Genomic DNA, 71,548 nt, shown 5'->3' with positions numbered 1-71,548 from the left:
GAGACATGATCAAAGGTATATGAATGAGCTATGTGTGCAAATCAACAAAAGAAGTTCCTAGAATCAAGAATATTTAGCTCATGCCTAAGTTTGTTAAAAGTTTGTTCATCAAGAGGCTTGGTAAATATATCGGCTAATTGATCTTTAGTATTAATGTATGAAATCTTGATATCTCCCTTTTGTTGGTGATCCCTTAAAAAGTGATACCGAATGGCTATGTGTTTAGTGTGGCTATGCTCAACGGGATTATCCGCCATGCGGATTGCACTCTCATTATCACATAGAAGAGGAACTTTGGTTAATTTGTAACCATAGTCCATAAGGGTTTGCCTCATCCAAAGTAGTTGCGCGCAACAATATCCTGCGGCAATGTACTCGGCCTCGACGGTAGAAAGAGCTACGGAATTTTGCTTCTTTGAAGCCCAAGACACCAAGGATCTTCCTAAGAACTAGCAAGTCCCCGATGTGCTCTTTCTATTAATTTTACACCCCTCTCAATCGGCATCCGAATAACCAATCAAATCAAATGTGGATCCCCTAGGATACTAAAGCCCAAACTTAGGAGTATAAACTAAATATCTCAAGATTCGTTTTACGGCCGTAAGGTGAGCTTCCTTAGGGTCGGCTTGGAATCTTGCACACATGCATACGGAAAGCATAATATCCGGTCGAGATGCACATAAGTAGAGTAAAGATCCTATCATTGACCGGTATACCTTTTGATCCACGGACTTACCTTCCGTGTCGAGGTCGAGATGCCCATTGGTTCCCATGGATGTCTTGATGGGCTTGGCATCCTTCATCCCAAACTTGCTTAGAATATCTTGAGTATACTTCGTTTGGCTTAGGAAGGTGCCCTCTTGGAGTTGCTTTACTTGAAATCCTAAGAAATACTTCAACTCCCCCATCATAGACATCTCGAATTTTTGTGTCATGATCCTACTAAATTCTTCACATGTAGACTCGTTAGTAGACCCAAATATAATATCATCAACATAAATTTGGCATACAAACAAGTCATTCTCAAGAGTTTTAGTAAATAAAGTAGGATCGACCTTTCCGACTTTGAAGCCATTATCTAAAAGGAAGTCTCTAAGGCATTCATACCATGCTCTTGGGGCTTGCTTGAGCCCATAAAGCGCCTTAGAGAGTTTGTATACATGGTTAGGGTACTCACTATCTTCAAAGCCGGGAGGTTGCTCAACATAGACCTCTTCCTTGATTGGTCCATTGAGGAAGGCACTCTTCACGTCATTTGATAAAGCTTGAAGCCATGGTAAGTAGCATAGGCCAATAATATACGAATTGACTCAAGCCTAGCTACGGGTGCATAGGTTTCACCGAAATCCAAACCTTCGACTTGGGAGTATCCCTTGGCCACAAGTCGAGCTTTGTTCCTTGTCACCACACCATGCTTGTCTTGCTTGTTGCGGAAGACCCATTTGGTTCCTACAACATTTTGATTAGGACGTGGAACCAAGTGCCATACCTCGTTCCTAGTGAAGTTGTTAAGCTCCTCTTGCATCGCCACCACCCAATCCGAATCTTGAAGTGCTTCCTCTACCCTGTGTGGCTCAATAGAGGAAACAAAAGAGTAATGCTCACAAAAATGTGCAACACGAGATCTAGTGGTTACCCCTTTATCAATGTCGCCGAGGATGGTGTCGACGGGGTGATCTCGTTGGATTGCTTGGTGGACTCTTGGGTGTGGCGGTCTTGGTTCATCATCCTCTTTGTCTTGATCATTTGCATCTCTCCCTTGATCATTGTCGTCATCTTGAGGTGGCTCATTTGCTTGATCTTCTCCTTCATCAACTTGAGCCTCATCCTCATTTTGAGTTGGTGGAGATGCTAGCGTGGAGGAGGATGGTTGATCTTGTGCATTCGGAGGCTCTTCGGATTCCTTAGGACACACATCCCCAATGGACATGTTCCTTAGCGCGATGCACGGAGCCTCTTCATCACCTATCTCATCAAGATCAACTTGCTCTACTTGAGAGCCGTTAGTCTCATCAAACACAACGTCACAAGAAACTTCAACTTGTCCAGTGGACTTGTTAAAGACTCTATATGCCCTTGTGTTTGAATCATATCCTAGTAAAAAGCCTTCTACAGTCTTAGGAGCAAATTTAGATTTTCTACCTCTTTTAACAAGAATAAAGCATTTGCTACCAAAGACTCTAAAATATGAAATATTGGGCTTTTTACCGGTTAGGAGTTCGTATGATGTCTTCTTGAGGATTCGGTGTAGATACAACCAGTTGATGGCGTAGCAGGCGGTGTTGACCGCCTCGGCCCAAAACCGATCTGAAGTCTTGTACTCATCAAGCATGGTTCTTGCCATGTCCAATAGAGTTCTATTCTTCCTGTCCACTACACCATTTTGTTGTGGGGTGTAGGGAGAAGAGAACTCATGCTTGATGCCCTCCTCCTCAAGGAAGCCTTCAATTTGAGAGTTCTTGAACTCCGTCCCGTTATCGCTTCTAATTTTCTTGATCCTTAAGCCGAACTCATTTTGAGCCTGTCTCAAGAATCCCTTTAAGGTCTCTTAGGTATGTGATTTTTCCTGCAAAAAGAATACCCAAGTGAAGCGAGAATAATCATCCACAATAACTAGACAGTACTTACTCCCGCCGATGCTTATGTAAGCAATCGGGCCGAATAGATCCATGTGTAGGAGCTCTAGTGGTCTGTCAGTCGTCATGATGTTCGTGTTTGGATGATGGGCACCAACTAGCTTCCCTGCTTGGCATGCGCTACAAATCCTGTCTTTCTCAAAATGAACATTGGTTAATCCTAAAATGTGCTCTCCCTTTAGAAGCTTATGAAGATTCTTCATCCCAACATGTGCTAGTCGGCGATGCTAGAGCCAGCCCATGTTAGTCTTAGCAATTAAGCAAGTGTCGAGTTCAGCTCTATCAAAATTGACTAAGTATAGCTGACCCTCTAACACTCCCTTAAATGCTATTGAATCATCACTTCTTCTAAAGACAGTGACACCTACATCAGTAAATAGACAGTTGTAGCCCATTTTTCACAATTGAGAAACGGAAAGCAAATTGTAATCTAATGAATCTACAAGAAAAACATTGGAAATAGAATGGTCAGGAGATATAGCAATTTTACCCAATCCTTTGACCAAGCCTTGATTTCCATCCCCGAATGTGATAGCTCGTTGGGGATCTTGGTTTTTCTCGTAGGAGAACATCTTCTTCTCCCCTGTCATGTGGTTTGTGCACCCGCTGTCGATTACCCAGCTTGAGCCCCCGGATGCATAAACCTACAAAACAAGTTTAGTTCTTCACTTTAGGTACCCAAATTGTTTTGGGTCCTTTGGCATTAGATACAAGAACTTTGGGTACCCAAACACAAGTCTTTGATCCCTTGTGTTTGCCCCCAACATACTTGGCAACTACCTTGCCGGATTTGTTAGTTAAAACATAAGATGCATCAAAACTTTTAAATGAGATGTCATGATCATTTGATGCACTAGGAGTTTTCTTCTTAGGCAACTTAGCACAGGTTGGTTGCCTAGAGCTAGATGTCTCACCCTTATACATAAAAGCATGATTAGGGCCAGAGTGAGACTTCCTAGAATGAATTCTCCTAATCTTGCTCTCAGGATAACCGGCAGGGTACAAAATGTATCCCTCGTTATCTTGAGGCATGGGAGCCTTGCCCTTAACAAAGTTGGACAATTTCTTAGGAGGGGCATTAATTTTGACATTGCCTCCCTGTTGGAAGCCAATGCCATCCTTAATGCCAGGGCGTCTCCCACTATAAAGCATACTACGAGCAAACTTAAATTTTTCATTTTCAATTTCATGCTCGGCAATTTTTGCATCTAGTTTAGCTATATGATCATTTTGTTGTTTAATTAAAGTCATGTGATCATGTATAGCATTAATATCAACATCTCTACATCTAGTGCAAATAGTAGTGTGCTCAACGGTAGATGTAGATGGTTTGCAAGATTTTAATTCTACAACCTTAGCATGCAATATATCATTTTTACTTCTAAGGTCAGAAATGGTAGCATTGCAAACATCAAAATCTTTAGCCTTAGCAAGCAATTTTTCATTTTCATCTCTAAGGCTAGCAAGAGAAAAGTTCAATTCTTCAATCTTAGCAAGCAAATCATCATTATCATTTCTAAGATTGGGAATTGAAACATTACAAGCAATAGAGTCAACCTTAGCTAATAAATTAGCATTCTCATTTCTAAGGTTGTCTATAGTCTCATGGAAAGTGCTTAGCTCATTAGATAATTTTTCACATTTTTCAACTTCTAGAGCATGAGCATTTTTAACTTTAACATGCTTTTTGTTTTCCTTGATTAGGAAGTCCTCTTGGGAGTCCAAGAGATCATCCTTCTCATGGATGGCACTAATTAATTCATTTAATTTCTCCTTTTGTTGCATGTTTAAGTTGGCAAAAAGTGTACGCAAATTATCTTCCTCATCACTAGCATTATCATCGCTAGAGGATTCATATCTAGTGGAGGATTTAGATTTAACCTTTTTCTTTTTGCCGTCCTTTGCCATGAGACACTTGTGGCCGACGTTGGGGAAGAGAAGTCCCTTGGTGATGGCGATGTTGGCGGTGTCCTCATCGTCGGAGGAGTCGCTAGAGCTTTCGTCGGAGTCCCACCCACGACAAACATGGGCATCGCTGCCCTTCTTCTTGTAGTACCTCTTCTTCTCCTTTCTTCTCCCCTTCTTGTCATCGCCCCTGTCACTGTCACTAGAAATAGGACATTTTGCAATAAAATGACCAGGCTTACCACATTTGTAGCACACTTTCTTGGAGCGGGTTTTGTAGTCCTTCCCCCTCCTTTGTTTGAGGATTTGGCGGAAGCTCTTGATGACGAGCGCCATTTCCTCGTTGTCGAGCTTTGAGGCATTGATTGGTTGTCTACTTGGTGTAGACTCCTCCTTCTTCTCCTCCGTCGCCTTAAATATGACCGGTTGAGCTTCGGACGTGGAGGGACCGTCAAGCTCGTTGATCTTCCGTGAGCCCTTGATCATAAACTCAAAGCTCACAAAATTCCCGATTACTTCCTCGGGAGTCATTAGTGTGTATCTAGGATTGCCACGAATTAATTGTACTTGAGTAGGGTTAAGGAAAATAAGTGATCTTAGAATAACCTTAACCACCTCGTGGTCATCCCACTTCTTGCTCCCGAGGTTGCGCACTTGATTCACCAAGGTTTTGAGCCGATTGTACATGTCTTGTGGCTCCTCCCCTTGGCGAAGACGGAAGCGACCGAGCTCCCCCTCGATCGTTTCCCGCTTGGTGATTTTGGTGAGTTCATCACCCTCGTGCGCGGTCTTGAGCACGTCCCAAACTTCCTTGGCGCTCTTTAATCCTTGCACCTTGTTGTACTCCTCCCTACTTAGAGAGGCGAGGAGTATGGTTGTGGCATGGGAGTTGAAGTGCTCGATTTGGGCTACCTCGTCCTCATCATAATCCTCATCCCCTACGGATGGTACCTGTACACCAAACTCAACAACATCCCATATACTTTTGTGGAGTGAGGTTAGATGGAATCGCATTAAGTCACTCCACCTTGCATAATCTTCACCATCAAAAGTTGGTGGTTTGCCTAATGGGACGGAAAGTAAAGGCGTATGTTTAGGAATGTGAGGATAGCGTAAGGGGATCTTACTAAACTTCTTGCGCTCATGGCGCTTAGAAGTTACGGAGGGCGCGTCGGAGCCGGAGGTAGATGGTGATGAAGTGTCGGTCTCGTAGTAGACCACTTTCCTCATCTTCTTTATCTTGTCGCCACTCCGATGCGACTTGTGGGAAGAAGCTTTCTTCTCCTTCCCCTTTCCCTTTTTGCGGGACTCTTCCGATGAAGCCTTCCCGTGGCTTGTAGTGGGCTTTTCGCCGGTCTCCATCTCCTTCTTGGCGTGATCTCCCGACATCACTTCGAGCGGTTAGGCTCCAATGAAGCACCGGGCTTTGATACCAATTGAAAGTTGCCTAGAGGGGGGTGAATAGGGTGAAACTGAAATTTACAAAGTTAATCACAACTACAAGCCGGGTTAGCGTTAGAAATATAATCGAGTCCGCGAGAGAGGGTGAAAAACAAATCGCAAGCAAATAAGAAGTGTGACACGCGGATTTGTTTTACCGAGGTTCGGTTCTCGCAAACCTACTCCCCATTGAGGAGGCCACAAAGGTCGGGTCTTTTTCAACCCCTTCCCTCTCTCAAATGGTCCCTCGGACCGAGTGAGCTTTCTCTTCTCAAATCAACCGAGAACAAAACTTCCCCGCAAGGACCACCACACAATTGGTGTCTCTTGCCTCGGTTACAAGTGAGTATTGATCTCAAGAAAGAATGAGAAAGAAGAAAGCAATCCAAGCGCAAGAGCTCAAAAGAACACAACAAATCACTCTCACTAGTCACTAAATCTTTTGTGGAATTGGGAGAGGATTTGATCACTTGGGTGTGTCTAGAGTTGAATACTAGAGCTCTTGTAAGTAGTTGGAAGGTGAGAAACTTGGATGACTTGAATGTGGGGTGGTTGGGGGTATTTATAACCCCAACCACCAAACTAGCCGTTTGGTGGAGGCTGTCTGTCGCATGGTGCACCGGACAGTCCAGTGCACACCGGACAGTGTCCGGTGCGCCAGCCACGTCACCAGGCCGTTGGGTTCCGACCGTTGGAGCTCTGACTGATGGGCCCGCCTAGATGTCCGGTGGCACACCGGACATGCACTGTAGAGTGTCCGGTGCGCCACTTCGCGCATGCCTGACTTCTGCGCGCTCTGGCGCGCATTTAATGCTTCTGCAGGTGACCGTTGGCACGAAGTAGCCGTTGCTCCGCTGGCTCACGGGACAGTCCGGTGAATTATAGCGGAGCGAATTCCCGAAGCTGGCGAGTTCCAGAGATGCTTCATTCCTGGAGCACCGGACACTGTCCGGTGTACACCGGACAGTTCGGTGAATTATAGCGGAGCGCCTCTGGATTTTCCCGAAGGTGAGGAGTTCAGCGTGAAGTCCCCTGGTGCACCGAACACTGTCCGGTGGCACACCGGACAGTCCGGTGCGCCAGACCAAGGCTGCCTTCGGTTATCCCTTGCTCTCTTTGTTGAACCCAATTCTTTGTCTTTTTATTGGCTAAGTGTGAACCTTTGACACCTGTATAACTTATACACTAGAGCAAACTAGTTAGTCCACTTTATTTGTGTTGGGCAATTCAACCACCAAAATCAATTAGGAAAATAGGTGTAAGCCTAATTCCCTTTCAGTTGGCTTTCTTCTTTCTCTCATTCTTACTCTCAAAGCCTTGTAAGCAAAGCAAGAGACATCAATTGTGTGGTGGTCCTTGCGGGGTCTAAGTGACCCGGGAAATCAAGGAAGGAAGCTCACTCGGTCTAAGTGACCGTTTGAGAGAGGGAAAGGGTTGAAAGAGACCCAGTCTTTGTGACCACCTCAACGGGGAGTAGGTTTGCAAGAACCGAACCTCGATAAAACAAATCACAGTGTCATCCGCTTTATTTGCTTGTGATTTGTTTTTGCTCTCTCTTTCGGACTCGATTATATTTCTAACGCTAACCCCGGCTTGTAGTTGTGCCTAAAGTTTATAAATTTCAGATTTGCCTATTCACCCCCCCTCTAGGCGACTTTCACGTGGAACACCATAAGCTAGGTAAGCATGTAAATGGATGAAGAAATGTTCAACGTGTGCTCTCATATACATCACGGGAAAAAGAGAAATATTTCCAGACATTCAGCTACCCTAATAAGAACTAAAGTTTTCAAAACCACGTATGTGCATCATAAGCGTGTTGTATAAGCTGATCCAAAATTCCAACCTTGCATCATCATTTGGCATAAATTAAAATCTCAAAAACACCAAACAATGAAGAATCTCAGACTAAGTGTCTGTATATTTCACCATTCAGATTTCCTCAAGTGTTTCCTTGTACGAAATAGAAAAGCTATTTAGATGGATCATCGCTATCTAGGACGGACAAATGTTGTTGAAGAAGAATTGACATTTCAAAGCCTCTCAAAATCTGTAGCTTGATGAATGAAAAATCTAACCTCTCCAAAATAACGGTGCAACAATCGAGACTGCTAAGTCCAAAACAAGTGCATAGTTCCACAAGTTATTTTTACAATGGGTCATTGTCAACAGCACACTCGTGGTGCAGTAGACCAACAGAAAGGAACGCCATGCAAAGGATGCAATTCAAAATAGATCAGCTAGCAAGCTATCTAGTTAGACTCACGTCAAGCAAGCATACTTAACGAGCAGGTACTAATAGAGATATGACAACTACACCTATTTAGGATATTTTTTATTATGAGAAATGATGTTTTCTTTCTTAAATGTTTCGCATGTCTATAGTGTGGAGTTACCATTTAGTGAAATAAATGCAATATCCGCTGCATTTGGTAATGCACACCATTGCACCGGCAGTTCCTCTACCCATGCTCCCTCCTCCATCTAGAAGGCATTCATCGCTTAGGGAACACCACAAAGACATGAATTTTCTTCAGCGAAAATCAGAAATACAAAACGGTAAATCAAATCCCTAAGATTTTCTCTAGGCCATGTACGATTTGATTCTACAAGTAAGAGGAGGAAGCGGGTGTGAGATTTTGGAGGGCAGGAAGGGGATTACCTTGCTCTTGAAAGTGAAATGTGCCCTTGGGCCATTTCTATAATGTTTTGGTGATTAAATGTCCAACATGTTTGATTAAGTTCTTTTGTGCCAAATAAAGAGAGAAGTACAAATCAAGGCACAAGGTATGTTTCTAGACTTAGTACATTGTTTTTTGAACGATAATGTGTTTGTCTAAGTGCTAGAAACAGTGAGAAAAGAAGAAAAGAAACCGAAAAGACTTGGCTCTATGCAGCCAAACTTCAGCTCAGTCTGGCACACCGGACTGTCCGGTGGTGCACCGGACAGTGTCCGGTGCGCCAGGCTGGTCTCCGGTGAAAGTGCTGCTCTCGGGAATCGACGGCGGCGTACGGCTAAAAATCACCGGACTGTCCGGTGGTGCACCGGACTGTCCGGTGAGCCAACGGTCGCCAGCGCCAATGGTCGGTCGTGCAATCTTCGCGCGACACGTGGACTGCTCCAACGGTCAGTTGGTGCACCGGACAATGTCCGGTTCGCCAATCAGCCCAGAGGAGCAACGGTCGGATATGCCAAATTTGGAAGGAGATCGCGCACCGGACAGTCTATAGGACCTGTCCGGTGGTGCACCGGACTGTCCGGTGCGCCACTCGACAGAAGGCAAGGATAGCCTTCCATGTTGATCTTCAACAGCTCCTAGCTGCCTTGAGGCTATAAAAGGGACCCCTAGGCGCATGGAGGAGTACACCAAGCATTCTCTGAGTATTCTAAAGCATCCAGACTCCGCTCCCGCGCATTCGCTTCATTGTGCTAGTGATTTGGGCTCCATTCGAGTAGTGCACTCTCTGAGTTGTCATTTGAGCTCAAGTCGTGACTTGTGTGCGTGGTTGTGCTGCGTATTTGAGTCTTGCGTGTGTTGCTTCTCCCAACCTTACTCTGTGCTTTCTTTGTGATCTCTATTGTAAGGGCGAGAGACTCCAAGTTGTGGAGATTCCTCGCAAACGGGATAAGACTCTAAAGGAAAAGACAGTGGTATTCAAGTTGATCATCGGATCACTTGAAAGGGGTTGAGTGCAACCCTCGTCCATTGGGACGCCACAACATGGAAGTAGGCAAGTGTTACTTGTTCGAACCACTGGATAAAATCGTGTGTCTCTTGTATTGCATTCTCTGTGATTGTTTTGTCCACAAGAACTCGTCTCAAAACTACTTAGTCGCACTAACACTTCTATAACTAAGTTTTGTGACTATTTAGTGTTTGATTTTACAGGATCACCTATTCACCCCCCCTCTAGGTGCTCTCAGCTCTTGAGGTCATGGAAGTGAGATATGAGGGAGGTGAGGCGGTCGACGATGGCAACACTTCTCTCGATGGAGGTCGTGGAGGCAGAGGAGAGGACGACAGCGATCTCCTTCTCGGTGAGGCGGTGGTTCACACGTCGAGCAGATCTGCGCGAGATGAGCATGACGAGTAGATCCACACAAGGCAAATGAAAGCAGAAAAGCTGACACATCCACCTCCATCATGCCCGTTGTGCCCTCGCTGCCGGACATGCTCAACACTTTGGCCTCAGCCAGTGTGGTCGTGCCCGCCGCACAGAACTGCACGTCCACCACCGCCAGTGCTGGGACCACCTCCGTATCCATCGTCGTGTCGCGTCGCGCGTAGGCACGGGCTAGGGAGGGCCGGACCCAGACCGACGGATGCGACAAAGGGCGGACACGATGCGATGCAACCCTAGCTCGGCAGTCGGCAGACAACATATAGCCTCTGACGGAGGTGCTCTGATGGAGGTGCTCATGTCGGGGGGACCAGGCGGGGATGGCGCGACAACAGCGAGGAGTCGGTGGATGGCACGAGGTGGATCTGAGGGAGGGGAGGTAATGAGAGGAAGCAAGGAGTCGGGCGGCGTGGATTGCGGCATTCAGTGAGCTTGCGTGGCCCATGATGCAAGGCAGAAGAGGAGAGGAGTGCAAGCAAGGATGGAAGGGGCACACATATGGATCGGTGGAGCACGGACGGGGATGGAAGGGATGCAGGGAGGAGTATAGAAGGGGCGGGCTAGGATGGAAGGGAGGCGGGGGAGGCGGATGACGGTCGGGTTTGTCAGCAGCGATCACGGTCGGGGTGCGAGGGAAGGGGGTCACGGAGGCAGGGGCGGGGCGGGGCGTGGAGGGGCAGAACCATGTGAAAGGGAAATGTGCCCTTGGGCCATTTCTAAGTATTTTGGTGATTGAGTGCCAACTCAAGTGCTTAAAATGTGAATTTATGCAATGGATGAACAGAGTGCAAATCAAGAGCAAAGGTATGTTTCTAAGTCTTAGTACATTGGTTTTGTGTACTAATATACTTGTCTAAGTATTGGAAACAGGAAGAAAAAGAAAAGGAAAAAGGTGGCTGTGTACAGCCAAGGGGCTGTTTCGGTCTGGGGCACCGGACTGTCCGGTGGTGCACCGGACAGTGTCCGGTGCGCCAGGCTGCCTCGGCCGAACAGGCCGCTCTCGGGAATTCGCCGACGGCGTACGGCTAAAATTCACCGGACTGTCCGGTGTGCACCGGACTGTCCGGTGAGCCAACGGTCGGCTAGGGCCAACGGTCGGCCGCGGATTCTGCGCGCGACACGTGGCCAAGCCAACGGTCGGAAAGGGGCACCGGACTGTCCGGTGTGCACCGGACATGTCCGGTGCGCCAACGGCTCCCAGATCAGTAACGGTCGACTGCGCTGTTTAAGGAAGGAAATCGGGCACCGGACAGTGTCCGGTGTGCACCGGACTGTCCGGTGCGCCCGACGACAGAAGGCAAGATCAGCCTTCCAGATTTGCTCTCAATGGCTCCTAGCTGCCTTGGGGCTATAAAAGGGACCCCTAGGCGCATGGAGGAGGCAACCAAGCAACCTTAGAGCATTCTTGATCATCCACACTCAGTCTTTGCGCATTCGTTTGTCATTCTAAGTGATTCGAGCTCCGTTCTAGTGAGAACTTTGAGATAGTCTTTTTGAGCTCGATTCTTGGCCGTGTGTGTGCGCATTTTGCTGTGGATTTGTGTGTGTTGCTTCCCTCCCTTACTCCGTATTTCTTGTTGAATCTCAAGTGTAAGGGCGAGAGACTCCAAGTTGTGGAGATTCCTCGCAAACGGGAAATTGAAAGGAAAAGCATAACACTGTGGTATTCAAGTTGATCATTGGATCACTTGAGAGGAGTTGAGTGCAACTCTCGTCCGTTGGGACGCCACAACGTGGAGTAGGCAAGTTTTGTACTTGGCCGAACCACGGGATAAATCACTATGTCTTCTCTGTGTTGAACTCCGTGTGATTATCCTATTGTGCAAGATCTTCTCTCTAGCCACTTGGCATTAACTGTGCTAACACTTAATCAAAGTTTTGTGGCTTAAGTTTTGAAGTTTACAGGATCACCTATTCACCCCCCCTCTAGGTGCTCTCAATTGGTATCGGAGCCGTTCTCTTCAAGAAAGGGACTAACCGCCCGAAGAGATGGATCCTAAGGGGAAGGGAATCGTGATCAACGACAAGGAAAAGGAGTCCTTCGTCAACAAGCCAAAAGATGACAAATCCAACGACTCCGGCTCGGGCCACAGACGTAAAGATGGGAAGAAGAAGAAGACAAGACGTATCAAGGAGATCGTCTACTACGACAGCGACGAGTCTACTTCTTCCCACAAGGACGACGACAACGACTACAGGAAGACGGTCAATTCGAACTTTTCATTTGATTATTCTCGTATTCCACATAGTTCGAATTCGCATTTGCTTTCCATTCCTCTTGGCAAACCTCCACACTTTGATGGGGAGGACTACGGATTTTGGAGTCACAAAATGCGTAGCCATTTATTCTCTCTCCATCCAAGCATATGGGAGATTGTAGAGAATGGAATGAAATTTGATAGCTCGGATAGCCCTATGTTTATTAACGAACAAATTCATAAAAATGCACAAGCTACTACTGTGTTGCTAGCCTCTTTGTGCAGGGACGAGTACAATAAGGTGAGCGGCTTGGACAATGCCAAGCAGATATGGGACACCCTCAAGATTTCTCACGAAGGGAACGACATCACCATGCTCACTAAAATGGAGTTGGTGGAGGGCGAGCTTGGAAGGTTTGCAATGATAAGGGGCGAGGAGCCAACCCAAACATACAACCGGCTCAAGACCCTTATCAACAAAATAAGGAGTTATGGAAGCACGCGATGGACAGACCATGACGTCGTCCGACTATTACTAAGGTCCTTTACCATTCTTGATCCTCATTTGGTGAATAATATTCGTGAGAATCCCAGGTACACCAAAATGTCGCCCGAAGAAGTCCTAGGAAAATTCGTCAGCGGGCGAATGATGATTAAGGAAGCAAGGTACGTGGACGACGCCTTGAATGGACCAATCAACGAGCCGCAACCTCTTGCTCTCAAAGCAACAAGAAGCAAGGAGGCGCTACCTAGCAAGGTGGCACAAATTGAGGCAGCCGGACTTAATGATGAAGAGATGGCTCTCATCATCAAACGCTTCAAGACGGTGCTAAAAGGTCACAAGGGGCAGCCAAGCAAGACCAAGACAAAAGGGAAGCGCTCATGCTTCAAGTGCGGTAAGATTGGTCATTTTATCGCTAACTGCCCCGATAACGATAGTGACCAGGAACAGGGGAACAAGAGGGAAAAGAAGAAGAATTACAAGAAGGCCAAGGGCGAGGCACATATCGGAAAGGAGTGGGATTCGGATTGCTCCTCCGACTCCGACAATGAAGGACTCGCCGCCACCGCCTTCAACAAGTCATCTCTCTTCCCCAACGAGCGTCACACTTGCCTCATGGCAAGGGAGAAGAAAGTAAGTACTCGAAACTCTACTTATGCTTCTTCTAGTGAGGATGAGTCTAGTGATGATGATGACATAGACTATTCATACTTATTTAAGGGCCTAGATAGAACCAAGGTAGACAAAATAAATGAATTAATTGATGCCTTGAATGATAAGAATAGGCTTTTAGAAAAGCAAGAGGATTTGTTGTATGAAGAACATGACAAATTTGTAGAAGCACAAAAATCACTTGCATTAGAGAGTAAGAGAAATGAAATGCTTTCTTGTGAGTTGTCTACATGTCATGATTCAATTGCTAGTTTAAAGAGCAAAAATGATGATTTAAATGCTAAGCTAGAAAAATCTAGTAAATTAACATCTTGTGTAGAACATGTTGTGATTTGCACTAGGTGTAAAGACTTTAATGTTGATGCTTGTAGTGAACACCTAGAGTGCATTTCTAAATTAAATGATGAAGTAGCTAGCCTTAATGCCCAACTTAAGACTAGCAAGAGTGATTTGGATAAACTAAAATTTGCGAGGGATGCCTACACAATTGGTAGACACCCCTCAATTAAGGATGGGCTTGGCTTCAAGAGGGAAGTCAAGAACTTGACAAGCCATAAGTCTCCCATCTCCGCCAAGGAGAAAGGGAAGGCCCCTATGGCTACTAGTGTTAAAAAGAACCATGCCTTTTTGTATCATGATAGGAAAAATTCTAGAAATGCTTTTAGAAGATATCATGCTTATGATTCTTATGCTATGACTGCTTCTAGTTCTCATGTTGTGCATGATAGAAAAGTTGGTAGGAGGAATGTTGTTCATAATATGCCTAGGAGAAATGTTGTTAATATTCCTAGGAAAGTTAATGAGCCTTCTACAATATATCATGCTTTGAATGCTTCCTTTGCAATTTATAGAAAGGATAGAAAGGTAATTGCTAGAAAGTTAGGGGCAAAATGCAAGGGTGATAAAACTTGCATTTGGGTCCCTAAGGATATTTGCACTAACCTTGTAGGACCCAACAAGAGTTGGGTACCTAAGTCCCAAGCCTAAATTTGCCTTGCAGGTTTATGCATCCGGGGGTTCAAGCTGGATTATTGATAGCGGATGCATAAACCATATGACGGGGGAGAGGAAGATGTTCACCTCCTACGTCAAGAATAAGGATTCCCAAGAATCAATTATATTCGGTGATGGGAATCAAGGCAAGGTAAAAGGATTAGGTAAAATTGCAATATCAAATGAGCACTCAATTTCTAATGTGTTTTTAGTTGAGTCCTTGGGATATAATTTGCTATCTGTTAGTCAATTATGCAACATGGGGTATAACTGTCTATTTACAAACGTAGATGTGTCTGTCTTTAGAAGAAGCGATGGTTCATTAGCTTTTAAGGGTGTATTAGACGGCAAACTTTATTTAGTTGATTTTGCAAAAGAAGAGGCCGGTCTAGATGCATGCCTAATAGCTAAGACTAGCATGGGCTGGCTGTGGCATCGCCGCTTAGCACATGTGGGGATGAAGAACCTTCACAAGCTTCTAAAGGGAGAACACGTGATAGGTTTGACTAACGTGCATTTCGAAAAAGATAGACCTTGTGCAGCTTGTCAAGCAGGTAAACAAGTGGGAGGAGCGCATCACAGCAAGAATGTGATGACCACCTCAAGACCCCTGGAGCTGCTGCATATGGATCTCTTCGGACCCGTCGCCTATCTGAGCATAGGAGGGAGTAAGTATGGTTTAGTTATTGTTGATGACTTTTCCCGCTTCACTTGGGTATTCTTTTTGCAGGATAAGTCTGAAACCCAAGGGACCCTCAAGCGCTTCCTCAGGAGAGCTCAAAATGAGTTTGAGCTCAAGGTGAAGAAGATAAGGAGTGACAATGGGTCCGAGTTCAAGAACCTTCAAGTTGAGGAGTTCCTTGAGGAGGAAGGGATCAAGCACGAGTTCTCCGCTCCCTACACACCACAGCAAAATGGTGTGGTAGAGAGGAAGAACAGGACGCTAATCGATATGGCGAGGACAATGCTTGGAGAATTCAAGACCCCCGAGCGTTTTTGGTCGGAAGCCGTGAACACGGCTTGCCACGCCATCAACAGGGTCTATCTTCATCGCCTCCTCAAGAAGACTTCGTATGAGCTACTAACCGGTAACAAACCCAATGTATCTTACTTTCGTGTATTTGGGAGCAAGTGCTACATTCTAGTGAAGAAGGGTAGAAATTCTAAGTTTGCTCCCAAAGCTGTAGAAGGGTTTTTGTTAGGTTATGACTCAAATACAAAGGCGTATAGAGTCTTCAACAAATCATCGGGTTTGGTTGAAGTCTCTAGCGACGTTGTATTTGATGAGACTAATGGCTCTCCAAAAGAGCAAGTTGTTGATTGTGATGATGTAGATGAAGAAGATGTTCCGACGGCCGCTATACGAACCATGGCGATTGGAGAAGTGAGGCCACAGGAACAAGATGAACGAGATCAACCTTCTTCCTCAACTATGGTGCATTCCCCAACCAAAGATGACGAACAGGTACCTCAAGTGGAGGCGCTTGATCAAGGGGGAGCACAAGATGATCAAGTGATGGAGGAAAAAGCGCAACCAGCACCTCCAACCCAAGTTCGAGCGATGATTCAAATGGATCATCCCGTCGACCAAATTCTGGGTGACATTAGCAAGGGAGTAACTACTCGATCTCGATTAGTTAATTTTTGTGAGCATTACTCCTTTGTCTCTTCTATTGAGCCTTTCAGGGTAGAGGAGGCCTTGCTAGATCCGGACTGGGTGTTGGCCATGCAGGAGGAGCTCAACAACTTCAAGCACAATGAAGTTTGGACACTGGTGCCTCGTCCGAAGCAAAATGTTGTGGGAACCAAGTGGGTATTCCGCAACAAACAGGACGAGCATGGGGTGGTGACGAGGAACAAGGCTCGACTTGTGGCAAAAGGTTATGCTCAAGTCGCAGGTTTGGACTTTGAGGAGACATTTGCTCCTGTGGCTAGGCTAGAATCAATTCGTATTTTGCTAGCATATGCCGCTCACCATTCTTTCAGGTTGTACCAAATGGATGTGAAGAGCGCTTTCCTCAACGGGCCAATCAAGGAGGAGGTGTACGTGGAGCAACCCCCTGGCTTCGAGGATGAACGGTACCCCGACTATGTGTGTAAGCTCTCTAAGGCGCTCTATGGACTTAAGCAAGCCCCAAGAGCATGGTATGAATGCCTTAGAGACTTTTTAATTGCTAATGCTTTCAAGGTTGGGAAAGCCGATCCAACTCTTTTTACAAAGACTTGTGATGGTGATTTGTTTGTGTGCCAAATTTATGTCGATGACATAATATTTGGTTCTACTAACCAAAAGTCTTGTGAAGAGTTTAGCAGGGTGATGACGCAGAAATTCGAGATGTCGATGATGGGCGAGTTGAACTACTTCCTTGGGTTCCAAGTGAAGCAACTCAAGGACGGCACCTTCATCTCCCAAACGAAGTACACGCAAGATCTGCTAAAGCGGTTTGGGATGAAGGACGCCAAGCCCGCAAAGACTCCGATGGGGACCGACGGACACACCGACCTCAACAAAGGAGGTAAGTCCGTTGATCAAAAAGCATACCGGTCAATGATAGGTTCTTTGCTTTACTTATGTGCTAGTAGACCGGATATTATGCTTAGCGTATGCATGTGTGCTAGATTTCAATCCGATCCTAAGGAGTGTCACTTAGTGGCGGTAAAGCGAATTCTTAGATATTTGGTTGCTACGCCTTGCTTCGGGCTCTGGTATCCAAAGGGGTCTACCTTTGACTTAGTTGGATACTCAGACTCCGACTATGCTGGATGTAAGGTCGATAGGAAGAGTACATCGGGGACGTGTCAATTCTTAGGAAGGTCCCTGGTGTCATGGAACTCTAAGAAACAAACCTCCGTTGCCCTATCCACCGCTGAGGCCGAGTACGTTGCCGCAGGTCAGTGTTGCGCGCAACTACTTTGGATGAGGCAAACCCTCCGGGACTTTGGCTACAATCTGAGCAAAGTCCCACTCCTATGTGACAATGAGAGTGCTATCCGCATGGCGGAGAATCCTGTTGAGCACAGCCGCACAAAGCACATAGACATCCGGCATCACTTTTTGAGAGACCACCAGCAAAAGGGAGATATCGAAGTGTTTCATGTTAGCACCGAGAACCAGCTAGCCGATATCTTTACCAAGCCTCTAGATGAGAAGACCTTTTGCAGGCTGCGTAGTGAGCTAAATGTCTTAGATTCGCGGAACTTGGATTGAATTATAGCATACATGTGTTTATGCCTTTAATCAGGTTCATTCTGCATTTTGTTGCTTATTGTGGTGCTCAAGTTGTACAAACACTCCCTGGACCTCACAAGTCCATTGCAAAGTGATGCACATGTTTAGGGGGAGATGTGTTACAACTTGACCCTTTGAGACTAACCATTTGCTTGAGTTTGCTTGATTTAGTCTCGAAGGTGAATTGAAAGGGAAAGGTGAACTTGGACCATGCAAGACTTCCACTGCACTCCGATGAGAGGGTAACTTATTCCAAGTTCATCTCTATGATCTTATTGCCTTTGTACTCTTAATTGAAGATTTTGGTGAGGCAATGGGGTTAAAGGGCCAAGATCGATCCCGTTTTGGTGCTTGATGCCAAAGGGGGAGAAAATAAAGGCCAAAGAAATAAATGGATCAGCTGCCACTTGAGAGATTTTGAAAATAGTAGAATAGAGCTTTTTGTTTTAGCAAAATTCTTTTATTGTGTCTCTTGTCAAAAGTTGGCTTCTTGTGGGGAGAAGTGGTAATTATGGGAAATAGGGGGAGTTTTTGAAATCTTTGATCAATCTCTTTTGGAATAACTCTCTATATGCTTTAACATGTGTGTTTGACTTAGAGATAGAGATTTGAGTTTGATTTCAAAAACAAACCAAGTGGTGGAAAAGGATGATCCATATATGCCAAACATGAATCAAAATAAATTTAAGTGTTATTTGAAGTGGTTTTGCACTTGTTCTAGTTGCTTTATGTTGTGTTGGCATAAATCACCAAAAAGGGGGAGATTGAAAGGGAAATGTGCCCTTGGGCCATTTCTAAGTATTTTGGTGATTGAGTGCCAACTCAAGTGCTTAAAATGTGAATTTATGCAATGGATGAACAGAGTGCAAATCAAGAGCAAAGGTATGTTTCTAAGTCTTAGTACATTGGTTTTGTGTACTAATATACTTGTCTAAGTATTGGAAACAGGAAGAAAAAGAAAAGGAAAAAGGTGGTTGTGTACAGCTAAGGGGCTGTTTCGGTCTGGGGCACCGGACAGTGTCCGGTGCGCCAGGCTGCCTCGGCCGAACAGGCCGCTCTCGGGAATTCGCCGACGGCGTACGGCTAAAATTCACCGGACTGTCCGGTGTGCACCGGACTGTCTGGTGAGCCAACGGTCGGCTAGGGCCAACGGTCGGCCGCGGATTCTGCGCGCGACACGTGGCCAAGCCAACGGTCGGAAGGGGGCACCGGACTGTCCGGTCCGGTGCGCCAACGGCTCCCAGATCAGTAACGGTCGACTGCGCTGTTTAAGGAAGGAAATCGGGCACCGGACAGTGTCCGGTGTGCACCGGACTGTCCGGTGCGCCCGACGACAGAAGGCAAGATCAGCCTTCCAGATTTGCTCTCAACGGCTCCTAGCTGCCTTGGGGCTATAAAAGGGACCCCTAGGCGCATGGAGGAGGCAACCAAGCAACCTTAGAGCATTCTTGATCATCCACACTCAGTCTTTGCGCATTCGTTTGTCATTCTAAGTGATTCGAGCTCCGTTCTAGTGAGAACTTTGAGATAGTCTTTTTGAGCTCGATTCTTGGCCGTGTGTGTGCGCATTTTGCTGTGGATTTGTGTGTGTTGCTTCCCTCCCTTACTCCGTATTTCTTGTTGAATCTCAAGTGTAAGGGCGAGAGACTCCAAGTTGTGGAGATTCCTCGCAAACGGGAAATTGAAAGGAAAAGCATAACACTGTGGTATTCAAGTTGATCATTGGATCACTTGAGAGGAGTTGAGTGCAACTCTCGTCCGTTGGGACGCCACAACGTGGAGTAGGCAAGTTTTGTACTTGGCCGAACCACGGGATAAATCACTGTGTCTTCTCTGTGTTGAACTCCGTGTGATTATCCTATTGTGCAAGATCTTCTCTCTAGCCACTTGGCATTAACTGTGCTAACACTTAATCAAAGTTTTGTGGCTTAAGTTTTGAAGTTTACAGGATCACCTATTCACCCCCCCCCTCTAGGTGCTCTCACCATGCACCATGTGGACGCCTACACTACTGCCTTAAGAAGTACTTGAAAGCACCTAGAGGGGGGTGAATAGGTGATCCTGTAAAAACTTAAAACTTAAAGCCACAAAACTTGATTAAGTGTTAGCACAATGAAATCAAGTGGCTAAGGACCGAGCTCTTGTGAAACACAATAGTCACAACGAGAACAAGCACAAGAGACACGATGGTTTATCTCATGGTGTGGCCAAGTACAACACTTGCCTACTCCACGTTGTGGCGTCCCAATGGACGAGGGTTACACTCAACCCCTTTCAAGTGATCCAAAGATCCACTTAAATACCATGGTGTTTTTCTTTCTTTCACTATATCTCGTTTGCGAGGAATCTCCACAACTTGGAGCCTCTCGCCCTTACAAATGATGATCACAAAGAAGCACAGATGTAAGGGAGGGAAAAGCAACACACACAAGTCTCAAAAGCAACAACACAAATACGCACACTAGTCACAACTTGAGCTCTAAGTTCACACACAGAGTTCTCAACTCAAGAAGAGCTCAAATTGCTATCACAAAGAATCAAATGCGCTAGAATGAAGTCTTGGTGCTTAGAGATGATCAAAGAATGCTTGTGTTTCTCCTCCATGCACCTAGGGGTCCCTTTTATAGCCCCAAGGCAGCTAGGAGCCGTTGGAGGCAATCAGGGAAGGCAATTCTTGCCTTCTGTCGGGTGGCGCACCGGACAGTCCGGTGTGCCACCGGACAAGCACTGTTCAGTGTCCGGTGCAGATTGCCTTCCTAAGTTGGCGCAGCCGACCGTTGAATATTTGGAGCCGTTGGCGCACCGGACACTGTCCGGTGTGCACCGGACAGTCCGATGCTCCCATCTGACCGTTGGCTCGGCCACGCGTCACACGCGGATTGTGCGGTCGACCGTTGGCGCGGCCGACCGTTGGCTCACCGGACAATCTGGTGCACCACCGGACAGTTCGGTGAATTTTAGTCGTACGCCGCCGATGAGACCCGAGAGCAGCCAATTGACCATCAGCCGGTCTGGCGCACCGGACACTGTCCGGTGCACCACCGGACAGTCTGGTGCACCCAGACCGAGCTGCATTTTTGCTGTACATAGCCCACTTTTCTCCAAAACGATTTCTCCTGTTTCTAGCACTTAGACACAATACATTTGTCTTCAAATCAATGTACCAAGTCTAGAAACATACCTTTCATCTTGATTTGCACTTTTTGAGTCTTTGGCACAAGTATCACTTAAAGCATTTGTGTTGGGCACTTAATCATCAAAATCCTTTAGAAATGGCCCAAGGGCACATTTCCCTTTCAATCTCCCCCTTTTTGGTGATTTATGCCAACACATCAAAAAGCAACAACTAGAAGTGCAACATTAATGCAAATGAGAACAACAATTGTTTTTCATTCAAATTTGGCATATTTGGATCATTCTTTGCCACCACTTGGTTTGTTTTTGCAAATCAAATTCAATTTCCTATCTCTAAGTCAAACACACTTGTTGAGTCATAAAGAGAGGTATTCCAAGAGAAATTGATCAAAGATTCAAAAACTCCCCCCTTTTCCCATAATCAAACATTCTCCACACAAGAGACCAACTTTTGACAAAAAAAGAGACAATAAGAGTATTTTGACAAAACAAAAGCTCTAACTCTCTAACTCTACTTTTTCAAAATTCTCAAGTGGTAGCTGATCCATTTGCTATGGCCTTAATTTCTCCCCCTTTGGCATCAAGCACCAAAATGGGATCATTTTTGGCCCTTTAACCTCATTGCCTCACCAAAATCGTCAATTAAGAGCAAAAAGGCAATAAGAGCAAAGAGATGAACTCGAAGTTAATTACCCTCTCATCGGAGTGCAGTGGAAGTCTTGCATGTTCTAAGTCCACCTTTCCCTTTCAATCCACCTTTGAGACTAAATCAAGAAAACTCATACACAAGGTTAGTCTTAAAGTGTCAAGTTGTAGCAAATCTCCCCCTAAATTTGTGCATCACTCACACATGGACTTGTGAGGTCCGGGATTCCTTGCACAACTTGAGCACTATAATTAAGCAACGAAATGCATAAAAGAACATGATCAAAGGCATAAACACATGTATGCTATAGATCAATCCAAGTTACGCGAATCTAAGACATTTAGCTCACTACGCAGCCTGCAAAAGGTTGAGTCATCTAGAGGCTTGGTAAAGATATCGGCTAGCTGGTTCTCGGTGTTAACATAAAACACTTCGATATCTCCCTTTTGCTGGTGGTCTCTCAAAAAGTGATGCCGGATGTCTATGAGCTTTGTGCGGCTGTGTTCAACAGGATTGTCCGCCATGCGGATAGCACTCTCATTATCACATAGGAGTGAGACCTTGCTCAGATTGTAGCCAAAGTCCCAGAGGGTTTGCCTCATCCAGAGTAGTTGTGCGCAACACTGTCCTTCGGCAACATACTCGTCCTCAGCGGTGGATAGGGCAACGGAAGTTTGTTTCTTAGAACTCCAAGACACCAGGGACCTTCCTAGGAATTGGCACGTCCCTGATGTACTCTTCCTATCAACCTTGCATCCAGCATAATCGGAGTCTGAATATCCAATTAAGTCAAAGGTAGACCCCTTTGGATACCAGATCCCGAAGCAAGGCGTAGCAACTAAATATCTAAGTATTCGTTTAACGGCCACAAGGTGGCACTCCCTTGGATCGGATTGAAATCTAGCACACATGCATACGCTTAGCATAATATCCGGTCTACTAGCACATAAGTAAAGCAAGGAACCTATCATCGACCGATATGCCTTTTGATCAACAGACTTACCTCCTTTGTTTAGGTCGACGTGTCCGTCGGTTCCCATTGGAGTCTTTGCGGGTTTGGCGTCCTTCATCCCAAACCGCTTGATCAAGTCTTGCGTGTACTTCGTTTGGGAGATGAAGGTGCCGTCCTTGAGTTGCTTTACTTGGAACCCAAGGAAGTAGTTCAACTCGCCCATCATCGACATCTCAAATTTTTGAGTCATCACCCTGCTAAACTCTTCACAAGACTTTTGGTTAGTAGAACCAAATATTATGTCATCGACATAAATTTGGCACACAAATAAGTCACCATCACAAGTCTTAGTGAATAAATTTGGATCGGCTTTCCCAACCTTGAAAGCATTAGCAATTAGAAAGTCTCTAAGGCATTCATACCATGCTCTTAGAGCTTGCTTAAGTCCATAGAGCGCCTTAGAGAGCTTACACACGTGGTCGTGGTACCGTTCACCCTCAAAGCCAGGGGGTTGCTCTACGTACACCTCCTCCTTGATTGGCCCATTGAGGAAAGCGCTCTTCACATCCATTTGGAACAACCTGAAAGAATGGTGAGTGGCATAGGCTAGCAAAATACGAATAGACTCTAGCCTGGCCACAGGAGCAAAAGTCTCCTCAAAGTCCAAACCTGCGACTTGGGCATAACCTTTTGCCACAAGTCTAGCCTTGTTCCTTGTCACCAACCCGTGCTCGTCATGTTTGTTGCGGAACACCCACTTGGTTCCCACAATGTTTTGCTTGGGACGAGGCACCAGTGTCCAAACTTCATTTCGTTTGAAGTTATTGAGCTCTTCCTACATGACCAACACCCAATCTGGATCTAGCAAGACCTCTTCTACCCTGAAAGGCTCAATAGAAGATACAAAAGAGTAATGCTCACAAAAATTAGCTAATCTAGAGCGAGTAGTTACTCCCTTGCTTATATCACCCAATATCTGGTCGACGGGATGATTCCTTTGAATCGTTGCTCGGACTTGAGTTGGAGGGGCATGTGGTGCTTCTTCCTCCATAACACGATCATCTTGTGCTCCCCCTTGATCACACGCCTCCTCGAGATGAACCTGTTCACCAGTTTGAGTTGGGGGATGCACCATTGTTGAGGAAGAAGGTTGATCTTGCTCCTTTTGTTCCTGTGGTCGCACATCTCTGATCGCCATGGTGCGTATTGCGGCCGTTGGAACATCTTCTTCATCTACATCATCAAGATCAACTTGCTCTCTTGGAGAGCCATTAGTCTCATCAAATACAACGTCGCTAGAGACTTCAACCAAACCCGATGATTTGTTGAAGACTCTATACGCCTTTGTATTTGAGTCATAACCTAACAAAAACCCTTCTACAGCTTTGGGAGCAAATTTGGAATTTCTACCTTTCTTCACTAGAATATAACATTTACTCCCAAATACACGAAAGTATGACACATTGGGTTTGTTACCAGTTAGGAGTTCGTATGACGTCTTCTTTAGGAGGCGATGAAGGTAGACCCGGTTTATGGCATGGCAAGCTGTGTTCACAGCTTCCGTCCAAAACCGTTCGGGCGTCTTGAATTTACCAAGCATCGTCCTTGCCATGTCTAAAAGTGTCCTGTTCTTTCTCTCTACCACACCGTTTTGCTGTGGTGTGTAGGGAGCGGACAACTCGTGCTTGACTCCTTCCTCCTCAAGGTACTCCTCCACTTGAAGATTCTTGAATTCGGACCCGTTGTCGCTCCTTATCTTTTTCACCTTGAGCTCAAATTCATTTTGAGCTCTCCTTAAGAAGCCCTTTAGGGTCCCTTGGGTTTCTGTTTTATCCTGCAAAAAGAATACCCAAGTGAAGCGGGAAAAATCATCAACAATAACAAGACCATACTTACTTCCCCCGATGCTGAGGTAGGCGACGGGGCCGAAGAGGTCCATGTGAAGTAGCTCCAAAGGCCTTGATGTGGTCATCACATTTTTGCTATGATGAGAGCTTCCCACCTGTTTACCTGCTTGACAAGTTGCACAAAGTCTATCTTTTTCGAAAGTTACATTTGTTAGACCTAACACATGTTCTCCCTTTAGAAGTTTGTGAAGGTTCTTCATCCCCACATGTGCTAGACGGCGATGCCACAACCAGCCCATGCTAGTCTTAGCGATTAAGCATGCATATAGATCGGCCTCCTCCTTCGAAAAATCAACTAAATAGAGTTTGCCGTCTAGTACACCCTTAAAAGCTAATGAACCATCACTCCTTCTAAAGACAGACACATCTACATTTGTAAATAAGCAATTGTAACCCATATTACATAATTGACTAATGGACAACAAGTTATACCCGAGCGACTCAACTAAAAACACAATAGATATGGAATGCTCGGATGAAATAGCTATTTTTCCTAGTCCTTTAACCTTGCCTTGATTCCCATCATCGAATATGATTGAATCTTAGGAATCTTTGTTCTTGACGTAGGAGGTGAACATCTTCTTCTCCCCCGTCATGTGGTTTGTGCATCCGCTGTCGATAATCTAGCTTGAGCCCCCGGATGCATAAACCTGCAAGACAAATTAGGCTTGGGTTTTAGGTACCCAACTCTTGTTGGGTCCTACAAGGTTAGTAACAATAGCCTTAGGGACCCAAATGCAAGTTTTGTCTCCCTTTCATTTTGCCCCTAATTTCCTAGCAACCACTTTCTTATTTTTGCATGTGAGTACAAAATCAGTATTGCAGGCATGAATAACAGTAGCATTTTCATTATGCATTTTCCTAGGCACATTAACAACATTTCTCCTAGGCATATGATGAACAACATTTTTCTTAGGCATATCCCTACCATGCACAAAGGAAGAGCTTGAAGCAATCATGGCATGTGAATTATAAGCATTACAACTCCTATTATGATAAGCATTTCTAGAAAATTTTCTATCATAAATAAATGCATGATTCTTTTGACTATTATTAGCCATAGGAGCCTTTCCCTTTTCCTTGTTGAAAATGAGAGCTCTTGGGCTTGTTAAGTTCTTGGCTTCCCTTTTAAAGCCAAGCCCGTCCTTAATTGAGGGGTGTCTACCAATAGTGTAGGCATCCCTTGCAAATTTTAGTTTGTCAAAGTCATTCTTACTAGTCTTAAGTTGGGCATTAAGACTAGCCACTTCACCATTTAATTTTGCAATAGAAGTAAGGTGCTCAACACATGCATCAACATTAAAATCCTTACACCTATTACAAATTACTACATGTTCAATACATGAGCTAGATTTATTTGCTACTTCTAACTTAGCATTTAAGTCATCATTAACACTCTTTAGACTAGAAATAGACTCATGACAAGTAGATAATTCACATGAAAGCATTTCATTTCTTTTAACTTCTAAAGCAAGAGACTTTTGCACACTTACAAATTTATCATGCTCTTCATATAAAAGATCCTCTTGCTTTTCTAGAAATCTATTCTTCTCATTCAACGCATCATTTAATTCATTGATCTTATCAATTTTAGTTCTATCTAAGCCTTTGAATAAACTTGCGTAGTCTACTTCATCATCACTAGATTCATCATCACTTGAAGAAGCGTATGCAATAGTATTTCGAGTGCTTACCTTCTTCTCCTTTGCCATGAGGCAGGTGTGATGCTCGTTGGGGAAGAGAGACGATTTGTTGAAGGCCGTGGCGGCGAGTCCTTCGTCGTCGGAGTCGGACGAAGAACAATCCGAGTCCCATTCTTTTCCAAGGTGTGCTTCGCCCTTAGCCTTCTTGTAAACCTTCTTGTTCTCTCTCTTCTCATTCTTTCCTTGTTCCTGGTCACTATCATTATCGGGACAGTTAGCAATAAAGTGACCAATCTTACCACACTTGAAGCAGGAGCGCTTTCCCTTCGTCTTGCTCTTGTTGGGATGCTCCTTGCGACCTTTGAGCGCTGTCTTGAAGCGCTTGATGATGAGGGCCATTTCATCTTCATTTAGCCTGGCCGCCTCAACTTGCGCCACCTTGCTAGGTAGCCCTTCCCTGCTGCTTGTTGCTTTGAGAGCAACAGTTTGAGGCTCGTGGATCGGCATTGGGCCATTCAACGCCTCATCAACATATCTTGCCTCCTTGATCATCATTCGCCCGCTTACAAACTTTCCGAGTATTTCCTCGGGCGTCATCTTGGTGTACCTAGGATTTTCATGAATAGAGTTTACAAGATGAGGATCAAGGACAGTGAAGGACCTTAGCATAAGCCGGACGACGTCATGGTCCGTCCATCTCGTGCTTCCATAGCTCCTGATTTTGTTGACCAGGGTCTTGAGCCTGTTGTACGTTTGAGTTGGCTCCTCCCCCCTGATCATTGCGAACCTTCCTAATTCGCCTTCCACCAACTCCATCTTGGTGATCAGGGTGGCGTCGTTCCTCTCATGTGAGATCTTGAGGGTGTCCCAAATTTGCTTGGCATTATCCAAGCCGCCCACCTTATGATACTCTTCCCTGCACAAGGATGCTAAAAGAACAGTGGTAGCTTGTGCATTTTTGTGAATTTGTTCATTGATAAACATGGGATTATTCGTACTATCAAATTGCATTCCATTTTCTACTATCTCCCATATACTTGGATGAAGAGAGAACAAGTGGCTACGCATTTTGTGACTCCAAAATCCGTAGTCCTCTCCATCAAAGTGTGGAGGTTTACCAAGAGGAATGGAAAGTAGATGAGCATTGGAATTTTGCGGAATATGAGAATAATCAAAAGAAAAGTTTGAGTTGACCGTTTTCTTTTTCTCATCGTCGTCTCTTTGGGAAGAAGAGGACTCGTCGCTGTCGTAGTAGACTATCTTCTTGATGCGCCTCTTCTTCTTACCATCCTTCTTCTTGTGACTTGAGCCCGAGTCAGTGGGCTTGTCGTCTTTTGGCTCATTGATGAAGGACTCCTTCTCCTTGTCGTTGATCACCGTCCCCTTTCCCTTAGGATCCATCCCTTCGGGCGATTAGTCCCTTTCATGAAGAGAATGGCTCTCATACCAATTGAAAGCACCTAGAGGGGGGTGAATAGGTGATCCTGTAAAAACTTAAAACTTAAAGCCACAAAACTTGATTAAGTGTTTGCACAATGAAATCAAGTGGCTAAGGACCAAGCTCTTGTGAAACACAATAGTCACAATGAGAACAAGCACAAGAGACACGATGGTTTATCCCGTGGTTTGGCCAAGTACAACACTTGCCTACTCCACGTTGTGGCATCCCAATGGACGAGGGTTACACTCAACCCCTTTCAAGTGATCCAAAGATCCACTTGAATACCACGGTGTTTTTCTTTCTTTCACTATATCCCGTTTGCGAGGAATCTCCACAACTTGGAGCCTCTCGCCCTTACAAATGATGATCACAAAGAAGCACGGATGTAAGGGAGGGAAAAGCAACACACACAAGTCTCAAAAGCAACAACACAAATACGCACACTAGTCACAACTTGAGCTCTAAGTTCACACACGGAGTTCTCAACTCAAGAAGAGCTCAAATTGCTATCACAAAAAAATCAAATGCGCTAGAATGAAGTCTTGGTGCTTAGAGATGATCAAAGAATGCTTGTGTTTCTCCTCCATGTGCCTAGGGGTCCCTTTTATAGCCCCAATGCAGCTAGGAGCCGTTGGAGGCAATCAGGGAAGGCAATTCTTGCCTTCTATCGGGTGGCACACCGGACAGTCCGGTGTGCCACCGGACAGGCACTGTTCAGTGTCCGGTGCAGATTGCCTTCTTAAGTTGGCGCAGCCGACCGTTGAAGATTTGGAGCCGTTGGCGCACCGGACACTGTCCGGTGTGCACCGGACAGTCCGGTGCTCCCATCTGACCGTTGGCTCGGCCACGCGTCATGCGCGGATTGCGCGGTCGACCGTTGGCGTGGCCGACCGTTGACTCACAGGACAGTCCGGTGCACCACCAGATAGTCCGGTGAATTTTAGCCGTACGCCGCCGACGAGACCCGAGAGCAGCCAGTTGACCATCAGTCGGCCTGGCGCACCGGACACTGTCCGGTGCACCACCGGACAGTCCGGTGCACCCAGACCGAGCTGCATTTTTGCTGTACACAACCCACTTTTCTCCAAAACGATTTCTCCTGTTTCTAGCACTTAGACACAATACATTAGTCTTCAAATCAATGTACCAAGTCTAGAAACATACCTTTCATCTTGATTTGCACTTTTTGGGTCTTTGGCATAAGTATCACTTAAAGCATTTGTGTTGGGCACTTAATCACCAAAATCCTTTAGAAATGGCCGAAGGGCACATTTCCCTTTCAGTACTCCCTCTGTCTGGTTGAATTTGTCGTTCTAGCCGAAATGAGATGTCCTTTGAATTTGTCACTTCGACGGTCCAACTCCCGTAAAGGGCATCCACTCGGCGTACATATACCGCACCCACTCGAGCACCCATTCCAGTATACTCCGCCGTCGTCGTCTATTCACACCTTTGGTGCCGCTTTGATCAAGGAGCCAACGATTAAATACTATTTAACAGTTGTATTGTATTCACTCTTAATCAAGATAAACCAGGGTTACATCCGTCATTTGCCATCTTCTGTAACCTATCTCAAAATGGCTAGAACGACTAATTCAACCGAACGGAGTGAGTTTTATATATTATGATCATGTTCTAGTTATGTTGTCGTTTTAATTATTGTTCATGATAAGATCATTGTGTTAATTGGAACATGGAGCTTAACTTGAGATATCCGTGCTACCACAAGGGTGGAATGGGACGTCCTTGGCTGACTAATTAGGAAAACTAGTGGAGGACTACCTTACCCGAAAGGGGCAAGGGCGGTAGAGGAGTTGCGTATAGGGAGGTTCTCGGGTCGATCTTGCTAAGATGACTTTTCGGATAAGGGATTCCTATATTGCCCTTCTCAGAAACCGTGGCGGGTTTTTTAAAGCTAGTGGAACTTTGTAAAGCCCTCGTAGTAGATCCCTATCCATTCACCTCGGAAGTGTCTAAGGGTCTTGCAAACCCTGGCTAGACGGGATACACGACTTGTGGGTAAAGGGCGCAACCTCTGCAGAGTGTAAAACTAGTATATCTGTCGTGCTCACGGTCAAGAGCGACTCAGGACTCTCACATGATTAATTTATGAAATTAAACTTAATTTGTCATTTGCATTGTATTGTGGGTGTTATTATTAATTGTGATCTCTTACTTAATTGGGTTGATATCTACTTATACTTAGTAACTGCTAATAAAACTCTGATCAACTTTAAAAGCAATGGTTAGCTTTAACCATCTTTTTTGGTAAGCCTTACACTTCACATGAACCTCACTGTAAGTGAGCTCATGCACATTATTCCCCACAACTTGTTGAGCGATGAACGTATGTGAGCACACCCTTGCTATACTCACACCCCAGGTCAAGGATATGTACCGCCAAGATGAGGAGCATGAAGGATATCGCGATAAGTTCGTGAGAGGTTTAGGCCATCGTCTCCCAGTCAAATATGGTTGCGGAGGATCGTTGTCTGCATATGATGTAATTATTTAGCTATTTTGTACATAAATCCTATTATATAGTAAAAATGCGACATTCGTTTCTATAACATGAGTCATCATATGTGTGAGACTTGATCCTATCACATATTTGATTTGCGCCTGAATTTGACCTTAAGTCTGGGTGTGACAAATCGTAAGGATACCATACTGGAAACTGATACCAACATATTCAAATTTATTCCCGCGGGTACTAAGTGTGAATTATTATCGTTACTATTTATGTTCCAACGACTCTTAGTTGTTACTATGCACTGAACAACCCTTAGATAGCAAAACTGCAAAGATCTGTTTGGTATTTGGAGCCTTTGCTCCTAACGTGAAGCTGACCGTACCGTAAGGCAACCGTTGGCCTAGGGGCGGGCATTTTAGAACCGAACCCGAATAGACCGAATTATCGGTCTATTCGAATTTTCAGGTTCGGATTCGATTCCTATATGTGCTATATTTCGGGGTATGAGTTCGGGTTCGATTTCTAACCTTTAAAACCCGAATAGACCTAATAACCCGAAATATAAAAATCTCTTAATATGTGATAGTATTATTATATAATTTATGAACTTATTAGCTAGAAATAATGATATTATCTTAACAATAGTATATATATCTTTGTATGCTAATTTTTATAGTCACTTGTAGTAGTAATAGTACTTTCAATTAATTATTTATTGTATATATTTTAACAAAATATACTAGTTTCTCTACAGTTCGGATCTATTTGGTGGGTCGAATAGACCGAACTAAAATTATGAGTCTATTCGTGTTCGATTCCTAAAATATTTTGAAAATCATAAATCTAAATAGACCGAACTGAATTATCCTAATAAACTGAATACCCAGTCCAACATTGGCCATCCCGGGCCCTCACTCGTGGGACGAAAATAGCAGACATTTTTTGTTCACGAGAGGAATACAAAGCGTGCATGCATTTCGCAGAGAGAGAGAGTCACAGAGAAGATACCATACTAGATCCTATCACACATTTGATTTGCGTTTGAATTTGACTTTAAATTTGGGTGTGACAAATCGTAAAGAGATACCATACTAGAAACTGATACCAATATATTTAAATTTATTCCCATAGCGGGTACTAAGTGCGAATTATTATCGTTACTATTTATGTTACAACGACTCCTTGGTTGTTACTGTGCACTGAACAACCCTTAGATAGCAAAACTGCAAAGATCTGTTTGGTATTTGGAGCCTTTGATGCTAACGTGAAGCTGACCGTACCGTAAGGCAACCGTTGGCCATCCGGGGCCCTCCCTGATGGGACGAAAATAGCAGACATTTTCTGTTCGCGAGAGGAATACAGAGCGTGCATGCATTTCGCAGAGAGAGTCAGAGAGAGAGAGAGTCAGAGAGAAGAGACAAAACGCGTGGCGTGGAGGCACGACGACGATGGCCGTACGTCGTACAGCTGCTCCCGTCTGCAATCGCACGCTGACGCCGTCGTCAAGAGACACGCACGGACACGGTCCTTGGCCACGACGCGCATGCTGCCGTCGCGACGCGTCCCCAGAGTTTGACACGCTCCCTCTCCCTCCCCACAGGCGGAGCCGCTCCAGTTCGCCACGTCATCATAAAAAGGCAAGGACCAGCCCAGCCAGCCAACCCAAGGAAACCTGCCCGTTGCTTTGCTCCCCCCTTCGGCATCTCTACCTGCGTGCGTCACCGGCATTTAATCCCGCGTTCCATTCCGAACAGCGAGCACAACCACCGCTGCTGCGATCTCGCCGTCTCCCTCCTCCACGCCGTCTCGGTCTCCCTCCCATGGCCGGCTACCCGCCTCCCGGCTCCGGCTACCCCTACGGTCCCGGCGGGGGCTACGGCGCCCCGCCGCCGCCCTACGGCTCCTCGCCCGCGCCCTCCGCCCCGCCGTACGGCGAGAAGCCGCCCAAGGAAGGCAAGACCTCGACCTCCTCCGCGCCCCCCTACTACGGCGCGCCTCCCCCATCCTACGGCGCGCCGCCCCCCTCCCAGCCCTACGGCGGCGGGGGCGGGGGCGGGGGCGGGTACGGGTACGGCGCCTCGCAGCCGCCGCCCTACGGCGGCGCCCCGCAGCAGCAGCCCCCGTACGGGGGCGGGGCCCCGGCAGGGTTCGGCAGCCCGTTCGCGTCGCTGGTGCCCTCCGCGTTCCCGCCCGGCACCGACCCCAACGTCGTGGCCTGCTTCCAGGCGGCCGACCGCGACGGCAGCGGCATGATCGACGACAAGGAGCTGCAGTCCGCGCTGTCCGGGTACAACCAGAGCTTCAGCCTCCGCACCGTCCACCTCCTCATGTACCTCTTCACCAACACCAACGTCCGCAAGATCGGTGAGTGCGCCAGACGTCGACGACCGACCTCACCCTGAGACCTCCTTCCTTCCCCTCGACTGTCGTAAAATTGCAATTTCTTTCTGTTGTTCTTGTTCGATCTGTCGCGCAGCACGGATCGATCTATCGAGACAGAGCGTTAGTTCCTAAAACCAATCATGGTGTTCTCCAGGTCGCCAAAAAGAACTGCACGCGGCAGCAGGCCAGCAGCAAATGCTTCCTCCAACTTCTTTTAGCTTTTTCTAAAAAGTAACTTCTAAAATGTTAAAAAAAAGTCCCATAGCAAACTTGTTGGCGGTACCATCTCCGGCTACCTACCGAGCTGCGGCGCTGGCATCTGGCAAGAAGCCAGACGAACTGGGACTTGGATTTAGGGCCAAATATTGATTTGATCAACTAGACCCATTTCTTTATGCGCAGGGTCCAAGATGATCATGTAGAGTAGTAGGCTGTAGATGACTTGCGTGCATATGGGATTAAGTTCCAGTACTGACCATGCGCTGTACATACTGCAAGGAACGTGGAGTTCTTGTTGGCAGCCTTTATTGTAGACCATGAACCTTCTTTTATAGTGTGTCAACAGGTCGAGTACTGCTAGTAGGCCATGTCGCTCCCTAGCCATTTGCCTGTAAATGCTGGCCGCCTGGCACATAGTTTGGCAACCAAGGAGGCCCCATGGATTCAGTCAGCTCTAGATGTGTTTATTTAGAAATTATTTACTATCTGCCACAGGCATACCAACTGGTCTGTTCTTTGTTCTGTACTGACAAACTAGCAATTTGATCATTCCTTAACGAAGCAGATAGTTTAGTTAAATTTTACACTCTGATCGAGTGGCCAATATTGAATCGATCAAGTGCATCCATTTCTCTATGCGCAAAATCCAAGATGGTCATGCAGATGACTTCATGGTTATAAGGTTATTTTTTTAGTACCGATGATGTGCTCAAAACATATTGTACTGTAAGTAACATGAAGTTCCCCTATGGAACTTCTCTGTAGCGTTTGAACAAATGAAGTATTGCTAGTAGGCTATCTCACTCTCAAGACTTTCGATGTAACAGTGGCACATAGTTTGGTAATGGTAATGATGCCTTTTGGGCAATCCTGTTTGCTGGAGTTTGGATCCAGCTGGGTACTGATTCTGTGTGATTTGATATTCTTAACTTGATCTTCGTAGTCAAAACAATTTGTGCAAGATTTTCATATACCATTTTATTCAAGCCATGAGACGAATGTTTCTTCATTCGTGTGACCTTAAAAGGCCAGTGCTAACTTGTGTTCCTTTTCCTCTCCCTTTTTCTGACTAGTACGAAGCACACCTATATCAGATTCAGTATTTCCTTTCTATGTCCTGTACAGTCTGCTTTTCTTGATAAAAATATGCTAATTTCTGTTTCTGCCCTTTCAGGACCCAAGGAATTTACTTCTGTGTTTTACAGTCTTCAGAACTGGAGAGTAAGACGACCTGCAACTCACTGCTCCCTTTTCCACTTCACTTGTATGTATGCAAAATTGACCAACGAATTATTGCAGTGAAGTGATGTTTTTTGCTGTATTTTTCAGGCAATATTTGAGAGGTTTGATCGTGATCGAAGTGGCAGGATCGACATGTCAGAACTGCGCGATGCTCTTCTCAGTCTCGGATATTCTGTGTCTCCAACTGTCCTTGATCTGCTTGTGTCTAAATTTGACAAGACTGGGGGCAAGAGCAAAGCAATCGAATATGACAACTTCATTGAGTAAGGACCTCCCTTCAATCTAACTGCTGCTCGTTTCTTAACAATGTTTGCTGCACCTTATCAGTAAGGAAATTATTGTATTTTCGCAGTGTTGTTGTCATGGATGTTCATAACTGGCCTGATATCATCAGCCTATGAGTAATAAAGTTATTTTATAACTAGTTAAAGGATTACTTTGACTGATATGTCAATGAACTGCCCTGCTAAGTTCAGCTATGGTTTCTGATGCAAGACTATTGACATGTCTAAAACTGATTTTTTTTATGTCCTATCTGCATTCAGTTTGCCCTGTACCTCAACTACTGACCGTGTTTTCTTTTTTCTTTCTTTACCTATGCAGATGCTGCCTCACTGTTAAGGTAACTAATAACGCCTGCACTGTAGTGTGCAAACTCGACCATTTCAAACTTTCTCTTTGCGTCTGATCTTGCAAATGCAGTTACGAACGATCTTACCTGTGGTCATTGTTTTTTGGATCACTTCGCAGGGGCTGACAGAGAAGTTCAAGGAGAAGGACACCGCCTACTCTGGGTCGGCGACTTTCACCTACGAGGCCTTCATGCTGACCGTGCTGCCTTTCCTCATTGCGTAGTGGCAGTCCACTCCGCCGCTCAAAACAAGCTTTATAAGCTTTTCCAATAGTACTGTAATATTATGCCTGCTGTAAAGAGATTTATGTTCGCAGAGTTGTTTTTAGACGAGTTGTTTTGATTCTGGATTTAACTTGTGTTGTGAATCATAAAGTTGCTCTGAAATGGAGAATGTACCTGTTGGTTGAACAGATGCTTTGTGGTTGTGGTATGTGGTTGGTATTGGTGGCTCTAGGGATGGCAATGGGTAAGCTATCTACTGGACACACAAAACCATATTCATATCTAGAGATATAATGCCTCATATCCATATTCACTATCCATCATAGATATACCTATACGCCCTATACGCATTAACATTATAATGGACATAATCATTTAGACCACGAAAGTAATTACCACATATAAAATGTTAAAACTACATACCTTATCGATATTAAAAGATGTTAAAATAACATATTAAGATACTAAATGATATATTACCTTAGTGCTAGCATGATAAATTTATCGAATCCAACATAATTTTATCACAAGGTTAACAACATTTAGCATTAAATAACAACACCATTATAAGCTCATGCATGAGCCTCTTAATTTGAACCCACATATCATATGTTAGCGAGTTTCCTATCAAGTAGCGGGTATGAACAAGAGAAAATATACTATATCCAGTGGGACATAACAAATGACCTAATAAAATACTCATGTGTATCAAAATTTGGTATATAATGAGACCATAGAGTTGGCCAAGAACTTCGTTTCCTTAAGGCCATGGCTCGTGGAAATAATGGTGCCTTGCATTGCGTTCATTCATATATAGAACAATCAGCAAACAGGAAGATCGTGTAATTGCAGGACAATATATATATATATATATATATATATATATATATATATATATATATATATATATATATATATATATATATATATAGAACAATCTGCTAAAGCTGAGCCTAGCCAGTGGTTCATTACTTATTCCAAACAAGACGCAAAAATCGGATGCAACTTCTTTTCTCCATGCATCCCCTCTTCTTCAGCTAAATGTCGTCAGGACCGCTGGGGAGCGGGGCGTAGCCGTTGGGACTCGCAGGAGCTCCGTTCGATTTGGCAACTGGTATGCACTTGAGGACGGCACCGACGACCAAGCTAACCGATCCGAGGCCGACGCTAAGCAGCCAAAGCCGCCAGTCGAGTGGGACGGTGCTGGCAAAGGTGCCGAGCAGCTCTACGATCACCACTTGGAACAGGACCGTCGCGGCTATGATCGCGATGAAGATCCAGTTGGTGACCATGCCGCGGAACACGTTGATCTTCTCCATTTCTCTGCTGTTTATTTCGTTGAACACCTGAGACAGACAGACAGACAGGCAACATGATTTTCGAGCCCGTCAGATCGTATGCTTATGCGCTGACCAGAACAAACATTTTGTCTGTGAAGAAGCATTTGGATCATGATCCATTACCACCCCTACCAGTAACCAAAGTGTGTCGATAATGATGCGCTCACCTGGCAGAACACGAAGGAGTTGAATATGAGAGTATTGACAACAGATTTGGAATCCGCGCCCTTGATGTTCAGAAACTGTTCCCCGCCAAACATGAGGGCTCCGAGCACAACCAACTGGTACAAACTTTGCCCAATGATATTTCTCCACATGACCTTGGTGATGAAGCTTTCCCCTCGCCCGACAGGTGGTCTCTTCATCATGTCATCGTTTGGAGGCTCCGTTGCTAGAGCTAGAGCTCCTAATGTATCCATAATCATATTCACCCACAACAGTTGCACCGCTGTGAGCGGAGCGCTCCCTGTTGTGATACGAGGAGAGCCAAACATATTGTTATTTCGATAGGGGGGATATTAGGAATTTACTAAGACTATCTCCCGCAGTTTACCCATCCCGGCATATCCATATTCAAACTATATTCTGCAAACAATGCAATCTACAGTGCAGAACAGTGTTTTTGGGTAAAACGACCATGGCAATACTGGCATTGGAGAAAGGAAACACTACTACAGATGATGATGCGCGCACCTGTAATGCATGCTGAGACGAAGTTGATGACCAAAGCAACAATGTTGACAGTCAGCTGGAACTGCACGAACTTTTGGATGTTTATGTAAACCGCACGACCCCACCTCGCGACATTTATTATAGTTGTGAAATTGTCATCAAGCACTATCACATCAGCACTCTCCTTGGCAACCTGGAAATATGTCAGTTTATATAATTATCTTTCAAGGGACATGGTGAGTTGCTGAAGGAAAAGGCTCTTGTAAGTGAAAATTTCCAAACTATTTGAATCATGTAATGACCTAAGATTAAGATCTAAAAATTACTAGGTAGGTTATTTTGACCAACTCTCGAATCATAGAGTCACAACCTATGTATCCCTGTCATTCATGAACCAATGCGACATAATAATCCAGTACCTCTGTTCCTGCTATGCCCATAGCAAGGCCGATATCTGCTTCATGCAACGCTGGAGCATCATTCGTGCCGTCACCTGTCACAGCAACCACCTCGCGAAACATACCTCGCAAGTTCGTCACAAGGGTATGCTTGTCCAACGGTAAAGAACGAGCCATGACCTGCCGATGTTGAAAGACGATCAAAATTGAGAGAGAGAAAAAAAAGAAATCTTAATAGATATTAGCGGTTGAGGGAAGTGAAATGAACCCGAATCTTAGGTATTATGTCCCTCATCTCTTCTGGGCTCTTGCTGCGGAATTCTGGCCCTTCTATTGCTAGGTCACCATCAGTTAGTATCCCACACTCTTTGGCTATAGCTTTGGCTGTATTGATGTTGTCACCGGTCACCATTCTCACGACGATGCCAGCAGACTTACAGGCCTCCACAGCGTCCTTGACTCCTGGGCGCAAGGGATCCTTGATGCCAAAAATGCAGATTAGAGTGAAACCACTTGTTGGGCTATCTGCATCGTCGTCGTCGTCCTCGAGACCATCCACATCCTTATACGCCAAGCACAGTGTCCTCAAAGCATCTGAAGCAAAGGAGTTGATAGTATCCAAGACGATCTTTCTCTGAGCTTCTGACAAGGGGACGCTGTTCCCATCGCCATCTATCATCATGTCGCACATCTCCACAACGATCTCCGACGCGCCTTTGGTGAACCAGCGGTACGAGCCGCCATCGTGCAACGAGACCAGCACCGCCATCTTCTTCTTAACCGAATTGAACGGCTCGACCTTGACCTTGGTGCAGGTCCTATCCTCAGCACCAAGACCTTCCAGTTTCAAGCCAAACTCAAATATTGCCCTCTCTGTCGGAGTTCCCAAGACAGTCTGCTTGCCATCCTTCTCATTGACTACCTCTGCGCTGGTGTTCTCAAAAATTCCTTGCAGAAGCAGGCTCAATGTGGCTGGAGAAACGGCAGAAGCCAGATCTTCCAAACTACTGCTATCGGTAACCGATTTTGAGACCTCGGATGCCCATATCTTGTCGACCACCATATGGTTAGTAGTCAAAGTTCCCGTTTTATCCGTGCAGATGGTTCCGGCAGATCCCATAGTCTCACACGCTGAAAGGTGCCGGACAAGTGCCTTATCATTCATTAGCTTCTTCATCGCAAATGCAAGGCTCAGAGTAACAGCAAGAGGCAGCCCTTCAGGAACAGCGACGACGATAATAGTGACAGCAGTCGCGAAGTAGTTCACTATAGTCAGCGCATCAGTAGAGTACCATTTGGACAGACCAACCGTCAAACCTTTCTCAATGAGGAACCTAACCATCAGGACAACAAATGTCAATGTGGCAAACAACAGGCCGATCTTGCCAATGATGGTTGCAACTCCGTTCAGCTTGACCTGCAGCGGCGTCTCGTCCTCTCCTCCCTCGCTCAGCGTGCTCATCAACCTTCCCCACTCGGTGCGCATGCCGACGGCGGTCACCATCATCTTAGCTGACCCATCCTGAACCTTAGTCCCCGCCAAGATGAATGGCTTGTCCTGAGAAACATAGACCGGCTCGCTCTCGCCTGACAAGCTGGACTCGTCGATCAAAAGGGAGTATCCATGCACGTACAGCCCGTCGGCAGGCACCTGGTCTCCGATGGACAGATGCACGATGTCACCGACCGCCAAGTCATAGATAGAGACCTTCTGCCGGGATCCGTCTCTGGTCACATGGATGAATATCTTCTTCTTCTCATTGTCAAGCTCCTTGAACTGGAGCGACTGCCTGTAGTCACTGACAGCAGTGACCATGACAACCAGCAGGATGCTGAGCATGATCCCCAGGCCATCGTACATGCCCCTGGGCCAGCCTTCAGACGCCAGACCGACGGCAGCAGACAGCAGAGCGCACACCATCAGGATGATCAGAGTCATGTCCTGCAACGCGTCCCACACAAACATCCAGAACGTTCTCGAAGGCTTCTCCGCGTACCGGTTGACGCCGTAGATGCTTTGCCTCGTGTCTAGGTCGCTGGCAGATATGCCATGGTCCAACGCCGACCGGATCTTCTTCGACACCCCGTCCACCCCGCCGTGCATCTTTAAGGCTTTCGCGTCGTGCTTGCTTGTGATCGATGCCAGCTCGTCTGGGTTTATGGAGAACCCAGCGTTTCTGATATCCTCTGTGATCCGGTAGTCTTTGTGCTTGGCACCTTTAACACCGCCATCAGGACAGAGTTAGATGCATGGGAGTTAGCAGCAGAATACACTGCAAGACAAGCAGCAGCAGGTATGGTATGTAATACATGCATACCATCAATGAAGGTCATGGCAGCCTTCTGCACATAGAGGGCAAGCCGGATTTTTTCCTGCGAGAAGAAAGAATGGAAAGCTGATGTGACTTTACGTGCATAAAGGAATGATGATATTTCTTTCATTGCTTGTGATTTGAGATACAAGGTACTGCGTGAATATTGAGACGATGCTCTGTAGTTTATTAGAACCCGTTCCAAAACTCTAGAGCTAATTGTTAGTCATCTAATAAGTTATTAGCTGGTTTTAGCTGGATTAGAGCCGCTAACAAATAATAGTTAGAGGGTGTTTGAATACACTAGAACTAATAATTAGTTAGCTAAGGGGGTGTTTGAATGAACTAGATGGTAATAGTTAGTAGCTAAAATTAGTTGAGACATCCAAACATGCATCCTAGCTAATGGTTCAGCTATTAGCTATTTTTAGTAAATTAGTTAATAGTTAGGTAAATATTTATTAGCTAGCTAATTCCAATAACAATTTGTAACTAACTAACTATTAGTTATAGTGCATCCAAACATCCCCTAAAAATTGTTAGTGAAATTAGCTAGCTAACAAATAACTAACTAAGGGCCTGTTTGGTTTGAGGGACAAAAGATTAGTCCCTCCATTTTAGTCTCATTTAGTCTCTAAATTGCCAAACGGTGTGACTAAAACAGGGACTAAACTGTTTTAGTCTCAATAGAACCAAACAAGGTAGGAACTAAACTTTAGACTCTTAATTAAACTTTAGTTCATGGACTAAAGGAACCAAACGGGCCCTAACTATTAACTAGTTTACCAAAAATAACTAATAGCTGAACTATTAGCTAAATTGTTTGAATGTCTCAACTAATTTTAGCCACTAACTATTAGCTCTAGTTCATTCAAACAACCCCTTATTTTAGAGGTATAGCTAACAACAGTTAGCTGGTTTATTACTTTATTAGCTCAGTTGTCCTAAATCTCTGAGCTAATTCTAGCGGCTAACTATTAGTAGCAGACTACAGTATTCCTTCTGTCTCCCCCTTGAAAATGGGCGTGCGTGCAACCACCTGGGGCTGGCTAGGATGCGCCAAAACTAGAGCACATACAATAACTACTCCTAAAATCATCCACTAGCTAAATAAGACAAAAACGTTGGATTCTCCGAGTCAAGGAAAAAAAAAGAAAAGGGTTAAAAACTAGGCGCATCTTGATAAGTCATCAGACTCTGACATCTTAGATAGATATTGACAACAAGGCTATGACAGGCAATTGAGGAGGGTCCCCCAGCGACGACGGGACCAATGTGGGGGTGGGTGATGGTGATGCTGCTGCCTGTCAGCCTGTGTGTGCACTTGCCCTGCTTTGACCCTCTGGTGCTGCCTGCAATTTCGGAAGGCTGCTTCCTGGAAGCTTCCTTCCTCCCATGGAGGTCGCCGTCCTACTCTGTCTTGCTTGACCAGGTAATTTGACCGCGTATCCGCTGTATGAAACAGCAGCATGAAGCTGCTGAAACAGCAGCATAAAAGTTGTGGCTTTTTTTTCCGTCGATTGATAAATTGCATGTAGACCAGCAGCTAGATGGTATGACAAAGACCACCAGGCACCAACCAGCCTGGTAAACCAGTCATTCGGCTTTACTGCTTACTTCTCTACAGTCTACATGCCGTAAAAAACGCGCCTTTGTGCAGTCTACAGAGTGCACTTGTTTTTTTCTTTTCTTTTTTCTTGTTTAGGGCAAGAGGTAGATAGGGATGAACCAGATGCGGTTAGGCTGGCATAAAGAGATTATTACATAATGGGTTGGGTGGGTGGACAGGGGGGAAAAAGGGTGGCAAAATTAATCGCATACGGAGAAAGCATCACGTGCCGGTGCCGGGCGAGAGATCGGAGGAGACGACGAGGCAGCGTCCAGCGTGCATGGCGATGGAAAGGGAGGCTAGCAAGCAGACAGCAGAGTGGCGGACGAAAGGCAGCTGGTTGGCTAGCGACTGCTTTGATTTGGCCGGTACGCGGAAGCGGAGGAGGACGTAGCGCGTATACCTGGGTGGACCGCCGCTGGGCCTCGTCCAGGCTGCGGCGGTGGAGGTCCGGCACCATGCGGAAGCGGCGGCGGCGGTTCTTGACGAGCGCGCCAACGGCGGACCGCCATCGCCGCTGCGCCTCCTCAGAGGGGTTCTTGGGCGGCACGTCGAAGTGCTCCTTCAGGTAGCTCTCCAGCCTCTCCATCGCTCCCTTCGCGCAGTCTCGGTCGCACGCCCAGGCCGCGAGAGCGGGGGAGATGCGGTGGGGGACTGTGGGGGGATTTCCGGCCCGGACCGACGGGGGAGACGAGGGAGCACTGGCCTAGTGGCCTGTACGGAAATGGTTTATATATATACACCACAAGTCTATGTTCCCAATCGCATTCGCACACCCTTTAGGCCCGTTCGGATGGATCGGATTGACCTGTTTTCAGGCTCATTCTAGGTGAAATAAATTGGTCCGGTTTGGAATTCAGTTAGAGTCATTTCAACCGTTCGTTTAGCTTTGAACTGGAAGCAAAACAGACCCGGTTTAAACTTTCTTCTCCTTCCATGATCCGGAACAAAACCTTATGTGTCTCCTTTGGATAGAATCCTGGTCTTAGTAACGCAAATTCACCAGGTTTGAGTGAACCAGCTGGATCCACTCTATTTGGGTCAGGAATAAAAACAGACATGTTTTCAAAACGTAACAAACGAACGGGCCCTTAATACCGTTTGTTTCCGTAAATATAATGTAATGGTAATGTTAATGATTCACAATATATTAATAGTAAGTTTAAATAATACGGTAACAGTTTTTAATATGATATCATATTATATTTAGACTTAAATAAATATGATTTAATATTATTAGTTATCGTTCACGTTACTAATATATAAATCAAACACCACTAATAGCAAGGACTGTTTGACACTGCTCTAATTCAGTCGAACTATAGTTTATAACATAAATTTAAGTGGTTTATAAAATGTTTTAACTTAAATAATAAATGACATGATATGTCTAAATACATTCCAAAGTTTTACGACACTAACTTTACTATTTTTCGAATCTTTGGCCGAAACAAATATAGCCAAACTGATCGTGAAGTATTATTTTATATTAAACTTATTTAGTAGAGCTTCGTCTCCTTTGAAAACCACTTCGGTTCTAGCTCCTTGGCTAATTGGCTTTTCTGTAAGAGCAAGTGTTGTTTTGCAATTCGTTTGATGAAACAACTTCTCATGCATTTTTCTTATAAATGGTGTATGAAAAAAGTAAGAGGGGTGATATAAGCTAGGTTTTTTATGCTCTGGCTCATAACAAGAAAACGACTATTTTTTTGAAGGGCTCTTAACGAGAAACCGTTTTTTACCGTTTGGCATGCTTCACGAGGAAGTGGAGATGCATCCAAAGAGCCAGACCAAAAAAGTCCTAAGGCCGTCTTTAGTAGGGCTCTTGCATCATCAACTTTAGCTTTGATTCTAGCTCATCTAGAAAAATAGCTCCTTTCTTATTTTAAGCAGGAGCTTGTGGAGGAGCATTCTATTTGATTAGAAATGCAGCTCCTTCTATTTTTACGGGAGAGAGAGAGGTGAAAAAACACTTTTTTAGGCTCCCAACTTCGCTCAGTTTATGGAGACAATTTCTTTCTATTTTTATAAAAAAAACCAGTAGAGAAGTCTACCGTTTGATAGATTTTTTTGAAGAAGATGGAGCAACTCCAACGACGCTGCTGAAAAAGGTGATTTTGGGGTCGATCTTTTATGTCCATATGCTCTCTGCCAAGAGCTACGGTGGAGACGGGTCCGTGTTTTTTATTGCTTGAGTCTTCCTAGGAATTAGGGATGAAAACGGTCGGAAAATGTATTTATTCGGTAATCAGTTTTTTCTTTGATTACAAATAAATAGGATATAGAATATACAATACAAATTTGTATTCTTATTTTTAACATCCAGCTTGTTAAGATTCATAAAAGGTAAATCTCAAATTCATCCTACATTTTTTCAAATAATAGATATAAACTTCGGTATGGATTCGGAAATAAATTCGGTAATTTTTTCAACCTTTTGTTTTGTAGGGAGCAAATAATACATAAAACAACTTATATAATATTTTATTCATATTTGTACTAATGTGCTTGATAACATAAGAAAAGATCAACATCAAATTTTATACATATCTATTTTAAAATATTAAATTTGTTCTAACAGTTCCGATTACCACTTTCATCCCTACTAGGAATTGTGGCAGCTTGAATAGTGTTGTAGAAGAATAGTATGAGTTTAATTTTTTTAAGATAATTTTCTTGAAACAATCCTTAATAACAAGTTCTGAGGAACGATTTTATATAGACTATTGAAGCTGCTCAACTCCAGTAATTATCTAAAATAATTCTAAAATCAATAATTAAGGTAGTTAACATAAACACTTCTCTCCAACAGCTCTCTAAATTAACTTCATAATTTAACAACTTCTCATCTATCGTCATTTCCTCTCTACATTTAATAATCATTTAGCAACTCCTTAAACAAAATGTTGACAGTATTATTTAAAAAAACAAAACTACAATATGTATATAGAGAACTATTAGAAAACTTATATTTTTTTACTTGCAAAGTTATTTAGCAACTTCTTAAATTTATATAACTATTGAAGATTCTACAATAGAGCTTTTTTGAAAGAGCCCTTCCGATTCCCAAAGGCTAATAAAGGTAAAGGAACCGGCTGGCGATGGCGCCACGTTGTAGCCGACTCCGCGTGCGCTCCGTGTCCGTGCGCGCGTGAGTCGTGACGGCGGCGAACGGCCGGGGGGCCGCTTCGTTGTGTCCGCGCGCCGCCTCGCCATTGGGCGGTCCGCCTTGCTGTACGGATGTGGGCTGCGTGATTTTCCACGTAGTACAAAATTGCACCTGCGATTGCGACCCGGTCGATGGTATCGATACGCGCACGTCGTGGCCTGTGCTAATGTTGCTTTCGTGGCGTGCCTACTTCTTCTAGCTGCAAATGGTCCCTCTGGATTAGTACATAATAATAACACTAGGTGGGTGCCCGTGCGTTGCGACGGAACCATATAATAACTTATGTACATATAGGTGAGTGCCCATGCGTTGCAACGAGGATATATAATATCACGGTAACTTATATATTATATGTCTCCGTTGCAACGCACGGACACTCATCTAGTAAGGTACTATACTATATTTAGAACCCAAAATAATGAACACTATAATCGTTAGATGATTTTTTATAAAATAGGATCCCTGATCATGTTTTTGATGTTTAAGTTCTATATTTTAAAATAGAATCTCGTTTAGGACTCCTGTTGGAGATGCTCTTACATATTATAGTATATGTTTAGTCTAATGATACTTTATAACACATTATAATATTAGTACATTTCAAAAGTATTCAGTCGAACATGATAAGTAATATTTGTGGACTAAGTGTTAAATATATTTTCATACAAATCGTAAGTTCCAGTTGGTACAGGCCAAAATTGGTTCCCGTGACAATCGGCCATAGTATGATATTCTTCAACTCACGATTACGGTTCCTGTGTTGCATTGTTCACAGAAGGGCTACGGTTGTACAGTCAGAGCTTCTGTGCTTGCACAGTTAGCAGCCTGGGGTCAACATCACACCATAATTTACCCAACTACAATACCGAGCTTCTGTGTCAGAACTACAACCTACATCGCAACCTAGGCAGCATCCATAACTATAACACATCAATACGAGAATACATAGATTAGATCAAAAGTTAATCTATGTTAAAGTTCCCCACTTGGTCAGAATCGCTTTCATGCTCAAGGAACCGATACTCTCTTGGCCCACCAAGTCGAAGGGCTACAGTTCCAGAGTTCTCTTCGCGCCACTCAATATGTTCCTTCTCCGCAAGCTCTATAACCTGCCACCATTTACATTTCAAAAGTTCAACAACAAGAACATTGTTCAGGCCTTCACAGCAAAATCCAACTACACTGAAACATACAATCGCAGCATACAAATTGCAAATAATAGTGCAACTCCTGTGAAAGCCACATTTTGAGAATAACCAGAATTACTACTCAAATAGGTACTTTCTTACCGAGCGCTTTATTTTTCCCTTCCCTGTACCTTCTGAACCACAACTGGTAATTACCCTCAGTAAGACAGCTGTTTAAGGAACAAAGGCATAAAACACACAAAAAAGGCACAATAAAGCATGAGATAAAACATAGACAACTAAGTGGCGTGAATTAAAGCACTGGCAGAGACTACAACACCGAATCTTGTGTGGTACTCATATGGAATGCAAATACAAATCATCATGTGAATTTTGAGAAGGTTCATAGCATGTTGGACATGTTGGCCATGCAAGTCGATGGTTACTGTGTTCGTTATATGCTTATTTCTGCAAACAGAAGATTAGATCTCAGAAATCAGAACCAAATTACCAAAAGTATTTGAATGACAACTATTACCTGGCTTCAAATATATTCCTGCTGGCCTTCTCGTCTTCTATGCGACCTAGTTCTCGATAATGTTTCCCCTAAAACAAAAAGAAAGTAAATTATTGGTATGATTCAGTGCCAAGTGTACAACAAATAAATGGTACAATACATTGAAATCTTTGCGATGCAGGCCAGATAAGGTTACACATGGCCAGTGATCAGAAATTCAGAACCAACAGGTGCATCCACCAAAGACAGTAATGTTCAAATGAAGACATCAATTAATCATGGCCTCGCACCACCATACTCAAGAGACAGACAACACACATAACTACATTAGTCGTTATGAATAACAAAGGGCAGACCCCCCATAAGGCTGTTTCGAACCCATGGCCTGGTGACTCAGTGAGACAACTCTCACCACTGCACCAAGCCTGCCCTTCTTACATCAGTCGTTATGAAGGAAAAATATAATGTGTGCTTGTGAAAACTGTAGTTCAAAAGATCTTCAGTGGTAGCAACTCAAGCATCAATAAGGCTAAAGCTATGCAGCATCTATGTTAAAAAATCCAAGCATTAGACCTGCATCTTCAACTGCAAGCACTTTCTCAATAGGTTGATTGGTGCCGCACTCTATCATTATTCCACCAAAAGGACCCATGGGGTCAACATCTTGCTACCTTGATCATGTCTAAATATGATATCTAAATCACAGAGCAGTAATATAAACAAACATGTAATCTAAATATTTATGAACAACGTCGATAAATTGAAAAGACCATATGTATCCGATGTGTCATTCAAAAAAATATTAGAACTTTCAAGCATACCTTCCATTGGGCGAGACATCTTTATCACCCTTATTGTAGAGTAGAGCTGCCACGAGTTATCTTCTAGGATCTTGTAACTATTGCCTCAGCGACATTGAATAGACTGCACAACCCACAACAGAAATGAAAATGAAAATCCCATACTTATGCACAGTCAAGTTTGAAGTACTCAACTAATCATCCACTAACCAATTTCCCCATCTCAACTCATCCTGGTACTCAATCGTTGCCTTGTCTCCTCGCCAGCTAAATTGTCCGCGTGAGGATACTCAACAGCAGGCTTGAAAATTGCATTCAGCAACTCCTTCTCATCAGTGGCATTAAAAAACAACCTCTATCCCTTGTGTCCTTGACAATCTTTTGCCAAACGGAATTGCTGTTGAACAGAGTGGTTCCATTCCCCACAATCCATAAGCAATGCCTACAACAAATTGTTAAAAATTAAATAGTTTTTATTATCATGCACCAGATAAAAGATTATGAAGTAATTGAAGTGAAATTTAAATGCTCGGTGCAGAACTTACTTGGCCCTTGTTAGAGCCACGTTAGTCCTCTGTAAGTTTGATAGAAACCCAACTGTACCAGCTCCATTACTCCTGACTATTGATATGATAATTATATCTTCCTCCGCGCCTTGGAAACCATCCACAGATTTTACTTTCACTGAGAAATAATCATTCCTCCTGCAGGCCTTCCCAACCTTTTCCTGTATTGCTCTAACTTGAGCAGTGTATGGACACACAACACCAATAGAAAGCTTGCTTCGTGTAGAAAGTGTCTCTACAATAGATAAAAAGGCAAAAACATTATAACCTGCCCAAACATAAACTGGCTTGATCTTGATCAAATGATATAATACTTATTAGAGAAAGAAATGAAACATACAACTACAGCACTGTACATTATGGCTGGCCTTACCTTTTAACAAACTTTGCACTATCATCACTATAATATGCAACGGAACCATACAATAACACGATAACAATATATATTATAGATATATGCCCGTGCGTTGCGATGGAAGTAAAAGATTTGTATGAAACATTGATACGGAACGACAAACATCACTATAATATGCAAAATATGCGTGGAAAACATTATCAATATCACACAAATTAATTATAAAAAGTTAATTTAGAATTTTTAATTACAGACAAATGTGTCGACAACTGTTCACTAATAAGCTAATCAGAAGACAGAAAAATGAAACAAGTGTTCCTTCTGTACGAGGGTTGGCAAAAAATCATAACGTAAGCTTGGGCACATAAACTGACATGAACCTAGGACCAAGTCCCAGAACTCTAGCATTGCATACTACAGTCTTAAAAGATAAATAAAAAACAGAATTTCAAAATAAAGATCACAGAAAAACTTGCTCGAAAGCTACAAATGGTGATGCACCAGTTACCTCTTTGTTCTTTATCAGAGCCCACATGTAGAGCTTCTCTCCAGCATCTTCTGCACGGCGACCAGCCCACTTTCTTTCATTACAGTGTCCAGCAATCTCCCTAAGATTTTCAGAGAAGGAACCTTAAATTTCTTAGCTGCAGCAGAAAGTGCCATTTTCGCTTCTTCAGATTCAGCAGCATCTTTACACAACTGAAGGCTTGTAAAACACATGTCAAGAGAAAGAGCTCCACCCTTGAACCTAATTTCCTTCAGATTTTTTGAGACTTCATAGAGGCCTCTAAGTGACTTGATAACATCATCTCTCCCAAATATACCATGTACTTCAAGAGAAGAAACTTTAGGCCTAGCAGATCTCCAGCTCATCGCCGATGTTTCACTGAAGAATATCACAGAATGAGCCCTCCAGTATGGGGAGGAAGATGGTGTACACGACGGGATGCTCGCCAGTGAGCCACGACCCTTTGACGATGAGGAACTGCGTCTCCAAGGGGACGTCACGGCCCTAGGAGCCCATCCTTTGTGTCATCCACCACATCTTGAACCAGAACGTGCACATGAACCGCTAGTCCCTGCAGTAACAGATGCAACACAATGGGCAATAGCAGCAGCAAAGAATATGCACATGAGTAGTAGTAGTCGTCAGATGGCTTCAGAATTAACATTGCAAGAATTAACATTGCAAGGGAAGTGATAGGAACATATTTGGTAAACAAACAACAAATAAGTATTTTAGACTTGATAAAATTCAAACGATTGACTTGAGGCACATTTACAAAAATGAAAATATTTTTCACAACCCAGAGGCATGGTCTTGGGGAAAAAAATTAGATCTTGCGTAAGTGTTTGTGTCCATGTTAAACAAAATAAAATACAAGCATAAGTGTCAAAAAAATAAAATACAAGTGTAACTGTTTTCAATAGAAATATGGAACATTGGTTGGATATCCACCGTTAACAATTTTCACTGAGTCATATACTCCTATCATAGCACTGAATAAACTCTTCAATCCCACCAGATATCGCCATGTGCAGGAGATGATAACCATGAATAATCTAGCAGCATGTACAAAATCATTGAAGATGAACTATTGTTGAAGAAAATAAGAATCATTGAAGATGAACTATTGTTGAAGAAAATAAAACAGTTATCTGCAACATGAACTATTGGCATGCATTCTAAAATAAATCTCTACTACTCTAATGATTGGCGAGAGCAGTGTGGGGAACGTGGTTGGAGGTTGGCGAGGGCCGGTGGTGAGCGTGTGTCAGGCCAAGGGCGTAAGAATGGCGGATCAGCAGCAGAGACCGCGCCATCCGCTCGATCGAGATCACCAGCCCGGCGTAGCGTGGCGCCAGCGCGGCCCCGCCGGGGGCGTCAGTGTCGCCGAGCTGTCCTCCAGGAACCCGCCGCCCCGCACCTGCCGTTTCGGAGCGAACGACGGCTGGCCGTCCACATCGAACAGCAGCACCTCCTCGACACGCAGATCTCCTCCTCGGCGCGATCTCGAGGCTCGGCGGACGCGGCGGACGGGGTTGATGAAGGAGCGCGGGGGAGAGGCCGATCGACCACCTTCCATGGAGATCGTGGGCGAGCAGATCGGTTGTTTGGTGGGGGCAGCGTGGGCGGGATGGGCGGGCTCGGCCGTGGATCGCGCCGAGGAGGAGATCTGCGCGCTGAGCAGGAGATCTGTCATGCCGACAGAAGTTCGGTGGGGGAGCGGATTACGCCGGTGGTGAGCATCCTCGACGTAGGCGCGGTTGTACTTGTTGTCCATACCTTCATGGAGCAGCAGAGGTGGTAATCGGCGGCGTAGTCCCACCACACCCAGGGGTGACCGAAGGCGTTGGCGACGCGTGCACGCAGAGCTTACGCAGGTTCTCCACCACCATGTCCCTGTCGTCGTAGCCGGTGACCAGGTCGTCATCCGGGTTCGGCGCGCAGTAGCGGTCACGGTTGGCCCAGATCTGCGAAAAGTGGATTGAGAACATGGAGAAGCGGTTAGCGAAGACGACGCCGTCGACGAGGGGAATGGATGAGTTGCGATGGGTTGACGACGCCGTCATGCGACCCTCGCTCGCCATAAGTAGCCGAGAAACCTCCGTGTAGCGCTTGCTCGGCTCCGATGCGAGGGTGGAGGCGTCTGCTGAGGCAGACGAGACAGTTGTAGCCTCCAGAGCCGGTGGGCAGATTTGGTGGAAGCAGCGAGCAAAAAAGGGAAGGAACATGCAGCGGCGGCGAAGCGTATGGTGAGGAAACCCATGCGGCGGTGGCGAAGTGTATGGTGAGAAAACCCTAGACGTAGAGGCGGCAGCGGCAGGCGTTGGAGATACGTGGTTAGTTGGATTTTGGTGGGACGCAAGCGCGAGGGTGTGCGAGCGAACGCTGACATGGTCCACCCGTCGGCGAGAGAGAGGCAGAACCATGGTGCACGGATGGTCTACATTAGACTCTTATAGAGTAGTAGAGATTTAAGCAGCTTTGTTTGTATATAGTAATTCCTAGTGCTGATTTAGTACTTGCTTTCTTCTTACGCAGATGTTGAAGAGGGGATTGACATGACACATAACAAAAAACAATGAAAACGAGACAGTATATTTTTTTGTGGAAACACATAACAAGTAACACTCTACACCTTATCTGCTTAGATATTGCATAGTCTATAAAATTAGAGCAGTTTCATAATTCACAAGCGTTATCATAATGCTGGCTGAAGAGACCAGACCATTTTCCTGGTACTAAACAAGAGCATGTGTCTATAAAATTATGCAATCTACTGAGTTTTATGACCAGTAACCTTTCAGACTATGAATTAGAATAAGTTTCATTTCTGGTCTTCTATATCACTAAACAATATCTAATTGAGTAACCTATAGAGTTTGAGATAGTCACTACTTGTGTGTGCAAATTTAGTAATAATAGCAAAAAATAAGATGTTTACAATATGAAGAGGTATTAAAAAATTTAAATGTGGATAGAGTTCAGCCACATGGAAATTGTTGGTTGGCACTTGGAAACGGAAGCTGATGGTACCAGTTGCTATTTTTGCAATCTAAAGCTCATTCTTAAAGCCCTTAACGAGTAGCATAAAAAGTTGATAAGAATTGTGTTAGTCATAAGGAAAAGTTCTAAACATAATAATCGGTCTCACTTCAAAGCAACACAATCAAAACAATAATAGTTGAAAACACAAAGTGTTGATCAATTCAAAGTGCAAAGCTTCTAAGCATATATCTAGATCAATGAAGCGGACCTGAGCAGAATTAGATATCAGTAGCAAAACAAGATCACTGCTTGACACAGTCTCCCATATATCACCCAGAGTCCCACTCTCTTCGATGAATCCTGCTGCTTGGGCTTCTTTAAATGATTTAGATTATTTCTAGAGACCAATCTGAAACCAAAACAACAGAATCAGAGACGCAAATGCTGTTTATTGCTTAAGTAACATCGAGTCAACAAGAAATGAAGGAAAATATGACGACCCTTTGAAGTAATGAGATACTTTGTTATTTTTCCCTATCCATATGTATACAGGGAAAATACCAGTTTCGACAGTTTGTGTTTGATCCACAATTTTCATGATATATATCACCCAACAGAAAAATGCAATAGCAGATAAAACTCACCAGCAAGCAATTTTCATGCCCTTCACCACTTAACAGAAAGAATACACCAACAGATAAAACTCAGCAGCAAGCAATTTTCATGTCACTTACCACTTATTAGAAAGAATGCAACAATAGATAAAACTCACCAACAAGCATATTAGCAGCAAGGGTATGTAATTAATGAAAGGTGTCCAAATCCCTGAAAAATGTGACCACACATTGGTGAACTGAATAATATTTCAACAGGAGCAGTACATAACTATAAATTGCAGAATACTTAATTATGATGGCACATCAAAGAATTGAAAAAGCAAGAACTAATAAGGATAATACACTATACACATCATCCAACCATACATAACTAATAAGTATAATCTCTGCAGGAATCCAAACCATGACCACAGAGGCTAAAGCAGAGAAACAGGCTAAATCCAAACCATGGCCACGACCAATCTCACTACGGCCATGCTGAGATTTGGATATGTTTGTAAGGTGCTCGTGTGCCAGATGGAGAAAATACTAACATGGACCATATCCTTCCTTCTTCTAAAGCTTGACAACATCATCATACAAATTATGGCTTAATAAAATACTAACATGGGCCATATCCTTCCTTCCTATGTAATCATTTCTTAGCTGATTTGGTAGTGCATTTCAGGATCTAGCTTCAACAATTCTCTCGCACCAGAAGTTTTTAACAAGCTTATACTTGAGCCTTTTGACGGATCTGCAGGAGTAAAAGTGGGTGACAATTCATTAACCACTTTTGACGGTGTTTTCACATCACAATTCAAAACTTGAGGATTGTTTTCTGGTAATTTGCTTGTGTCCTCGACATGGTGAGGATTCCTTTAGTCTCTATGCAGAGCTAATGACATCAGAAGAAGTTTTCTTGTCGCTGCTTATAAGAAATTAAGTACAGAAGAAGCAGCTAATGACTTCTCTATTATGCTGGACAACATAGAAGTTGATCTCCCATGGGAAGGTTCCCTCTTTGCATACTTCAGTAGGTCAGAAACACTTCCAAAAATCTGCCAATTCTTGTATGGTCAGAGAACGGGACAGTCACTTGAGTTCAGAGATATTTGAGATAGCTACTTCTTAATACCTAAATACAAAAAATACATAATTCAAGCCTAATCTGTGCTTGTTACACCGCTGTCGCTGCTGCTGCATAAGACAAGTATTCAATAGCTACAATGCTATATAGAGAAAATTTTGCAGCAACCGCACAAAACAGACAGCCAACCAAAGAAATAAAATCACCCAAAACAATACACCGTCCCTTCCTGAATCTATCCACCATCGTTATCCCAATAGGCATTGAACCTTCACTTAAAAAATAAAATAATTATTTAGTTCAGAATCTGTGTTTCTTTAGTGTAGTGTGCCAAATTCAGTTATTTTACCCAAACCAAGTAGTTATATATGAATGTATACAAAAAAAGTAATGGATGGTGTTATATAAGTCTTTTTTTACTATCAGTATGTATACTATCCAGATTGCTATCTTCTTTATGCTCTATGTTTGGACCAGAAGAGGGTCTTTGATTATTCAGCCTCTCTTAAAATATTACTTCTGCAGAGTTGCAGGGGAGTCCAAGTATATAAAGGTGGAGACGGAGCTAGTTGCTAAACGAACGGGAGCGGCAGATGGAGGAGGTGTGCATGCGTACCTGAGTAGGCGGAGCGACCGACCGACTGCAAGGTTCAATGGGAGATAAGAACAGGGATGGTGGCGACAAAGGTAGGTGGAGCGCGAGGGATCTGGTGGTGCGCCGGAGACCCATCCTTTTCGCTCTCCGTGTGTCGCCGGGGCTGGGGCCGCCAGTGAGGGGGGCCGAGAGGCGTGCGGCGGGATGCCACCGCCGTGGGAGCCGGAGCCACCAGCGATGGGGGGCGGGAGACGCGCGACTTGGCCCTTGTGAGGGGTGGCGAGGATGGAGCTCGTCCCGGACCTGGCGAGCACGTCGCAGAGCGGGCGGGGATTGCGGAGGGCGGGCGGGCGGATCATGGCGTTCGCGGCTGTCGCGGCGGGCGGGTGGCTCTAGCGATGGGGCGGGAGACGCGCGACTTGGCCCTTGTGCGGGGTGGCGAGGATGGAGCTTGTCCCGGACCTGGCGAGCACGTCGCAGAGCGGGCGTGGATTGCGGCGGGCGGGTGGGCAGATCGTGGCGTTTGCGGCTGTCGCAGCGGGTGGGCGGAGGGCAGGCGGGGATTGCGGCGGGCGGGCGTGCGGATCGCGGCAGGGGCAGAGAGGCGGGGGCAGTCTACGGTACTCTCTTAATAGTTAGTAGAGATTAATAATTGTTCTATCTCCTAACCCTCCGTCACGTAATAATTTTTTTTAGAAAAATTTATATAAGATAGATTAAGTGGTTGTCATTTTTTATGCGCCATGATTAGCTTCTGGCTACAAGGGTTGTTGCAGCCAACTAATATATACAATAGTTAGCTCTTCATTATTAATGTTTGGTCCACTTGTCTCTTTCGCAAGACTTCTTGGTTCTCCCCTTCCCCTTCTCTCATCGCATGTATAAGGGTGGTAATAGATTGTAATGCCTAAGATTTTGGATAAATAAAGGAAGGAGAAGTTAAGTTGTATATATTATATATGAATCTCCTCGTTGGCTTGTATACACACACCTTAACATGTTTAATAAACTAAAGTAAGTAACAAATAAAAAATATATATAAATTTGCATCATGCTGGTACTTTTGTTTGTGCATTTAGACTGTAACGAGAAATCGCAAACACATTTGAATTTGGATATTTAAAAATCAAAATTGAAAAGAAATGAAAAACAAGGAAAAAATCAAAAATAGAAAAGAAAAGAGGAAAAGAAAAGAATTCGGCTCTTTGTCGAGTGCCTAGCTCTTTGCCGAGAGTAATTTATCGGTCACTCGACACAATATAGCACTCGGCGAAGAGTGTCTTTGCGGAGAGCCAAACACTCGGCATCAAAACGGCTCTCGGCAAAGACGTCTTTGCTGAGAGCCCCGCGCTTGGCAAATACGAGCACTCGGCAAAGCGCCGTCGGCCGACGGCAACTGACGTCCGTTAACATTACCGAGTATCTCATTCAGACACTCGGCAAAGTAACTTCTTTGATGAGCGTGTCGTTCAGACACTCGACAAAGAACTTCTTTATCGAGTGCCAGGCAAATAGGCTATCACACCTTACACAAGATTATCACAATCCAAATCAGAGTAAGTGAGGGAGTAGAGTACACACGCAAGAGCGTAATCACAGTAACACACACGCAAATGCAAAGAAGAGAGCACAATGACAAATCGCCAGAGTAACGACTAAGAAAATACGCTCAAATCTCTCTCAAACATTTCGAAGGTGTGGTCACGGAGTCTCGGAGTTGTAGTGTGCTCTTATAATGCTTGTTGTGCGGGTAGAGACGCCCAAGGGCCTCTTTTATAGCCCCAAGGGCCAAGGAAGTCTTTGCCTTCTCCACAAGGAAGCTAAAAAACTTCACTATCTGCAGGCTTACCAGATAGTCCGGTGCGCCACTAGAATCTCGGTTGCCAATGGTCGCTAGCGATCTGATTAGGCAGTTTCGTTTTTCGGCGTGGCACCGGACAGCTACCACGTCAGCTAGACGTTGGTGATTGGCACCCGTCGATGGAGAGAGCCATTGGAGTCTATGTCCGGTTCACCGGACAATGCACTGTTCACTGTCCAGTGAATTTTATAATCAAAATTCTCGAGGACAGTGTCTTCGGTCGTACGCCACACCGGACAGTCCGGTGGATCCTTGACTGGCCCGTTTTGACTATTATTGAGAGGTTTCCTAGCACTTAGACAACACATAGTTAGCAACTTAAACAATTGACTAAGTGTAGAAACCATACCTTTTCATTCCTTTTCAAAAGGATTTGCAATATGCCCAAACTCAAGCCAAAACATACTTTTCTCTATAAATTGAGTTAGAGCCCAAACACGAGTACTAGAAACATTGTTAAGGACCTATGCAACATATTTAGAAGTGCAAACCTCACACTCATACCATTTGTCCCAAAGTTGCATATTTGGGTCCATGTTTGTGCTCTTTTGGACTTGACACCTTCAATTTTCTTTTTACACACCTATGCTCATGCTCATTCCAAGAGGGTTAGTTTAAAGTGATGTGTTGGGTAGTTAATCACTAAACACTTAGAAATGGCCTAAGGGCACATTTTCATTTAAGTTTGTTCTGCTCAGGCTTTGAGGGTGGAGCTGGTGATCTGAAGCCGACAAAGGATGGTGCCAGTACCCTGGAAAAGGGGTATCCGTTACTACAGTATGTAGGTGAGATGTCCATACGGCTATCTTTAGTCGCGTGGCGAACAAACACCTGACCCCACCACGAGGATGGCTCCAGGGCCATCACGTGACCAGGAAAGACGATATACCCCAAGGTGGCTACAGTGGGTCCGGATCCCCACGGGAAAGAGTCGGACCCCTGGATGCACAGACCGGACTTCCTGGCGGGGTTCAAAACCTCCACAAGTACAAATCACACCCCTGGGATGGGTCCCGGACCCCTCAGGAGGGGCCCGGGCCACTCTCAGAAGGGTCCTAAGATGCCAAGGAGAAGAATACCCAGACCTTAATCAAGGTCAGGCAGGGGTCCGGTGCTGACATGTGTCCGGACCAGGCCGCGAGCGCTTCCACTCCCCGCTCAGGCGGAGGCCCGATGCTGCCACGTGCCATATCGCCCGTGACGTAAGCCAGCGGGCGGAGCCTGACGTAAGGCCTCTGGGCCGCACGATCTCTACATTTATTGCGGAGAAGATGCACCACCTGTCAATCCCGCTGACAGACGATGTGCCCCCTCAGCATTTAATGTGGCATGTCCACTCCGTTGGCAGGCGGCGTCCAGGCCATCCTGCAGGCGGCGTGCCTGTCCAATCCATTGTCAAACAGTACGCCCGTGCTGTGAGGTGGACTGTGTCCGTCATCACTTATACGTTGCCAGGGAAGCTTCCCCTGCACGCCAATGCTATGCGGATCACGGATGTCAGGGCGCAAGAAGATTGCTCCAGCAACGAACATTAGTTGCTCGAGTATTACACCCGTTATGTTCTTGGGCCCACATGTCGGGGCTCAGTACCCTTGTACATGCCCCCCTTAGCTATAAAAGGGGAGGCATGCACCGGAGCAAGCTCAGGATGATCTATGCCCACAACAAGCACACTTAGACCTAGCTCAGGCTTACAAGTTCATACAATCTCAATACATTACACAATGGAGTAGGGTGTTACGCTCCGGCGGCCCAAACCACTCTAAACTCTTGTGTGTTCTTGCGTTCTTCCCATTTTCCAACTAATAAGCAAAACGCTTAGGCCCCTCCTCATCTTAGGATTTAGGGCGGATGCATTCCGCCACCTGGTCGGAGATTTCCTCTCCGACATTTGGCGCGCCAAGGAAGGGGGCCTGACATTAGGTTTTTGCTTGTTTTCTCGCTCAGCATGATAGTACAAATCGTGGAGCACCGCGCCGAGACTTCTGTGGATTTGCTGGTGGAGGAGGAAGCTGCCTCTTTCACGCCACAGGTTCCCAACCGCCTAGTGCCAGGCACTGCTGCTGTGTACGCTGCACGACAGCATACAACTGTGTAGACATCCCGGACTCTGTCGAGGGCGGCTCCGGGGGCATTGTCTACAGCCATGGAGTTGCTGCGTCACCCTCCAAGCTCCACGGCCTCACCGGGGGCCATGAAGCAGTGGCGGGATGACGTCGACCGACTGCTCGGCATGGCATATTCTACCTCGACCAGGTCGAGGCCACGGTCATCCCGGCGCCAACATGAGGCGTCGGCGTCTGTGCGCTCACCCTCAGTAAGGGGTGCACAGACCAATGACCTTCGGGCAGAGCTCAACCGCAGGCGTGCGGGAGAGGATGCCCGGGTCTCTCTGGAGAGGGCGCGGGAGCGCCGACAAAACCTCGAGGGTCATGAAGACGCTCGAGTCTCTCTAGACAGGGCGCGTGAGCGCCGGCTAAACATCGAGGGTCGCAACCTCGATCAAGACTTTGTTGCGGTAGCACCGCAACCCTCAGTGGGCGCCCGGTTCCAGACGGGTGTCCCCTTGGCCGGCGTGGGCGGCGCCGCTCTCGCGGATCACCTCCGCGTGGCGACCTGGCCATCCAAGTTCCGGCCGCACCTGCCAGAAAAGTACGACGGTACGTCAAATCCGTCGGAATTTCTGCAGGTGTACGTCACCGCTATCACAGCAGCAGGTGGAAACACCGCTGTTATGGCGACATATTTTCATGTCGCCTTGTCTGGGCTTGCCCGGACTTGGCTCATGAATCTTGCCCCAGGATCAATCTATTCCTGGGAAGAGCTCTGCGCGCGGTTCACAGCGAACTTCGCCAGCGCTTACCAACAGCACGGCGTGGAGGCCCACCTCCATGCAGTAAGGCGAGAACCCAGGGAGACTCTCCGGACGTTTATCTCTCGCTTCACTAAGGTGCGAGGTACTATACCTCGCATTTCCGATGCTTCCATCATCACGACCTTCTGTCAGGGAGTACGTGATGAAAAATTGTTGGAGAAGTTGGCCACGCATGACGTGGAGACTGTCTCCACACTCTTCACTCTGGCTGACAAGTGCGCCAGAGCCACCGAGGGCAGGGCATGGCACTCAGCCCCACAAACTGGGGTCGCCCAGACGGGTGGCTCAGGTGCCGTCCCCTGGGACGGTAAAAAGAAAAAGAAAGGTCGCGGTCAACCACTCTAGTCGTCGTAGCTGTGACTGGGGGCCGGGGCGACCACAACAAGCACCCACGGCCGAAGAGGGGTAACAGTGGCTCATGCCCTGTACACCCCAATAGTCGCCATAGCGCAGCGGAGTGTCGCGAGATCATCGACCTCGCGAAACGCGACAGTGAGCGGCGCGAGCAGTCTTCCAAGGATGGCTCCCCGCCTCGTCGCCGACCTGGCAAGGAAAGGGTTGACAATGACGAGGTGGTGAGAGCACCTAGAGGGGGGGGGGTGAATAGGTGATCCTGTAAAACTTGAAAACTTAAGCCACAAAAACTTGATTAAGCGTTAGCACAGTAAATGTCAAGTGGCTAGAGAGGAGTCTCAACAAAAATAACCACAAGAAATCAATCACAGAGATGGCACAGTGGTTATCCCGTGGTTCGGCCAAGACCAACGCTTGCCTACTCCACGTTGTGGCGTCCCAACGGACGAGGGTTGCAATCAACCCCTCTCAAGCGATCCAAAGACCCACTTGAATACCACGACGTTTTGCTTGCTTTTCTCTATCCCGTTTGCAAGGAATCTCCACAACTTGGAGCCTCTCGCCCTTACACTTGAAGTTCACAAAGAAGCACGGAGCAAGGAAGGGATTAGCAACGCACACAAGACACAAAAATCAGAGTGACACCACGCACACAAGTCGCAACAAGAGCTCGCAACACAACCCAATGAGTTTACAACTCCACTAGAGCTCTATATGCTATCACAAAGAAACAAATGCGCGGAATCGATGTCTTGGTGCTTAGGAATGTTGTAGGAATGCTTGGTATGCTCCTCCATGCGCCTAGGGGTCCCTTTTATAGCCCCAAGGCAGCTAGGAGCCGTTGAGAGCAATCTAGGAAGGCTGATCTTGCCTTCTGTCGACTGGCGCACCGGACAGTCCGGTGCACACCAGACACTGTCCGGTGCCCGATTTCCTTCCAAAAATGGCGCAGTCGACCGTTGGCAGCCTGAGAGCCGTTGGCGCACCGGACATGTCCGGTGCACACCGGACAGTCCGGTGCCCCCTTCTAGCCGTTGGCTCGGCCACGTGTCCCGCGCAGATTGCGCGGCCGACCGTTGGCTCACCGGACAGTCTGGTGCACACCGGACAGTCCGGTGAATTATAGCCGTACGTCACCGGTGAATTCCCGAGAGCGGCCACTTCGCTCGAGCCAGCCTGGCGCACCGGACACTGTCCGGTGCACCACCGGACAGTCCGGTGCCCCCAGACTCAGCAGAGTCTTGGCTGCTCGAGCCAAGACATTTCCAATTGGATTTTTCCTGTTTCCAGCACTTAGACACAATACATTAGTCCATAAAACAATGTACTAAGTCTGAGAAACATACCTTTATCCTTGATTTGTACTTTGTCCACCTTTTTACACTTAGGCACTTGTGTTGGACACTAAATCACCAAAATACTTAGAAATGGCCCAAGGGCACATTTCCCTTTCAATCTCCCCCTTTTTGGTGATTTATGCCAACACAACATAAAGCAAGTAGAACAAGTACAAAATCAATTTAAATAAGAACCCTAAATTGTTTTGATTCAATTTTGACATATATGGATCATCCTTTGCCACCACTTGGTTTGTTTTTGCAAATCAAACTCAAATTCCTATCTCTAAGTCAAATCCACTTGTAGAGACATAAAGAGAGGTATTCCAAAGAAATTTGATCAAGGATTTCAAAAACTCCCCCTTTTTCCCATAATCAACACTTCTTCCCACAAGAGGCCAACTTTTGACATAAGAGATAATAAAAGAGTTTTGACAAACCAAAAGCTCTAATCTACTATTTTCAAAATCTCTCAAGTGGTAGCTGATCCATTTATCGCTTTGGCCTTTATTTTCTCCCCCTTTGGCATCAAGCGCCAAAACAGGATCAATCTTGGCCCTTTAACCCCATTGCCTCACTATAATCTTCAAATGAGAACACAAAGGCAATAAGAGTACATGAGATGAACTTGGAATAAGTTACCCTCTCATCGGAGTGCAGTGGAAGTCTTTCATGGTCCAAGTTCACCTTTTCCCTTTCAAACTTCTTTGAGACTAAAACAAGCAAACTCAAGCACATGGTTAGTCTCAAAGGGTCAAGTTGTAGCACAGCTCCCCCTGAATATGTGCATCACTTGCAAAAAGGACTTGTGAGGTCCAGGGAGAGTTTGTACAACTTGAGCACCATACATAGGCAACAATATGCATAAGGAACATGATCAAAGGCATAAACACATGTATGCTATAAATCAATCCAAGTTCCGCGAATCTAGGACATTTAGCTCACTACGCAGCCTGCAAAAGGTCTTTTCATCTAAAGGCTTAGTGAAGATATCGGCTAGCTGGTTCTCGGTGCTAACATGAAACACTTCGATATCTCCCTTTTGCTGGTGATCTCTCAAAAAGTGATGCCGGATGTCAATGTGCTTTGTGCGGCTGTGCTCAACAGGATTTTCCGCTATTCGGATAGCACTCTCATTATCACATAGGAGTGGGACTTTGCTCAGATTGTAGCCAAAGTCCCTGAGGGTTTGCCTCATCCAAAGTAGTTGCGCGCAACACTGTCCTGCGGCAACATACTCGGCCTCAGCGGTGGATAGGGCAACGGAAGTTTGTTTCTTAGAGTTCCACGACACCAGGGACCTTCCTAAGAATTGGCACGTCCCCGATGTACTCTTCCTATCGACCTTACATCCAGCATAGTCGGAATCTGAGTACCCAATCAAGTCAAAGTTAGACCCCTTTGGATACCAGATCTCGAAGCAAGGCGTAGCGACTAAATATCGAAGAATTCGCCTCACAGCCACTAAGTGACACTCCTTAGGATCGGATTGAAATCTAGCACACATGCATACGCTAAGCATAATATCCGGTCTACTAGCACATAAGTAAAGCAAAGAACCTATCATGGACCGGTATGCTTTTTGATCAACGGACTTACCTCCTTTGTTGAGGTCGGTGTGTCCGTCAGTTCCCATCGGCGTCTTTGCGGGTTTGGCGTCCTTCATCCCAAACCGCTTTAGCAAGTCTTGTGTGTACTTCGTTTGGGAGATGAAAGTGCCGTCCTTGAGTTGCTTCACTTGGAACCCAAGGAAGTAGTTCAACTCGCCCATCATCGACATCTCGAATTTCTGCGTCATCACCCTGCTAAACTCTTCACAAGACTTTTGATTAGTAGAACCAAATATTATGTCATCGACATAAATTTGGCACACAAAAAGATCGCCATCACAAGTCTTAGTGAAAAGAGTTGGATCGGCTTTCCCAACCTTGAAAGCATTAGCAATTAAAAAGTCTCTAAGGCATTCATACCATGCTCTTGGGGCTTGCTTAAGTCCATAGAGCGCCTTAGAGAGCTTACACACATGGTCGGGGTACCGTTCATCCTCGAAGCCAGGGGTACCTCCTCCTTGATCGGCCCGTTGAGGAAAGCGCTCTTCACATCCATTTGGTACAACCTGAAAGAATGGTGAGCGGCATATGCTAGCAAGATACGAATTGATTCTAGCCTAGCCACAGGAGCAAAAGTCTCCTCAAAGTCCAAACCTGCGGCTTGGGCATAACCTTTTGCCACAAGTCGAGCCTTGTTCCTCGTCACCACCCCGTGCTCGTCCTGTTTGTTGCGGAACACCCACTTGGTTCCCACAACATTTTGCTTGGGACGAGGCACCAGTGTCCAAACTTCATTGCGCTTGAAGTTGTTGAGTTCCTCCTGCATGGCCAACAACCAGTCCGGATCTAGCAAGGCCTCTTCTACCCTGAAAGGCTCAATAGAAGAGACAAAAGAGTAATGCTCACAAAAATTAACTAATCTTGAACGAGTAGTTACTCCCTTGCTAATATCACCCAATATTTGGTCGACGGGATGATCCCTTTGGATCGTCGCTCGAACTTGGGTTGGAGGTGCCTGAGGTGCTTCTTCCTCTTCAACTTGATCATCCTGTGCTCCCCCTTGATCATGCGCCTCCACTTGAGGTACCTGTTCGTCATCTTGGGTTGGGGGATGCACCATAGTTGAGGAAGACGGTTGATCTTGCTCCAATTGTTCCTGAGGCCGTACATCTCCAATCGCCATGGTGCGTATTGCGGCCGTTGGAACGTCTTCTTCATCTACATCATCAAGATCAACAACTTGCTCTCTTGGAGAGCCATTAGTCTCATCAAATACAACGTCGCTAGAGACTTCAACCAAACTGAAAGTCGCCTAGAGGGGGGGGGGTGAATAGGGCGAAACTGAAATTTACAAATATAAACACAACTACAAGCCGGGTTAGCGTTAGAAATATAATAGAGTCCGCGAGAGAGGGTGCAAAACAAATCGCAAGCGAATAATGAAGTGAGACACGCAGATTTGTTTTACCGAGGTTCGGTTCTCTCAAACCTACTCCCTGTTGAGGAGGCCACAAAGGCCGGGTCTCTTTCAACCCTTTCCCTCTCTCAAATGGTCCCTCGGACCGAGTGAGCTTTCTCTTCTCAAATGCTTAGAACACAAAGTTCCCACAAGGACCACCACAAGATTGGTGTCTCTTGCCTCAATTACAAGTGAGTTTGATCGCAATGAAGATTGAAAGAAAACACGATTGCAAAAACCAAGCGACAAGAGCGACAAATAACACACAGATCACTTTCTCTCTCAAGTCACTAATCACTAATGATCTCTTTTCTCAATTGTGAAACTTGGAGAGATGGAGGCTTTGAATGTGTCTTGGAATGGATTGCTAGCTCTTGTATTGAATGTTGAAGGTTGGAATGCTTGGGGTGAAGTGAATGGAGGTGGTTGGGGTTGTATTTATAGCCACCAACCACTTCCTAGCCGTTACTCCATTCTGCTGAGCGCGGACGGTCCTGCCCGCCAGGTCCGGACGGTCCGCCCCTGTAGATCAACGGCTGAAAAAGCAACGGTCAGCAGTAACGGCTATATCAACGGCTATATTGCATTTAATGCGTCGTCAGATGTCAGACAGACCCAGTCGCGGACGGTCCGGTCGTGCACCCCGGACGGTCCGCGAGGCCGCTATAATTCATTCTTCCGAACCCGTCACCTTCGGGTTTTTCGGATCCTTGCCTACCGGACGGTCCGCGCCTGAGGCCGGACGGTCCGAGCGAGGTCTTAGACGGTCCGCGCTTATCCTCCGGACGGTCCATAGTGTAGACTCGGATTTTTGCATTGGTTCTGTCCGAGGGTCATCCTTGTGTCGCGGACGGTCCGCCGCAAGGGCCCGGACGGTCCGCGCTTGGCCTATTTTTCCAAAAAGCTTCTCCTGTCCGGAATAATCTACGGTATTTCGGACAGTCGATTTAGTATAGTTATAGATGAACCTTTGACACCTGTAGAACATATAATCTAGAGCAAACTAGTTAGTCCAATTATTTGTGTTGGGCAATTCAACCACCAAAATCAATTAGGAAGTAGGTGTAAGCCAAATTCCCTTACAATCTCCCCCTTTTTGGTGATTGATGCCAACACAAACCAAAGCAAATATAAAAGTGCATATTTGAACTAGTTTGCATAATGTAAGTGCAAAGGTTGCTTGGAATTGAGCCAATAAGAATTCTTGCATGGATTGTTTCTTTATTTTTAACATTTTGGGACCACGCATGCACCACATGTTTTGTTTTTGCAAATTCTTTTGTAAATCTTTTTCAAAGTCTTTTTGCAATTAGTCAAAGATAGATGAATAAGATTTCGAGAAGCATTTTCAGGATTTGAAATTCTCCCCCTGTTTCAAATGCTTTTCCTTTGACTTAAACAAAACTCCCCCTAAATGAAATCCTCCTCTTAGTGTTCAAGAGGGTTTTGAGATATCAAGTTTTGAAAATACTACTTGCTCCCCCTTTCGAACACAAAGAGATACCAATTTGAAATTTACCAATTGAAAATCATTATTTTTTAAAAAAATTAGGGTGGTGGTGTGGTCCTTTTGCTTTGGGCCAATACTTTCTCCCCCTTTGGCATGAATCGCCAAAAACGGATACTTGGAATGAAGTATAGGCCCGTTCTAGCTACTTTCTCCCCTTTGGCAAGGAAAACATATAAGTGAAGATTATACCAAAGATGGAGAGTGATGCGGAGCGACGGCGAAGGATGAGTAGTAGAGTGGAGTGGAAGCCTTTGTCTTCGCCGAAGACTCCAATTCCCCTTTCAATATACCTATGACTTGGTTTGAAATATACTTGAAAACACATTAGTCATAGCATATAAAAGAGACATGATCAAAGGTATATTTATAAGCTATGTGTGCAAATTAGCAAAAGAAATTCCTAGAATCAAGAATATTGAGCTCATGCCTAAGTTTGGTAAAAGTTTGTTCATCAAGTGGCTTGGTAAAGATATCGGCTAATTGATCTTTAGTGTTAATGTATGAAATCTCGATATCCCCCTTTTGTTGGTGATCCCTAAGAAAATGATACTGAATGGCTATGTGTTTAGTGCGGCTATGCTCAACGGGATTATCCGCCATGCGGATTGCACTCTCATTATCACATAGAAGAGGAACTTTGGTTAATTTGTAACCGTAGTCCCGCAGGGTTTGCCTCATCCAAAGCAATTGCGCGCAACAATGGCCTGCTGCAATGTACTCGGCTTCGGCGGTAGAAAGAGCGACTGAATTTTGCTTCTTTGAAGCCCAAGACACCAAGGATCTTCCCAAGAACTGGCAAGTCCCCGATGTGCTCTTTCTATTAATCTTACACCCCGCCCAATCGGCATCCGAATAACCAATCAAATCAAATATGGATCCCCGAGGGTACCAAAGCCCAAACTTAGGAGTATAAGCCAAATATCTCAAGATTCGTTTTACGACCGTAAGGTGGGATTCCTTAGGGTCGGATTGGAATCTTGCACACATGCAAACGGAAAGCATAATGTCCGGTCGAGATGCACATAAATAAAGCAATGAACCAATCATCGACCGGTATACCTTTTGATCGACGGATTTACCTCCCGTGTCGAGGTCGAGATGCCCATTGGTTCCCATAGGTGTCTTGATGGGCTTGGCATCCTTCATTCCAAACTTGGTTAGAATGTCTTGAGTATACTTTGTTTGACAAATGAAGGTGCCCTCTTGGAGTTGCTTGACTTGGAATCCTAGAAAATACTTCAACTCCCCCATCATAGACATCTCGAATTTCTGTGTCATGATCCTACTAAACTCTTCACATGTAGATTCGTTAGTAGACCCAAATATAATATCATCAACATAAATTTGGCATACAAACAAATCATTGTCAAGAGTTTTAGTGAATAAAGTAGGATCGGCCTTGCCGACTTTGAAGCCATTTGTAATAAGGAAATCTCTAAGGCATTCATACCATGCTCTTGGAGCTTGCTTGAGCCCATAAAGCGCCTTAGAGAGCCTATAGACATGATTAGGATACTCACTATCTTCAAAGCCGGGAGGTTGCTCAACATAGACCTCTTCCTTGATTGGTCCATTGAGGAAAGCACTCTTCACGTCCATTTGGTAAAGCTTGAAGCCATGGTAAGTAGCACAGGCTAACAATATACGAATTGACTCAAGCCTAGCTACGGGTGCATAGGTTTCACCAAAATCCAAACCTTCGACTTGTGAATACCCCTTGGCCACGAGTCGAGCTTTGTTCCTTGTCACCACACCATGCTCGTCTTGCTTGTTGCGGAAGACCCACTTGGTTCCTACAACATTTTGATTAGGACGTGGAACCAAATGCCATACCTCGTTCCTCGTGAAGTTGTTGAGCTCCTCTTGCATCGCCATCACCCAATCCGAATCTTGGAGTGCTTCCTCTACCCTGTGTGGCTCAATAGAGGAAACAAAAGAGTAATGCTCACAAAAATGTGCAACACTAGATCGAGTGGTTACCCCCTTATGAATGTCGCCGAGGATGGTGTCGACGGGGTGATCTCGTTGGATTGCTTGGTGGACTCTTGGGTGTGGCGGCCTTGGTTGTTCATCCTCCTTGTCTTGATCATTTGCATCTCCCCCTTGATCATTGCTGTTATCTTGAGGTGGCTCATCTCTTTGATCTTCTCCTTCATCAACTTGAGCCTCGTCCTCATTTTGAGTTGGTGGAGATGCTTGCGTGGAGGAGGATGGTTGATCTTGTGCATGTGGAGGCTCTTCGGATTCCTTAGGACACACATCCCCAATGGACATGTTCCTTAGCGCGGTGCACGGAGCCTGTTCTTCACCTATCTCATCAAGATCAACTTGCTCTACTTGAGAGCCGTTAGTTTCATCAAACACAACGTCACAAGAAACTTCAACTAGTCCTGAGGACTTGTTAAAGACTCTATATGCCCTTGTGTTTGAATCATATCCTAGTAAAAAGCCTTCTACAGTTTTAGGAGCAAATTTAGATTTTCTACCTCTTTTAACAAGAATAAAGCATTTGCTACCAAAAACTCTAAAATATGAAATATTGGGCTTTTTACCAGTTAGGAGTTCATAGGATGTCTTCTTGAGGATTCGGTGTAGATATAACCGGTTGATGGCGTAGCAAGCGGTGTTGACTGCCTCGGCCCAAAACCGATCCGGTGTCTTGTACTCATCAAGCATGGTTCTTGCCATGTCCAATAGAGTTCGATTCTTCCTCTCCACTACACCATTTTGTTGTGGCGTGTTGGGAGAAGAGAACTCATGCTTGATGCCCTCCTCCTCAAGGAAGCCTTCTATTTGTGAGTTCTTGAACTCCGTCCCATTGTCGCTTCTAATTTTCTTGATCCTTAAGCCGAACTCATTTTGAGCCCGTCTCAAGAATCCCTTTAAGGTCTCTTGGGTATGGGATTTTTCCTGCAAAAAGAATACCCAAGTGAAGCGAGAATAATCATCCACAATAACTAGACAGTACTTACTCCCGCCGATGCTTATGTAAGCGATCGGGCCGAATAGGTCCATGTGTAGGAGCTCCAGTGGCCTGTCACTAGTCATGATGTTCTTGTGTGGATGATGAGACCCAACTTGCTTTCCTGTTTGGCATGCGCTACAAATCCTGTCTTTCTCAAAATGAACATTTGTTAGTCCCAAAATGTGCTCTCCCTTTAGAAGCTTATGAAGATTCTTCATCCCAACGTGGGCTAGTCGGCGATGCCAGAGCCAACCCATGTTAGTCTTAGCAATTAAGCATGTGTTGAGTTCAGCTCTATCAAAATCTACCAAGTATAGCTGACCCTCTAACACACCCTTAAATGCTATTGAATCATCACTTCTTCTAAAGACAGTGACACCTACATCAGTAAAGAGACAGTTGTAGCCTATTTGACATAATTGAGATACAGAAAGCAAATTGTAATCTAAAGAATCTACAAGAAAAACATTGGAAATAGTATGGTCAGGTGATATAGCAATTTTACCCAATCCTTTGACCAAACCTTGATTTCCATCCCCGAATGTGATAGCTCGTTGGGGATCTTGGTTTTTCTCATATGAGGAGAACATCTTCTTCTCCCCTGTCATGTGGTTTGTGCACCCGCTGTCGAGTATCCAACTTGAGCCCCCGGATGCATAAACCTACAAAACAATGTTAGTTCTTGACTTTAGGTACCCAAACGGTTTTGGGTCCTTTGGCATTAGAAACAAGAACTTTGGGTACCCAAACACAAGTCTTGGAGCCCTTGTGTTTGCCCCCAACAAACTTGGCAACTACCTTGCCGGATTTGTTAGTCAAAACATAAGATGCATCAAAAGTTTTAAATGAAATATCATGATCATTTGATGCATTAGGAGTTTTCTTTCTAGGCAACTTGGCACGGGTTGGTTGCCTAGAGCTAGATGTCTCACCCTTATACATGAAAGCATGGTTAGGGCCAGAGTGAGACTTCCTAGAATGAGTTCTCCTAATTTTGCCCTCGGGATAACCGACAGGGTACAAAATATAACCCTCGTTATCCTGAGGCATGGGAGCCTTGCCCTTAACAAAGTTAGACAAATTTCTAGGAGGGGCATTAAGTTTGACATTGTCTCCCCTTTGGAAGCCAATGCCATCCTCGATGCCAGGGCGTCTCCCATTATAGAGCATACTTCTAGCAAATTTAAACTTTTCATTTTCCAAGTTATGCTCGGCAATTTTAGCATCTAATATTGCTATATGATCATTTTGTTGTTTGATTAAAGCCATGTGATCATGAATAGCATTGATATCAACATCTCTACATCTAGTACAAATAGAAGTGTGCTCAACAGTAGATGTAGAGGGTTTGCAAGATTTTAATTCAACAACCTTAGCATGCAACATATCATTCTTAGTTCTAAGGTCGGAAATAGTAGTATTGCAAACATCAAAATCTTTAGCCTTAGCAATCAAATTTTCATTTTCTACTCTAAGGCTAGCAAGAGAATCATTCAATTCCTTAATCTTAGCAAGCAAATCATCATTATCATTTCTAAGATTGGGAATTGAGACATCACAAACATGAGAATCAACCTTAGCAAATTAATCTAGCATTTTCATTTCTAAGGTTGTCAATAGTCTCATGGCAAGTGCTTAGCTCACTAGACAAATTTTCACATTTTTCAACTTGTAGAGCATAAGCATTTTTAACCTTAACATGCTTTTTATTTTCCTTGATTAGGAAGTCCTCTTGGGGGTCCAAGAGATCATCCTTCTCATGGATGGCACTAATTAATTCATTTAATTTCTCCTTTTGTTGCATGTTTAGGTCGGCAAAAAGGGTACGCAAATTATTCTCCTCATCACTAGCATTATCATCACTAGAGGATTCATATTTAGTGGAGGATTTAGATTTAACCTTCTTCCTTTTGCCGTCCTTTGCCATGAGGCACTTGTGGCCGACGTTGGGGAAGAGGAGTCCCTTGGTGACGGTGATGTTGGCGGCGTCCTCGTCGTCGGAGGAGGAGTCGGTGGAGCTCTCGTTGGAGTCCCACTCGCAGCACACGTGGGCATCGCCGCCCTTCTTCTTGTGGTACCTCTTCTTTTCTCTCCTCTTGCCCTTCTTGTCGTTATCCCTGTCACTATCACTTGATAATGGACATTTAGCAATAAAGTGACCGGGCTTACCACATTTGTAGCAAACCTTCTTGGAACGGGATTTGTAATCCTTCCCCTTCCGTTGCTTGAGGATTTGGCGAAAGCTTTTGATGATTAAAGCCATTTCCTCATTGTCGAGCTTGGAGGCGTCAATTGGTTGTCTACTCGGTGTAGACTCCTCCTTCTTCTCCTCCGTCGCCTTAAATGCCACCGGTTGCGCTTCGGATGTGGAGGGTTCGTCAAGCTCGTTGATCTTCTTTGAGCCTTTAATCATACATTCAAAGCTCACAAAATTCCCGATTACTTCCTCGGGAGTCATTAGTGTATATCTTGGGTTACCACGAATTAATTGAACTTGAGTAGGGTTAAGGAAAATAAGTGATCTCAAAATAACCTTTACCACCTTGTGGTCACCCCATTTCTTGCTCCCGAGGTTGCGCACTTGGTTCACCAAGGTTTTGAGCCGGTTGTACATATCTTGTGGCTCCTCCCCTTGGCGAAGACGAAAACGACCGAGCTCCCCCTCAATCGTTTCCCGCTTGGTAATCTTGGTGAGTTCATCACCCTCGTGCGCGGTCTTGAGTAGGTCCCAAATCTCCTATGCATTCTTCAACCCTTGCACCTTGTTGTATTCCTCCTTGCTTAGAGAGGCTAGGAGTATGGTTGTAGCTTGAGAGTTGAAGTGCTCGATTTGGGCCACTTCGTCCGTATCATAGTCTTCATCCCCTACGGATGGTACCTGTGCTCCAAACTCAACAACATTCCATATACTTTTGTGGAGTGAGGTTAGATGAAATTTCATTAAATCACTCCACCTAGCATAATCTTCGCCATCAAAGGTTGGCGGTTTGCCTAATGGAACGGAAAGTAATGGAGTAGGTCTAGATGTACGAGGATAGTGTAAGGGGATCTTACTAAACTTCTTGCGCTCTTGGCGCTTAGAAGTTACAGACGGCGCATCGGAGTCGGAGGTCGATGTTGATGAAGTGTCGGTCTCGTAGTAGACCACTTTCCTCATCCTCTTGTGCTTGTCGTCTTTCCGATGCGACTTGTGAGAAGAAGATTTTTCCTTCTTCTCTTTGTGGTGAGAAGAGGAGGATCTTTTCTCCTTCCGTTTGGAGGAGTCCTTCTTCTCCTTCCTCTTGGTGCGGGACTCTTCCGATGAAGTGCTCCCATGGCTCGTAGTGGGCTTGTCGCCGGTCTCCATCTCCCTCTTGGTGTGATCTCCCGACATCACTTCGAGCGGTTAGGCTCTAATGAAGCACCGGGCTCCGATACCAATTGAAAGTCGCCTAGAGGGGGGGTGAATAGGGCGAAACTGAAATTTACAAATATAAACACAACTACAAGCCGGGTTAGCGTTAGAAATATAATAGAGTCCGCGAGAGAGGGTGCAAAACAAATCGCAAGCGAATAATGAAGTGAGACACGCGGATTTGTTTTACCGAGGTTCGGTTCTCTCAAACCTACTCCCCGTTGAGGAGGCCACAAAGGCCGGGTCTCTTTCAACCCTTTCCCTCTCTCAAACGGTCCCTCGGACCGAGTGAGCTTTCTCTTCTCAAATGCTTGGAACACAAAGTTCCCACAAGGACCACCACAAGATTGGTGTCTCTTGCCTCAATTACAAGTGAGTTTGATCGCAATGAAGATTGAAAGAAAACACGATTGCAAAAACCAAGTGACAAGAGCGACAAATAACACACGGATCACTTTCTCTCTCAAGTCACTAATCACTAATGATCTCTTTTCTCAATTGTGAAACTTGGAGAGATGGAGGCTTTGAATGTGTCTTGGAATGGATTGCTAGCTCTTGTATTGAATGTTGAAGGTTGGAATGTTTGGGGTGAAGTGAATGGAGGTGGTTGGGGTTGTATTTATAGCCACCAACCACTTCCTAGCCGTTACTCCATTCTGCTGAGCGCGGACGGTCCGCCCGCCAGGTCCGGACGGTCCGCCCCTGTAGATCAACGGCTGAAAAAGCAACGGTCAGCAGTAACGGCTATATCAACGGCTATATTGCATTTAATGCGTCGTCAGATGTCAGACAGACCTAGTCGCGGACGGTCCGGTCGTGCACCCCGGACGGTCCGCGAGGCCGCTATAGTTCATTCTTCCGAACCCGTCACCTTCGGGTTTTTCGGATCCTTGCCTACCGGACGGTCCGTGCCTGAGGCCGGACGGTCCGAGCGAGGTCTCAGACGGTCCGCGCTTATCCTCCGGACGGTCCATAGTGTAGACTCGGATTTTTGCATTGGTTCTGTCCGAG

At 45.2% G+C, this 71,548-nt stretch overlaps 2 protein-coding genes and 3 long non-coding RNA genes across 5 annotated transcripts; 1 reads left to right on the top strand and 4 right to left on the bottom strand.

The window, feature by feature from the left end:
• The first annotated feature begins 31,565 nt into the window (after window positions 1-31,565).
• Window positions 31,566-34,779, top strand: LOC100280890 (uncharacterized). Its single transcript, NM_001367146.1, has 5 exons — window positions 31,566-32,258; window positions 33,670-33,716; window positions 33,825-34,000; window positions 34,341-34,359; window positions 34,488-34,779. Exons 1-5 carry the CDS (start codon window positions 31,715-31,717, stop codon window positions 34,590-34,592), a joined length of 891 nt encoding a protein of 296 aa, NP_001354075.1. The 5' UTR covers window positions 31,566-31,714; the 3' UTR covers window positions 34,593-34,779.
• Window positions 34,780-35,535: 756 nt separating this feature from the next.
• On the bottom strand, window positions 35,536-41,640 carry LOC103654328 (probable calcium-transporting ATPase 8, plasma membrane-type). The gene is made up of 7 exons (XM_008681173.3): window positions 41,328-41,640; window positions 39,322-39,376; window positions 37,272-39,220; window positions 37,025-37,183; window positions 36,627-36,798; window positions 36,101-36,399; window positions 35,536-35,939 (listed from the first exon to the last, which is right to left on the bottom strand). The coding sequence occupies exons 1-7, from the start codon at window positions 41,511-41,513 to the stop codon at window positions 35,631-35,633; spliced, it is 3,129 nt and encodes a 1,042-aa protein (XP_008679395.1). The 5' UTR covers window positions 41,514-41,640; the 3' UTR covers window positions 35,536-35,630.
• Window positions 41,641-44,714: 3,074 nt separating this feature from the next.
• On the bottom strand, window positions 44,715-45,456 carry LOC103654326 (uncharacterized). Its single transcript, XR_566024.2, has 2 exons — window positions 45,383-45,456; window positions 44,715-45,202 (listed from the first exon to the last, which is right to left on the bottom strand). It is a non-coding gene; the product is annotated as an uncharacterized lncRNA (long non-coding RNA).
• A 589-nt stretch (window positions 45,457-46,045) lies between these two features.
• On the bottom strand, window positions 46,046-48,515 carry LOC103654327 (uncharacterized). Its single transcript, XR_002268851.3, has 5 exons — window positions 47,967-48,515; window positions 47,083-47,338; window positions 46,748-46,979; window positions 46,559-46,661; window positions 46,046-46,432 (listed from the first exon to the last, which is right to left on the bottom strand). It is a non-coding gene; the product is annotated as an uncharacterized lncRNA (long non-coding RNA).
• A 2,493-nt stretch (window positions 48,516-51,008) lies between these two features.
• On the bottom strand, window positions 51,009-53,474 carry LOC111591322 (uncharacterized). The gene is made up of 2 exons (XR_002750488.2): window positions 51,724-53,474; window positions 51,009-51,360 (listed from the first exon to the last, which is right to left on the bottom strand). It is a non-coding gene; the product is annotated as an uncharacterized lncRNA (long non-coding RNA).
• Window positions 53,475-71,548: the final 18,074 nt, after the last annotated feature.

Source organism: Zea mays, chromosome 4, assembly GCF_902167145.1.
Source record: "Zea mays cultivar B73 chromosome 4, Zm-B73-REFERENCE-NAM-5.0, whole genome shotgun sequence".
Classification (NCBI taxonomy): Eukaryota; Viridiplantae; Streptophyta; class Magnoliopsida; order Poales; family Poaceae; genus Zea; species Zea mays.
The sequence above is the reverse complement of the archived record's forward strand: the minus strand, read 5'-3'. Positions and strand labels throughout refer to the sequence as shown.

Excerpts from the sequence above, each read along its gene's own strand:
- LOC100280890 (NM_001367146.1), top strand. The coding sequence starts at position 31,715 with ATGGCCGGCTACCCGCCTCCCGGCTCCGGCTACCCCTACGGTCCCGGC. Across the intron at positions 32,259-33,669 it reads CACCAACGTCCGCAAGATCG|GACCCAAGGAATTTACTTCT; the intron begins GTGAGTGCGCCA and ends CTGCCCTTTCAG. Across the intron at positions 33,717-33,824 it reads ACAGTCTTCAGAACTGGAGA|GCAATATTTGAGAGGTTTGA; the intron begins GTAAGACGACCT and ends TGTATTTTTCAG.
- LOC103654328 (XM_008681173.3), bottom strand. The coding sequence starts at position 41,513 with ATGGAGAGGCTGGAGAGCTACCTGAAGGAGCACTTCGACGTGCCGCCC. Across the intron at positions 39,377-41,327 it reads CCCAGCGGCGGTCCACCCAG|GAAAAAATCCGGCTTGCCCT; the intron begins GTATACGCGCTA and ends TTCTTCTCGCAG. Across the intron at positions 35,940-36,100 it reads ACTCCTTCGTGTTCTGCCAG|GTGTTCAACGAAATAAACAG; the intron begins GTGAGCGCATCA and ends TGTCTGTCTCAG.